The sequence below is a fragment of the Macaca fascicularis genome, chromosome 15, assembly GCF_037993035.2.
Source record: "Macaca fascicularis isolate 582-1 chromosome 15, T2T-MFA8v1.1".
Lineage (NCBI taxonomy): Eukaryota > Metazoa > Chordata > Mammalia > Primates > Cercopithecidae > Macaca > Macaca fascicularis.
Genome location: NC_088389.1, coordinates 104,975,890 through 105,047,978, shown reverse-complemented (window position 1 = coordinate 105,047,978; position 72,089 = coordinate 104,975,890). Strand labels below are relative to the sequence as shown.

The 72,089-nt window shown below is 36.5% G+C and overlaps 1 long non-coding RNA gene across 1 annotated transcript; it reads left to right on the top strand.

Annotated features, from left to right (window-relative positions):
• Window positions 1-19,599: 19,599 nt before the first annotated feature.
• Window positions 19,600-62,413, top strand: LOC123569111 (uncharacterized). Its single transcript, XR_010581613.1, has 5 exons — window positions 19,600-19,787; window positions 20,833-21,100; window positions 53,533-53,701; window positions 55,117-55,271; window positions 61,221-62,413. It is a non-coding gene; the product is annotated as an uncharacterized lncRNA (long non-coding RNA).
• Window positions 62,414-72,089: the final 9,676 nt, after the last annotated feature.

Genomic DNA, 72,089 nt, shown 5'->3' with positions numbered 1-72,089 from the left:
ACCTCAGGTAACCTGCTCACCTCGGCCTCCCTCCCGAAGTGCTGGGATTACAGGCATGAGCCACAACACTGGGTGCTCTATTTTTGAAAGATAAATGAGGAGACTGTAGATGTTTAACGAAGTTCAATTATGTTTCCTTTTAGTTCTTGCTATTGAGGTTGATTTATATGTAACCACAGTGAATTATTTATATCCACAATCAGAGTTTTCTTCTTGTAAGTGTGAGAGATCACAGTGGCATTTATACCTGCTAACCATAGGCTTTCATTAAGATGATTGATTGCTTACATTGATTTATTTGATATGTGGGCATTCCTGTGGTGTGAATTTTCACTTTAAAATGTACACAGTTCATCATTTGGACTCTTCTCTTGGATTGCCATTAATGCGACTTTAAACATGCATTCTTCCAAAATCCTTCCCTTGATTAGGTAAACATTTATTATCCTTGAAGGAATAAGATAGGAATCATTGAATGTTTTTCCGGATTTTGTGGGGGTACTTAATGAGCATTATTATTCTTAACATTTAGATGTTTCTTCTACTTGATATCAGTGATTGCCAGTTTCTTCAGACCCCTATAACGAGAGTTGGAAGCAGATTTATAATCAAAGGGATGTTCAACTTTAAACACTAAAAGGAGTAGAAACAACTCACACTAGTTGTTCCTAAGTGCTGGATTACATTTTAAAACTCCTTTTGAACTATGATTCTGTGGAGACACTGTACTGAGTGCATTGCTGCTTATTAGAAAATCTGACTCAGGAAACAAGTATGCATCCACACATATGAATATATACAGGTTATATACTATATATGTTTTATATTAAAATATAGTTTAAATATATATATTATATAAAATATATACATATATGTATATAATATAGTTTGTATATGTATATATTTTGTATATATGTATTTAATATATTTTGTGTATGTATATAAGTATATTTTGTATATAAATATGTATATATTATATATAAAATATATGTATATATTTATATATAAATTTATAAATTTGTATATATAATATATTACATATATAATGTGGGTGATTTGGTACAGAGAGGGAGAGAGGAATATAGTCAACCAGATACACTTACTGAAAGTTCTAGAGAAAAAGTTTTGGTAAATAATTTTCCCACTGCCTAGTACAAATTTCTAGAATCCGTAATTTGGAAACAAATGACACTTACACACTTACAGTAGCTTGTATTGTATCCCTCAAAAGATATGTCCATGTCTTATTTAAGTACCTTTGACTATGACTTTATTTGGGACATAGGGCTGTTGCAGATATAATTAAATTAAGGATCCAGAGTTGATTTCATTCTGGATTTAGGAATGGACCAGAATCCAGTGGTTGTTTTCCTTATAAGAGAGGAGACAGAGATTTGACACACACTGGGACAAAGGCAATGTGTCGATGGAGGCAGAGACTGAGTTACACTGCCACAGCCAGGAGGCTTGGAGTGAGGAGCCAAAATGCCCGCTACCAGAAGCTGGAAGAGGCAAGGAAGAATTTTTCCCTAGAGCCTTCCCAGGAAGCATTACTCTACTTATACCTTGATTTTGGACTTCTGACTTCCGTAACTGAGAGAGAATAAATTTCTGTGTGATAAGCCACCACAGTTTTGGTAATTTGTTGTAGCAGCCTTGGGAAATTAATACAATGTACATACTGTCGTCTACATGAAGTGCTCCCCCTGGATTTGTGCCACATGACGCCTGCATGATCAGATAGCCCAGATCTTCATGTTTAGAACACATCCAGTTGTCCTTTGCAAAATTTACTCCCCAGTGTTGATATTCATGAAATTTCTGTACTGTACTTTGAATTACTTGTTTTTTAATCTTAGTCAAGAAATTTTGTGTTCCTATTAAGCTTTCCTAGGCAAATTTCAATCAAGATACTCTTGTGGACTTGGACACTTTACGTAGATTACTTAATAAGCATGCTTTATATTCTCTATGGTTATCCCTCCGGCTTTTGTAAAATGCTTACAAATTTAGCACTTTATATGATCATATTTTTTTATTGTTCTGCACACAAAATATTTATGCAGTAATAAAATTGGAAAATAAACAGGTTAAGCCTCCTGCCATTAGACTAAAAATGACAGGGACTCGGAAAGGGAACTCTCCTTTCTCAGAACTATTATTGTATTTATTGTCAGTATACTCAGGTAAGCACTTGGCTATACAAAGATGGGCTTCATCTCAAATCATTTCTTAGGCATAAATCTTATCTCCTCAACTATTGGCACCAGCTTTCTGAAAGCAGCGATTGCCTTAAACCCTTCACATGACCATCGCGTCTCCAGGGATGTCTCTGATATAGTTGCTTGATAAATGCTAATCTGACTAAATTGATGTGTGGGCTTCCGAGTCACACTTCAGCATTTTAGATCATTTCCAGAAATTTCTACAGGATGTGAGAATGTATGATGATGAAAAAATCATCAAACCCCTCCCTCTGACATCTATTATTTAATTGGCTGTCAAGTTTAGAAGAAAATAACTTTAATATTATACAGAGAAAAGATTTTATAAACTGTAATCAATTGTTTAGGAGTCTACTAACCTCAAAAAGAAATACACATAACATATTCCTAGAGGAAGGTAACTTTGGAAGCTAAATTTGTGACAAAGTTTTTTTGGGGAAGATAGGAAAGAAATTAGATGTATGGTTACAAATAGTTCTGTAGATTGAAAATTAGGCAGCTCTTTCAATTGGCAGGAGTGAAGGGGATGGGTAACTTTAGTCCAGTGCGGAAGAAAAAAAAGCATGGACTGGTCACTCTGTATTGAACTTGAGTATTTCTTATTTTAATTGACAACATTCACGTCTCTGAGCTTCTCATTTAGACTTTGATAAAATCAACTTGCAGAGGCAGATGGCAGGCTGTTATTTTTAATTCACAAGCCATGTTAAATGTATGCCATATGTTATAGAACTTTTCAGGCTCAGCCTTTTGAGTGCTACCACAATAAACTCACCAACTTACAGAAAAGGAAATCTGACAGGAAGAATTATGCACTTGCGGGTTACATTTTTGAAACCGAAGTCAGTTACTTGTCTCTTTGCCTGATTTAAGGAGGGGGTGGGTGAGGAAGAAAAACCTCTCAGCAAAATGAGAAGCCACACATTGAAATGGTAATATCTGTGTAAAAGAGAAGTGGGATTAGAGTGTCTGATTGTTGCTTTGTACTGAGAAGTGATATGTCATATCAACAGTAAGACACCTCTGAAGAATATATAAGGCAGCCCATTATAATCCATAAAGAGACTAAACATGAGTTCTAATTTGTATACTGCCAATGACCTTCAGCAGAGGACTCATCTCTCTGGCCTTCAGCAGTACATATGTCAAATAAAAAAGAAGTTGAATTAGGTAATCCCTAAAACCTCTTCCCAAATTTACATAGAATTTACATTTGTACTTTACATACTACAAATCACAACCCATACTCCTGGCTGCTTATGGTTAATTACTGACATTTTTATAGGTGCCATATTATACATAATTGTTTCCTTTTTGAGCAATTCTTCACTTGACAAGACTCGTTCAGTTGCTATTAGTGAAGGTCGCCATGGTCAACAAATGTCTTGTTGGGTTACTTTTATGAAATCTGTTTGTTTATTCATCATATGCCTGTGATCTTTGTCTTCAAGAGGTTTGATATCTGAGACGTTACACTGGTAATAGACATACAAGCGAAACTTTTGAGCACCTGCCTCTGCTCCCCTGGAGACAAATCAGTTTGTGGAGACATGATTCTACAGATCAGGATTGCTAGTTTCTAGTGATAAGGATTTAAGAAACCTTTATCCACTGATGAGAACTTTTGCCAGTGTTTACTTACTGCACTATTTAATATTCATATTCATATTAAATTGTCTGTTAAAATGAGTTTTTATGAACATCTTACTTTCCTTTTGGATTCATTAAGTAGAATAGGAAACGCCTCCTGCTGCATGAGCAAGAAATGCAAGGGAATTGTCAGATGACGCCAGAAATATCTGAACTATCTGGCTGAGGTCTAGGGGTAAAGAAAGGGGGAAACTTTACAAGAAAAATGCAAAGGAAGGCTATGGCTCTCAGAGAATAATTTATGTGCTGCTCTTCTTTCCTTCTCATGGGATCCTCATCCTTTTAGTGCTCTGCTCTTATCTGGGAGTCCTGAGTGTGACACTCGTGTTCAGCCAGAAGCACGAGATGTAAGTCAGGGCTTACCTGGTGTGTCTTGAGTGGGGTGGAGGCAGGTAGTAGGGATCTGAAATTCTTTCATAAAGTATTCATATCTTTGAATTAAACTGTGTCTTTATTAAAGGTGAGGATTGCACAGGAAGTGTGCCCTTTTTCATAACTCAGAGTCACCTTTGTATAACCCTCAGGCTTTATTCTTATTGTAACTTCCTAGTTTCTATTTCAATATGGTAAGTGAACATAGCAACTCCCTGAGATGATTTTCCTGCTCCTACCTGGTTTTCCTTTTGCCACCACAAAAAACATGGCAAGAGAGCCTTCCCTTACTCCCATGCTCCTACTTGCACTTACACCCTCCGCCTCTCGCTCTCTCTTCTTTCACACTTCTATACACACGCACACACACAAACTTACACGTAAAGGTATGTTAGGCATCTGGTTTTGCTGTTACCATTGTTACCTGCCACTGTACAAAATGCTGTTCCCTAAGCACACTACTTTCAGAGTCATTTCTTTATGTGTTTGTCTTTCCTACTTCCTGAGCCTGTACTCCTTGAGGACAGGGGCTCTGTCCTATTTATATTTATATTCCTAAAATGTTGCTGGATCTCGTACATAGGAAGGACACAGTTAAGTGTTTATTGAGTCAAAACGATGAACTGAGTAAAAAAGTTCAGTAAAGTATGAATTAACAAACAGTCTATCTGGTTAGGTCAAGAACTTCCTTGATTTCTAGGTCATTTATTTATTCAGTCATTCATTAGGCAACTGTTTCATTAATGATTTCACAGAAGAGGTTGGTAACACCGGAAGTGATTGCTTGCCCTGTGGAGTTTGTCGTTTGTGTATGTATGCGTGCATGTAAATCTGCACATGTATATATAGAATGAGAACAGCTATTAAACGGAAAATTATTTGTTTTACAATGTTGGTTTAATCATTTCCACTAATCTTTTTGTTGCCTTCAAAGTTTTTGGAACATTTTTATATATAGATATCTGGTCAAAGTGTGCTGCACTGCCAACTGCAGTTGAGATTTGAGAGTCCAGAATAGACGGACCAGATGGGCAGCTTCCCTCACAGTAGAGTTTCCCAAAGTGCATTCAGCAGAATACTTGTTTCGAGGGGTGTTAAATGGGATGTTACTAGGTGTTATGAGAAAAGAAACAGAGATAGAGATAAAAGCAGAGCATGAGATTTACATACTCATATCATATACATATATGAGAAACATTTGAATTAAATGAAGGTAAACAGATTTATTCCTTCAAGATCATCCTTCAGAACCTTTAATTCACCAACATACTTTGAAAAGGAATAAGAAACAGAAATCAATTTGATCATTTCTCCAATTTATTTTCTAGAAAACTTCTAATTTGTAAAGCATCCCCACGGACTGTTGGTCTTATAAGACCATAGGAAATTGCTGGATTATTAAATGGTAATTGAATTGTGCAGTCCTGATTGGGCCACACTTTGTGAATTCATCGGTTTCTGTGGGTATGGTGTATATCTGAGATCTCTGCTTGTCCTGAGGTCTGATCTACATGTGTTTCTAATTTTTCTGGATGTTATTTGACATCTGGCTTCTGGCCACAGTAGTAATGTTTCCCACTCATCCTCTTGGTTTCCTTCCTTTTTTCAGGCAGTGTTCAATTAGGCAATCGGAAACATCTCAAGATATTTTAAGCAGAGATTTGATTCAGGGAATTGTGTAAAAGGCATTGGAAAGTCGGAAAGCAAATAGGAGAAGGTAGAGAGGGACTGGAACAAACCAAAGGACATTTTTGGTTTTGTTTTCTAAATTCATGTTCTTAAAGCTTCTAGGCTAGAGCCACCTTGCTCTTCATACTGAGTTGCTAGAGGTGCTGCTGCTGCCTCTGCTGTAATTGGAGCCACACTGATGCCACTGAGTTGGACTCATCCAGGAGGTTGGAGTCTCACTGATGCTGCTGAAATGACCACCCACACAGCTAGAGCTCAGTTACCCGTGGTTGCCTTTAGTTGCCTGTGGCTGGTACTGTCAATGAGTTGGCCAAAAGGAAAAATAAATGTCATCTCCCTTCTCCCTTATTTCAAACCTTCTGCTATTGTCTCCCATTGAAAGAACTCATTAGGAGGTCAATTGGCAAGGGGGTTTTACAAATGTGGCATGCAAGCCTCCAGCCCTGGTGTACACAGGAGATTATAGAAAGGCAAGTATAGAGATTAAAGCAGCAGACGCCCTTGAATGCAGTCCACTTTTTAAGGTACTCGGCATCCATAAACACCTTCGTATTCATACTTAAGCTTTGACGGAAGAATAAGAGGCATGGACCTCTCCTTAACAAGGTGTACTATCACTTTTTATAAATAGAGACAGGTGATAAAACCACCGGTAAAATTTATTGACTTTATAAAACTGTCCACTGTATGGATCCTCTGTGTAAAAGCCTCTGCTGACCTGCACTTCTTTACGTAGCTTATATCCTAAGGTTCGTAGTTAGAGTCATTTCCTTACAAATTTTCTCCACTTCCTAGTCTTTCTCTATTTTCCCTGACAAACCTCAGTCCCAGATTAACCTCAATCAGCTAATTTCTTCTGTATCTGGTCCCTTTGCAGGTAAGTGTTACCGGAGAAAACTACGTAAACCAGCAGACTTGTATCAGAGTAAGTTAAAATTATTAGCCTCAAGTGAGCATTCTGTATTACCCAGCCCTTCTCTACTAAGTTTGTACTCTACTCTGTGCAATGGTTATTTCAAAATCCCTGCTTGCTTCCTCACATTCATTCAATAGTACTGGGAAAAAAGAAACCAACAGCTCTGAGATCTACCATCTTCCCAAGAGAGAGTCTTATACGAATCCACATCTGCACCTGACCTCCCTTCCATCCTTGTGCCGCTGTTCTTCATTCTCTTAAAGGCTAATGCCTTCTGGTGTATTGCACTGGTTCCTTCATATAAAGTTTCTATTACTAGTAATACACTTACACTGGAGTGCAACATCTCTCACTTTCTCAAGATTTCTGCTTTTGTTTCAAGAAAAAATTCACACCATCACTGACAATCTCTGCCTCTGCACTACTCCTGTCACCAGATGAACATGATCACAAATTTTAAATAACAAAAAAAGCAAAACAACTCTCGATGTTTTGTCATTATCTTTTAGCCACTTTATTTCTCTGGTCCATTTCAGAGGTTGCCTCTGCTTCCTCATTTCCCACTTATTCTTTCCTGTGCCCCAGTTTGGCTTCTTCCACCAACTCTCCACTGAGACTGCTTATGTCAAGTAACCAATAAACTCCATTTAAGGAAATCAAATGGACAGACACTTCCCTGCTCATTTTCCTTGGCACAGCTGATACTTTCTTCTGAAAATTTACTCTTATTTTCTTGTTGTTTCTTAATATAGCTCCTTTTGGAAAAAGTACTTCTACTTGTTGACAATCTTCAGGCCCATATTTTAGGGGGATGTTCTCTTTCTCTATAGTCTTCCTAAAAGTTTTCATTAATTGCCAGAATTCTTGATGACTCTAAAATCCCCATCTCCAGCTAAGAGAATGCCTTTGAGCTTCAGTCTTGAATACATGACTAAATTCATCACAACATCACTTAAATATCTCTCAGGCACCTCAAACCCCAAACCTCTAAAATTTAGCCTGTGGTTTTCTTTTTCAAATCTATTTTTTATTGAGTGCATTCCTCATCTTAGAAAATGGTCCTATCCACTTAACAAAACCAGATTATTTGAGAATCATCCTCATTTATTCTTTCTTTTGTCCTCTATGCAATGAATCTTCCTCATTCATTTAAACAGTATGACCTGTGGATTTCATAGGAAATTATATCTCTTCATCTTCACTGCTGCCCAGCTTGTGCAAGGCTCCATCTTCTTCCGGTTACACTAAAAATCCATCCTCTGGCCAATGTTTTCTAATGCAGTGCATGACCCTGACCTTGGTCTACATCTTTAACTTCATCTCCAGTCTTATTCGTCTCCTCATTTACTCTTCAAGCACCCTTGGACTCCTTTTGGTTTTCCAAATACATCAACTTGTTCCTTGCTTTAGGATCTTTTCTCACCCTGTCTTCTCTTTTGGGAGCTCCCTCCCTCCAGGAAATTCTGTCATTTTCTCATCCTTCATAACTGATCAAAAAATGTTTACCTTTATTGTCTTACTTAGGTCCTCTCATTTTCTTCTTACAGCATTTATTTTACTTTCATCCTAGCACTGATTTCAATGTATGATTACCTGTATATGATTTTGGATTTATGGATTGATGGTTTGGATTCCTTTCTGAGTTATAAGCTCTATAAGACAGGAACTTTGTTGATTTCATTTAGTAATAGGTCCATTGCCTGATGCATAGTAGATATGCAATAGTATTTGCTGACGGAATGAAAGCATGAAGAATAATATCTAAATGGAATTGTAGGAAGAACTCCACAGAGAAGTGTGATTGTTTGAATCTCATCTATTGAGCTCTAACAAGAAGCCTAGATAGAGAATTGTTTGGTTTGAAGGATTAAATACAGGGAAGTAAGAATTTTCCACTTTAATTTGGACATTAAACATCTGTGACTAATATCGAGCCTGTCCTCATAGAAGAAGCTCTTTGTCAGCCAAATACTGAAGAGGCTCTGAAAATAACTGCAGATCAAAACTCCTGCGATGGTTTGAATGTGTCTCCCAAGAAAGCATGTGCTGGAAACCTAATCCCCAGTGCAACGGTATTGGAAGGTGAAACCTAATGGGAAGTGTTAGGTTACAAAGTCTCCACCCTCATGAATGGACTTCAATCTCCTGCTCTTTCATGTTCTATTGACCTCTTAATTTCTTCCATGAAATGACAGAGCAAAGACACCCTCACTAGATGAAGCCTCTTGATCTTGGACTTCCTAACTTCCAGACCTAACAGCCAAATAGATTTCTTTTCTTTGTAAATTATCTGATCTCGAGTATTCTTTTATTAGCAGCAAGAAGTGGATTAAGACAGCTCCCAAGAGAACACCATCATTAAGCTGTTGGCAGATGTCTACTAGGATTACTAGTTTCTTTTAAAATGCCTTGGTTTTGCCTGTGGTTTATTCAGTAACACAGGATTCTGGGCTTTGCATCACTTTATTGTGTAACAGCAGGCTAGAACTTTTGATATTGTTGAAAGCCTTGGGAAGAAACCAAGATAAATTCCATTTTGAATTGTCTTCTCTTTCTCGTGCAGTAGAAATTGAATAGAAGAAAGGATCCCTGAAAAGTGAAAAAGTATATTATTTTCTTTGGCCTGACAACTTTTACGGGTGGGAAGAAGTTGGGTACTGTTCTTCTGTTAACAGGAGGAGAGAAAGACTTTGTGAAAACCTCCTCTTGCCTTAGTTGATTAAAGCTCCTTATTTAATCTCATGGGAATAAGAGCAGTAAGGCCATTCACATACAACCATAGAGAGTCAACTCTCCCTGGCACACTTTTCCTATTTACAGTTAAGAGCTTGTAGGTAGAGTCAGCTACCAATTTAGGAAGATTTAACTTTTAGTATTTTGCCCAAGTTTTATTTTTTAATGGTGCAGTTTTCACAGTACTATTTAAAAAAGAAAGAAAATAAAAGATGAAAAACAAAACTTGTACAAGATCTCTCCATGATTATAATTTGTGTAACCTTATCTGGGTCTGTGTATCTACACTATATTGCTTAACCAAAAGGGCTTGCCTGCGTGCTTGCTTTTGGTGGCTGTGAGGAAAGGGTGAAATATTTGGAAGACTGATTCATACTTTGTAGTAAGTTTTAGGGTGGTGAAAACCGGTCTCCCAATCCAATGGCAGTTTGGATGATGAAAAAGGGTCAAATTTTGGAAAACTCAGTGGTGTTACAGGAAGAAAGAATGAGCAGAGAATGGATGGAGAAGTGACTCTGGAGGTATAGACACACTTTGGCCCATTGAGCTCTATTGTTTATTGAACCTTCTCTTTGGTTCATTAAACCAAACTGAAGCTATTCATCATCATAGCTTTTGTGTTTTCTCTTGAGAGCTTCTGCAAAATGAGAGCCTGAAGATTCTAAAAGGTACCAATTCATAGGAAATAGGAGATAATGGCAATAAGAAAACTGGACAATCGCTAGTCCTGTTTTTCAAATGATCAGAATACATTTTATCTAGTTCTCATTTTTTCATATATTTCTGTTGTCCTAATTAAGGTTTATTATGAACACCAGGAGTTGAGGATCATTGTATTTTTCTCTAGTTGGTGAGACTTTTATAATTACTAAATTATAACCAACTAGGAATGATTAGAGGACTATCTTGTTTTCAACAGCATTTTTCATTCCAGTTACTAATTTTGACTTTCCTTTTCTCCACAATACTGTGTGGAAGGCAAAGTTAGGGTCAATACTAAATGCAGACTATATGATCCTATACTCATGTAGCCAAAATTTAGTTCTAAGTTCTTCAGCATTCAGGGCAATGATGTTATTGGTATTAAAAGACGCCTAGTTCTAAATATTAAAGTGAGTTGCTTCAAGGAAGTATAACCGTCTTCGGGACCTGGAGTAGTGTCTGCTATGGGTTTTTACACAAAGAAGACATTCTATAACAGAGAGATATATACCTGCAATACCTTCTCTACAATACACCCAGCAGTGAATTTTGTATGCTAAATCTTATATAATCCTTCAATTAAAAAAGTTTGACTACCTCAAGCTAAAGTATGATTGAATATTGGTAAATACATGAAGGAACAAGGAAAGTGGAAAGAAAGAATACTTTACATTGATTGAACAACAAAAATGTAGAATACCTGGGGAAGTATGTCATATCTCAGAAATATTATGAACTAGTACTAGAAAGAAAAGGTAATTCTCTCCTATTTTACCAGGAGACTTTAAAAATTATTATTATTTTGTTTTATGGGGTGTTGCTCTGTTGCCAGGCTGGAATGCAGTGGCGCAATCTTGGCTCATCACAACCTCTGCCTCCGAGGTTCAAGTGATTCTGCTGCTTCAGTCCCCGAGTAGCTGGGACTACAGGTGCACGCCACTACACCTAGCTAATTTTTGTATTTTTAGTAGAGATGGAGTTTCACCATGTTGGCCAGAATGGTCTTAATCTCTTGACCTCGTGATCCGCCTGCCTCGACCTCACAAAGTGTTGGGATTACAAGCGTGAGCCATCACGCCTGGCCTAGAAGATGTTTAGATAGAAACTTGGACTACATTTTTAGACTTTTTTTGTTGGTGAAATTGGGCAATATTGACTCCTCCTTGTCTGAGAAACTAATTAAAATATAAGTGTTTTGTATTGTACAATTAGTTTATAATTGGCTTAATTAAGCAAACAAATAGAAACATCACTAGAAGGACTATTTTCTTATTTCAAAGGCAATGCATTCCAAAACACAACACACATGGCCACAAAGAATTACTAATTGATGGTGCCGAATATTTTATTTTTAGATTACAATCAAAAGAATTTGACTTACAACTTAAACAAGAGACAGTTCATAAAAGGAAAGAATTTTTCCCCTGAGTAGTTTTGGTAAAGGACAGAATTCTCATTAGGAATAAAACACAGCTGAAGATCCATCCGTTTTCTCTTTTATAATGGAAACATGGGATTTAGTCCCCATAAATCCTACATATCCCTTAAAAATCATGAAAACGAGATGGCCATATTAAGTTTATAGAAGTCAGTTAGGTAAAGGTCTTTGTGGAATCTCTGCCAGAAGGTACTAGACTGGAAGGAGGTATTTATACTCTATCTTAACTTGGATTGTGACACACCATTTAAGGTATTATTAAGTTTTTATTGGTGGAGTCAAAGTACATTGAACCAAAAATAAAATGTTCACATTTAGTTCATATTACACATTTTCTATATCCCTTAAACATCATAACATATCACTGATTTTCGATCTTGCCAATTTTGGCAAAACAAATATTAGTGGAGAAGCTTAGATTTTGGTTCTCTCAAAGTAATCACATAGGTAACCCAGATATATCTAAATTCTCTTCTGAACTTCAGCCTGTTTTCTGTGATGTTTCTAAGACAACTGTACATCTAAGGTATAATACGAATAGAAATCAAAGTATAATTCATTCAAAATTTTTCATCAAGTATCAACAAGCATGCCAGGCACTGTCCTAAGGTGCTAGGGATATTGCAGTGAACAAAAGAGACAGAAATGCTTTCTTGTCGAGCTTACATTCTAGTAAGCAAATAAATAAAATGTGGAACAGGTTAGATTCATTTAAAAAATAATCCAGAGTACTTCTTAATGTCTCAAAGCAGACATATGTGTCAGAGCTGGCCTAGAGCATCTGATGTAGGCTCAACTCACATGAAGAAGCTCTCCTTTTATCTTTTAATTTATTTACTTATGTATTTATTTCTAAGTTTTAGATTTGTAGGCACATGTGTTTGTTTACTACATGGGTATATCGCATACTGGTGGGGATCTGGCTCCTAGTATACTCATTACCCAAATAGTGAACATTGCACCCCACAGGCAATTTTGCAACCCTTGCTCCTCCTTTACCCTCCCTGCTTTTGAAACTCCTGGTGTCTATTGTTTCCATCTTTATGTCCATGTGTACCTATTGCTTTGTTCCCACTTACAAGTAAGAACATGTGGCATTTGATTTTCTGTTTCTGAGTCATTTCACTAGGATAATGATCTTAGCTCCACCCATGTTTCTGCAAAGGATATGATTTCGTTCTTTTGTACAGCTGCATAGTATTCTGTGGTAATTCTCTCCTATTTTACTAGAAGACTTTTTTTTGATGTATATAGTATATATAGTATTCCACTATAGTATATATAAAGTAAATATGTATAATACCATATAAAGTATTACTTTATAAAGTACTACAGAAAGTAATACTATATAAAATATATAGTATTCCACTGTATATTTTTTTCATCAGTTAACTGTTAATGTTATCCTTATCTTTACTGTACCCCAGTTGGCCACAGTGGTGCCAGTGGTGAGTGTGCCCTACCCACAACACAGGTGAGAGAAAAAGTAGAGAGAAGTCTTATGGCAGTGATTTTGCCCACTACTAAACATGATCATATAATGCCATAACTCAACATTTGTAACTTCTTCTTGAGATAGAGCCAGTGTGTTGGAGAGGTAGAGACACTCTCAGAGTTAGAAGTAATGTGGAAAAAGGAAACTTCCCCCTGTCCATCACCTGCTGCACAAGAAATCATGCGTTACCATTGCCAGGAAAATACTCACTACCCATGTAATACAAACAAATTCTTCCGATTTGGACTGCACTCCTCCATTGACACAGAACCCGTAAGCATACTCCGGTGGTGTTCATTGGCTTCATTTTCTGGAAATGTCACAAAACCTAAATATGGATGCCTGTAGCCCAGGATACATAGCTTGGCTATGATCTGCATCAAGAGAATCCCCTTTCAATGCACTCTCACAGCTGTGATGCTTCTTTTTAATTTTTATAGTTAATTTATTTTGCTTAAATATGGAGTAATGAGGATAACGTTTCCTTCCCCCCTGTAAGATTATAGTACTACAGTCGGGTAAAAATTTCTTGGTATACATGGTAATTATCTGAGGAGTATATAATTTCTTGTAAATTGGCTGCTGCTACTGCACTAATTCAGAAGGCACTAACTCATTCACAAACAGGATCATTAGAAGCCAAGCCAAATCTACCTGGAACAGTACACCAAAGCTGCTTCAGGACTTCTCTCTCTCTCTCTCTCTCTCTGTCTCATTAATTCCATTTTCAGGCGGCTGGAGCAGGTGGGGCATTTTATCTTCTCATCTCATTAATCACTTGTGGGTTGCTGAGGAGAGCTCTATTATTGCCTGGTCAAAAGACAGCATAATCCATAACATCTTCTAGCAGCAGCACAGCCAGCTGTGGGGCCAAGGTGTTACTATGTAATCAGGCTGAAGTAATTTATGCAAACTAACATGATACATCTGCAAAGGAAACCTGCTTGCTCAACCAGGAGCGAGATGATTGCTTTAACCCCCACCTGCAGGATTGGCCCCCTGCAGCATCGTCATGTGATCAAAACTGGCTTTTACTCTCCTGACATTTCTGCTCTGTATCTTCTCTCCTTCCTACCTCATTCCACACTCCAGTGTCCCAGGATCCTTCCAGAACTCTGCTCTACCTTGCCTCTATCTCACTAACTGCTCTCAGATTTCTGATCCAGACATTATTTTCTAAAAAAACGCATCGCCCCTTCCACATTTTTTTTTTTACTATGACTAAATTTTTAGTTAAAATGTAGCAATTTGAAGGTGAAATTCTGTTAGTGTTACTTGACACTCCTGGAATTCTATATAGGCTGCTGCTTTTCAACTATTTTATCACTCAAACTTTTCATGAACCTCACAAAAATCTGCATATGTTGACTGTTAACTAATATATTTTATCATTAAAAAATCACAGCCATAACATAACTGCTAAAGTGATTATTTGATGACGGAGTTGATGTAATTCTAGCCAAAAGCGAAGGACTCTGACACTTTACTAACTTTTCAGGGGGAAATAGAAGACACACACTAGCACTTTCTGAGATACTTAAAATAGTTTAGGGATCCCCATTACTTGGTTTTCAGAATAGATGGTAACTTGTAAGTAAGGTGGCCCAGGCTTCACGCTCGCTGAGGAACCCAAGATATAGCTCTAGCAACAAAGAGCATTATTTCGGAAAGTTGGACAGATGATGCTTTATGCTATTATTAAAGGAATGGTAACTGAGGTATTTAGTAAAGAGACTCAAAAGTATTAAGCCTTACTCTTCAGAAGAAGGTTTGCGAAGCCTGATATTTAAAGACTTTAGGGACATTTTTTGTTCAGTTTTGTTTTTGTTGAATTAGATTATAGCAGTCAAGTAGCTAGATGCCAGATGATAGAGCAGGTTCCAGGACTATATACTTTTAAGGTATTATTTAATTCTTTAATAACATTTAAATATGATTATCACTTGGTTAGAATGTCGGAAGAAATAACTCCGGTAAACATTGGCTGGAATTATTAGTAATTCTGTAGTTCCTCTTTTTAAAGCTGTGCTATAGTAAATTTGTTTTAAAACCTGCATCTAGCCTAAGGTCTGGGGCATGGTTTCCCACCGAAATTTACTGTATGTGCTGTGCTTAACCTTTGGTGTGTCATAGACTTGTGTGGCAGCTTGGTGAAGGGAAGGGATCCCCTAACACAACTGTGATTTATTGCTTGTCACAGGGATAATTGAAGAAAATGATACGTGTTAGAGGTTAGTAAAAATAAAAATGAAAATTTTTCCCCATCTAAGAATTTGGCCCCTCTGCATTCTCAGATTAAGAACCTCTGCAAGTGTTTTATTTTTGTGAGTTGTTGGAGTGCAGTCAAGATTTGGTATTGGTTAAGTTTCACGTAACAAGATAATGCAGAGGATTTTTTCAACTATTAAACCAACCCACAATTTTATAACCAGAAATGCATATTGAAGCAGAGCTCTGATGCTTTCTCTGCCTTTGAAGTCTTGATTCTCACTCTATGCTGACTTGTTCCGCATCCACCTGAAGTGCATTTCTTTACCCTTTCTACAGTGAATGTATGACTATTGTCCTACTCTGTAGTGTTCTCTTTGCTTAAAACAAACAAACAAATGAAAAGCACCAAACAAATGAAAGAATCTCCTCTTGATCTTCTGACTTCCCTGTATGTCGACATTCGATGGCCTCAGGACTTCTATCATGGCTCTATCTCCCATGAATGGCCCATCTCCAACCCCCATAAAGGAATCTGAACAAATGAGAAGAACCAGTTTCTCACATTAATTAGGCTAACTAGAAGTTTCATGAGAATTTAACATAGTACTTTGCCTTTTGCTCTGACTTCTGTTTGGCAGACAAATAGAGTTACAATACCATGTGTATGAGTCTGTTTTTATGCTGCTGATAAAGACATACCTGAGACTAGGTAATTTATAAAGAAAAAGAGGTTTAATGGACTCACAGTTCCATGTGGCTGGGGAACCTCACAATCATGGTGGAAGGTGAAAAGCATGTCTTACGTGGCAGCAGATGACCAAATGAGAGCCGAGCGAAAGGGGTTTCCCCTTATAAAACCATTAGAACCTGTGGGACTTATTTACTACCACGAGAACAGTATGGGGGAAAGCACCTCCATGATTCAATTATCTCCACCTGGTCCCTTCCAGGACACATGGGGATTATGGGAACTGCAAGAAGAGATTTGGGTAGGGACACAGCTAAACCATATCACCATGTTTTTGTATTTTGGGAATGCGATAGAAACCTGTTAATGCAGCGCAGGCCACCAGTCTCATTCACATTTCTGTGATGATTCCTTCTAACTAGGATACAGCAACAAACCAAAGTCTAGCACCCTGAAGTGATCTGGCTCCATGTCATATTTGGTTGCCAGATAATATACGAGTCAGTTTGTTAACTTGCAAGAGAGCAGACTTCTCACCTTCCTGGATGAATCAAAATTTGCTTCCTTAAACATATTCTGCAAGTTTCTCTAAGTCTTACAAAATCTTACTGAGCAGAATGCACAAGCCAGTTGATTACATTGAGTTTATGACTAACATGGCTTAGGTGATAGAACCTGTGATCAAGAACAGTTTGTCATACACTTTGCAATCGGGTGACTTCTTCTGTTACTTAGATGCAGTGAACAAATCCATAGTATAAATGTCATATTACACTCCAGCTTATCTGTCAATCTTTTCAAAAAAGTTTAATTTGAGATTTCTGTAGGTTCATAGTAGGTACATATATTTATGGGATACATGAGCTATTTTGATATAAGCATGCAAGGTGAAATAAGTACATCCTAGAGAATGGGGTACCTATCCTCTCAAGTGTTTATCCTTTGTATTACAAACAATCCAGTTACACATTTCAGTTATTTTAAAATGTACAATTAAGTTATTATTGACCATAGTCCCCTCTTGTGCTATCAAACAGTAGATCTTATTCATTCTTTCTATCTTTTTGTGTCCATTAACTATCCCCATCTCCTCCCTGCCAAGACCCCCACTGGTTATCAGATTCTGGGAAGGTAGTAGAAGGTAACCACCCTTCTACTCTTTATGTCCATGAGTTCAATTGTTTTGATTTTTAGATCCCACAAATAAGTGAGAACATGTAATGTTTGTCTTTCTGTGCCTGGATTATTTAGCTTAACATAATGACCTCCAGTTCCATCCATGTTACAAATAATACGATCTCATTCTTTTTTATGACTGAATAGTACTCCATTGTGTATATGTACCACATTTTCTTTATCCATTCATCTGATGATGGATACTGAGGTTGCTTCCAAATCTTAGCTATTGTGAGCAGTGCTGCAACAAACATGGGAATGTAGATATCTATTTGATATGTTGAATTTAGGTATATGCCCAGCAGTGGGATTGCTGGATCATATGGTAGCTCCATTTTTAGTTTTTTGAGGAAGCTGAAAACTGTTTTTCATAGCAGTTGTATTAAATTACATTCCCACCAACAGCGTACAAGTGTTTTCTCTTCTCCATATCCTCACCAACATTTGTAATTGCCTATCTTTTGGATATCTGTTGATACTGCATAAAAATGATAGATGAAAGCCTATGGAGGAAGGGGGTACAATGAACCTAGAAACTGTGCCATGGAAACTTTGGTTGAGGGAATTGGAGTATTTATCTTGGAAGAAAGAAGACCATGAAAGTAACATTTAAGAATCAGAATTAACAGTCTTAAATGAGTTGCAATGTATTTTCTATTGCTCTAGAGGGCAGAACCACTAAAAAAAAAAGAAAGGCATATTTTAGCTTAATCATTTCACAATGTAAACACATATAGAAACATCACATCATACCCCGTAAATAATACAAAGATTATTTATCAATTAATAATAAAATTTTTTGGTAGGCTGAGGCAGGAGAATGGCGTGAACCCGGGAGGCAAAGCTTGCAGTGAGCTGAGATCTTGCCACTGCACTCCAGTCTGGGTGACAGAGCAAGATTCCATCTCAAAAAAAAAAAAAAAAAAAAAAATTAAATTACAAAAAATTAAATGATGTAAATACACAAGTAAACAAATTATATTAAAAATGAAGGTAAAAATGTTAAAAAAGAAATATTTCTATTAATTATATTTTTAAGAAATAAGCACAAACAGAAGGCAATGACTTCTTGATTCTTTGAAGTCTTTGTGGGGGCAATGGGAGGGGTGGAAGAGATAGTGAAGGTGAGCTTCTGTCTGAATGATGGTGAAATGAGGGTGTGTGTGGGGGACAGTGGAGACTTTCCAAGGGCTCTTTCAACTCCGTGATTTAGGGTTCTGTGATTTAAGAGAGGATGCCAGAATGAAGCTCTCACTCTGCAGAAGGTAGTTTAATGATCTACATTAACATTTTAGTCCATTATTCGTATTTCTGGCATATGTTTATTTTCTTAAGTACACCTTTCTGGGGGCCACAGCTGTGGCTGCCATTAACATAGAATGGCATTTTATCTCTGCAAGTCTAGGAACAGAAGGACATATTAAATATTTTTACCATTTTTATCCAGGATAAAAGCATCTCCTCCAACTCCTAGCTCATGGGATCAAAGGTTCATATTTTTTTCTTTTTCTTTTTTTATGCCACAAGACAATCTAGATGTTTTCTAGAAACTGTGACTGTTAGTCCCATTAAAATATACACATTTACTAGCCCACAATTTTTGCATACAATTCTAGGGGCATGTGCAACCCCTGAAGCCCGTCAACATTAGAGCTCTTTGGACTGTTTTTATTTCAATGCAGAAAAATGAATCTTAGGAAGAAACCATAGTGATGCCCTGTTTCCTGGTTTCTCATTTGCTGCTTGTGGTTCTTTCCACTCTACAGTGTGGCAGGGATCTCAGACAACGATCTAGACCATTCCCGTGCTCCTTCTTTAGCATGACTTACCTGGACATCCCACATGACTCCCAGAATACTACATTGGCAAAACTGCCAAAGATGATTTTATAATTTATAGCATTTTATTAGCCTTAGAAAATTGTTTTGGTTTGTTTGCATGTTTTGCTTTGTATTTAGCTAAGCAATGTTTTAAGTTGTCTTGTAAAGCATAACTGTCTTCCTTCAAAAGCAAACCTCTAGATCAAGTGCAAGTAGCTTACCCAGAAAGTGTAAGAAACGCAGGTAGAGAAGAGGGAAGACATGAAGGAAAGAAAGTGAATAGAGTTTGTGGGATGTTTGAACACCAACCCACATCAGTCATTGTTTGAAGGCTGCTGGAGGTGGGTATCCTTCTTGCCTCCTGAGCATGTAGCAAAGAGGGCTTCAGCATCTGGAGAAAGCTCTTCTGGAAAAGAAATTCAGGAGGAATTCAGGAACTGGTATTGGGGAGTTGGAAGACTGGTATCCACTGAACTGGTGGGACTGTGTGGATATAGATGCATTACCTACAGAATCTGCTGCAAGAGTTTTCTTATGGTGTGCTTGAGGTTTCTTTCAATATATATTGCAGCAAACCTAATAATATGTAGAATGAGACAAGTTTGTTAACCTTATTTAAAAATGCCTTTTTTTTTTTTTTAGATTCCTACTTTCCTAAAAGTATCTACTATTGTGAGTAGAACTATGTTGTTGCATTTTCTTAGTGGAGGTAAATTGGTTTAAAGGTACCCACAATTCACTTTCGATCATAGGTTCAACTTACATCAAATGTTTTTCCATAGTTCCTGCATTTAGGAAACATAATGGCTATGAGCTTTATGTCCCTTTAGTCTTTTGATATAACCTGGTAAGAGATTGCTTGTGTTCCCAGGCAGAGCGTGCATTAGAATGAAGTTTTGAATTCATTAAGCAACTGCAATATTTTACAGATTTAAACGCTAGGAGCATCTCCCAGGTGTATGTAAGTGAACCTCTCAATTAATCCAAATGGATATATATTTTTTATTCCTCAGAGATGCCTTGTATTGCCTGTGAAAGTAATAAAATTACCTAAGTTAGTGCTACAGGACATCCCTGGATTTCATTGTCAAGTGGGATCTACACATTATTAGATCATCCTCCCTGTGTCCACAGTTAGTACAGACTCCCATATGCCCATAGTCTTCATTCTCCTAAAATATCCAATCTTATCACCTGCCCCTCTTTTTTAGCAGATGATGATTTTCTCTCCTATCAAGGAGAAGCCACAAGAAGTGAACTCTAGTTTCTTGCCACCATGCCCATAGTAATCTGTACACTCATGCTTCCTCATTTCCCCTTCTCTCTCCTCTGAAGATATTATTTCCACCTCCGTTCAGGATATCTTCTGCTCCTCCCTACCTCTTGTGACTCTTCCTTAGAAAACTCATTGTTTTTGATTATTTCTTTCTCTCCCATAAAATGCACCTAAGTCTCCCTTGTCTTTGAAAATAAATCACTCCATTGAGCCCATTGCTGTTTTATCTGCTACTTTATTTTCTTTCCTCCTCAGAAACAGTCTCCTTGAAAGACTTGTTTTACACTTGCTGACTATGGTAGGCAGGATAATTGTCCCCTAAAGATATCTGTGTCCTAATCCCTAAAATGGGTAATATGTTATTTTACATTAAGGTTGTAGATGAAATGAGATTGCAAATCAGCTGACTTTAAGATAAGGTGATTATCCTGTGTTATCCAGGTGGTCCATTGTAATCACCAGGGTTCCTTAAACTCAGAAGAGGAAGAAAAGTCAGAGTCAGAGTGAGGTGACGTGACCAAGACTCCACAACTACTGCTGGTTTTGATGACGGAAGAGCACTGTGAGCTAAGGAACGCAGGCAACTTCAAGAAGCTGGAGAAGGCAAGAAAATGATTCTCCCTTAGAGCATCCAGAAAGAAACACAGCTTTACGAACACCCTGACTTTAGCCCTGGTAGACTCCTCATCAACTTCTGACCTCCAGAACTGTAAGATGATAAATATGTGTTGTATTAAGTCACTGTTTGTGGCAATTTGTTAGAGCAGCAATATAAGCATTGAATTTACTGTTTTACTTCCTATTAATTCCACAATCTGTGAAATAAAACTTTTACTTTTAACAGTTTTATTAGTCAAGCTTCTCCAGAGAAACAGAACCAGTAGGATCGATCTATCTATCTATCTATCTATCTATCTATCTATCTATCTATCTATCTATCTATCTATCTATCAATCATCTATCTCTCTAATATATGTATCTACATATATAAAGAGATTTATTACAAGGAATTGGATCACATAATTGTGGAGGTTGATAAGTCCTAAGATCTGCAATCTGATAAGCCAGAAAATCCAATGGTGTAGTTCCAGTTCCAGTTCAAAAGTCTGAGAATCAGGAGAGCCAATGTTGTGGTTCCATTCCGAAAGCCAGGAGGCTCCAGACCCTGGAAGAGCCAACATCTCAGTTCACATCTGAAGGAAGGGGGAAAATGACCACTGACATCCCAGCTCAAGGCAGTCAGGAAAAATAAATTTTCTTTTATTCAGCCTTTTTGTTTTATTTAAGCTTCTAGCAGATTAGATGGGGCCCGTCCGCATTAGGAAAGTCAATCTGATTTAATCAGTCTACCAATTCAAATGTTAGTCTCATCAGAAACACCCTCACAGACACACCCATAAAGTCTGAACAAATATCTGGGCACCCTGTGGCCCAGCCAAGTTGACACATAAAATTAACCATCACAAAAATCAACTAGAATTTGTCTCATCAAGGCCACCCACCCACGTTTATTTTGTGGCCAAACCCTGTGGACACTTTTCAGTCCTTATCCTACCTGACTCGTCATTAGCATATAACATGCTTGCTCTTGATAAGCTTCTCTAATCTCATTGATAAGTATAATTCCCATCCTAAACACTATATCCCAGCATATAAACCTACTTTATGTCTTTGTTATATGTTTTCTTTCTCTTGTCCCAGAAACTTTGCATCTACTGCTTGCTGTGCTTGAAGCTTTCTCTGCAGCCCCAATCCCTGTTCAGTGATCCTTTTACCTGTATAAATCTCACCCATCCTTCATTTTGCTAAAATGAAATCTCCTTGAGGGGAATTATCTTGGGTCTTATAATTATATTCCCAACACCTAGCACAGTCACTGATGCAAAGTTGTTAAACAAATGGGAGAAAACCAGTAAACATATTTTACTCTGGGGAAAAGTAGAATAAAAATTAATGAGCTTAGTCTGGGCACGGTGGTTCACACCTGTAATCCCAGCACTTTGGGAGGCAGAGGCAGGTTGCTCACTTGAGGTCAAGCGTTCGAGACCAGCCTGGCCAACACGGTGAAACCCCGTCTATACTAAAATACAAAAATTAGCCAGGCGTGGTGGCACACACCTGTAATCTCAGCTACTTGGGAGGCTGAGTCAGGAGAATAGCTTTAACCCAGGAGGCAGATGTTACAATGAGCTGAGATGGTGCCACTGCACTCCAGCATGGGTGACAGAGTAAGAATCTGTCTCAAAGAAAAAAAAAGAAAAAGAAAGAAAAAATTATGAGCTTATAGCTAACCATTTCAGGTAAAGAACAGCATAAAAACATTATAAACAATTCTATGAATTTCTTTTGGTTTTAAGGATAAGCAGATTATTGAGCATATTCAGTAATGTCATTAGAAGAAAAACAGGAGACACCCTATTTTTAAAAATCCAAAACCGAAGACATTCAAGAAAAAAAGAGAAAACACTCCATTATCTTAACAACTTTATTGAGATATAGTTCATTTACTATTCTAGTGACTCATTTAAGGTGTTGCTTTTAGTATATTCACAGATATATTCACCAATCACCACAGCCAATTTTAGATTTTTTATCACTTTGAAAAGAAACCGTATCTATCACTCCTCATCTCCCATCCCTGCCAGCCTTAAGCAACCACTAATCTACTTTATGTATCTATAGATTTCCCTATTTGGACTTTCTAAGGACTTTCTAATCTACTTTCTGTATCTATAGATTTCCCTATTTTGGACTTTCATATGAATGAATCATATAATAAGTGGTCTTTTGTGACTATCTTCTTTCACTTATATATATATATATATATTTTTAAGGTTGATTAAAGTTCTAGCATGTAACAGTACTTCAGTCTTTATTATGGCCAATTAATATTCTATCGTATGAACATTTCATTTATCCTTTCATCAGATAATGGGTATTTGGATTGGTTTTGCCTGTTGGTGCGATATCTGAGAACTCTTTGCCAAATTCAAAGTCATGAAGATTTACTCTTGTATTTTCCTTTAAGAATTCTATAGCTTTAGCTCTTTTGGTTAGGTGTTTGATACATTTTGAGATAATTTTAGTAATGGTATGAGTTAAAAATCCAACTTCAGTCTTTTGCATGTGGTTATCTAATTATTTCAGAACCATTTGTTGAAATTAATAGATGGAAGGGTTTATTTCTGGACTCAACTCTATTCCATTGGTCTGTATGTCTATTCTTTTGCCAGTATCACACTATCTTGATTATCATTGCTTTATACTAAATTTTGAAACTGGAAAGTGTGAGTGTTCTTACTTTGTTCTCCTTTTCAAGATTGTTTTTGGATTTGGGGTCCCTCACAATTCCGTGTGAATTTTTGAATAAGTTTGCCAATTTCTGTGAGTCAACTGAAATTCAGATATGATTATATCTAATTTGTAGATCAATCTGGGGAGTATTGACATCCTAACACTGTCAGCTCTTCCCATGCATGACTATGGAATGATTTTCCATTTATTTATATCTTCTTTAATTTATTTTATTTTAACAATATTTTGTAGTTTTCAGAGTATAAGTTCTGTGTGTATTTTGTTAACTTTATTTTTAAGTATTTCATCCATTTTGATGCTATTGTCAGTGAAACTTTCTTTTCATGTTCAGAAATTTTTACTGTAAGTAAAAATTGCAATAGAAATATAATTGATTTTTGCATTTTCATCTTGTATCCTGCAAACACTCTAAATTCTTTTTTGGTTCTTCTTTCTTTTAGTGGATTCCTTAAGGTTTTTTTTATCTATAAGATTGTATCTTCTGAGAATAGAGAGAGTTTTACTTCTTCCTTTCCAATGTTTATGGAACATTGGATTCCATAATGACGAGTGAATGAACACTTCATTTTCATTTCATTTTCTTGCTTAATTACTTTGGCTAAAACCTCCAAAACAATATTGATAGAAGTGATGACAGTGAACATCTGTATTTTATTCTTGATCTTAGGGTAAACTGCCAATCTTTCACCATTAAATATGTTTTTCCTGTGAGACTTTTGGTAGATGCCCTTTATCATGCTGAGGAAGTTCTCTTCTATTCTTAGTCTGCTGAGTGTTTTTATCAAGAAAGGGTGCTGGAGTTTTTAATCAAGTGCTTTTTCTGCATCTATAAGGTAATCATTTTATTTTTCTTTTCTGTTCTACCTGGTATGCTATACATTGCATTAATTAATTTTTTGATATTAAATCAATCTTGCATTGAGGGAATAAATTCCACTTGGTCAGTTATAATTCTCTTTATGTGTTGCTGGATCTAGTTTGCTAGTATTTTATTAGGATTTTTGCATTCCTATTCTAAGAATTATTGATCTATAGTTTTCCTTTCTTGTAATATCTTTGTTTGGTTTTGGTTTCAGGGTTATACTGGGCTTATAGAATGAATTAAGGAGTGTTTCCCCCTCTTCTATTTTTTGGAAGAGTTGGTAAACAATTAGCATTACCTGTTTTTCAATAATTTTTTTCTTTTGGAATTTATCATTGAAGCCATCTGAGCCTGGGCTTTTCTTTGTGAGTCGTTTTTGATTACCAGTTTAGGCTCTTCACTTGTTATAGGTTGATTCTCATTGTCTAATTCTTCTTGAGTTCGTTTGAGTGATTTTCATCTTTTTAAGAATTTGTCCATTTCATGTAAGTTATCTAATTAGTTGACATGCAATTGTTCATATATTCCTTTATAGTCCTTTTTATTTCTATAAGGTCAGTAGTAATGTCTCCTTTTTGAGCCTGTTCTCTCTCTCTGTCTCTCTTTCTCTCTCTCTCTCTCTCTCTCTCTCTCTGTGTGTGTGTGTGTGTGTGTGTGTGTGTGTGTGTGTGTGTGTAAATCTAGCTAAGTCATTCAATTTTGCTGATCTTTTTGAAGAACCACACTTTGGTTTTATTGGCTTTCTCAATTTTTTTTGTTTCTTCTTTATTTCATTCTTCTATTTTCATCGTTATTATGCCCCTTTAAAATTTCTTGCTTTAGGTATAATTTACTCTTCTTTTTCTTGTCTTGGTGTAATTTTTTTTTGTTGGAGATCATTCTTCTTTCTTAAAATAGGCATTTCTAGCTGACGTTTTCCTTTAAACACTACTTTACCTGCATCACATAATTTTTGATATGCTGTGTTTTTATTTTCATTGATTCAAAATTTTTATTTTCCTCTTGATTTTTTTCTTGACCCTTTGGATATTTATGTGCATTGTTTAATTTCCACACATTTGTTAATTTTCCAATGTTTTTTCTGCTATTGGTTTCTAATTTCATTCCATTGTGGTCACAGTACATACTTTGTTTATATTATTCTTTTAAATTCGTTAAGGTTTGTTTTATAGCCTAGCATATGGTCTATCTTGGAGAATATGTGCTCTTGAGAATGATGTACACTCTGTTATTGCTGGGTGGAGTATGCTATTGCTTTCTATTAGCTTCAGTTGTCTATCTTCAAAATGGAATACTAATCTTTGAATTGCTTGTATTAAGTGGATAATGTTTGAATCACACTTGATAATACATATGAAACAATTTTGTGATTGGACTGCTATACTAGTGACTTTCAACTGGGGTTATTTTTGTTTCCAGCTATGGTTTGAATGTCTCTCCTACAGTATCTGTGTTGGAAGCTTAATCCCTAATACAACAGTGTGGAGAAGTGGGACTTTTAAGAGGTGAATATCTCATGAGAACTCTGCCACCATGAATGAATTAATGCTGTTATTGTGGGAGTGGGTTCAGTGTTGAGAAACTGGAGTTCTTCTAATGGATGAGCTTGGCTCCCTTTCTTCTCTCTCTTGACATGTGATGCCTTCCTCCATGTTATGATAGAGCAAGAAGACCCTCGTCATATTTGACTTTTTGATCTTGAACTCTTTAGCCTCAAGAATTATAGACAAACAATTTCTGTCCTTCATAAATTAACCAGCCTCAGGTATTCTGCTATAGCAGCGCAATATAGACTAAGTCACCCCCTAAGTGACATTTGGCAGTGTCTGAAGATGTTTTTGATCATCGCAACTGGGAAGGTGCTACTGGCATCTAGTGGGTAGAAGCCAGGACTGCTGCTAAACATTCCACAAGTCACAGGGCACCCCTCTAAAATATGTGGTCTAAAATATCAATAATGCCAATGTTAAAAAAAAAACTCCATAGTATTCATGGGTGGCCCAGCAGTTGCAGAATAAATGCTAACAGGAGATAGAGGTAATGTTTGTAAACTCATGGAGAACATACATAAGGGGAAGTTAGGTTTAGTCTCAATTCATTAATATCTTAAGAAAGGATGTATTCACTTGACTTTGAAAAAGTAAGTTGAAAAATGTATATACTGAGTAGGTCTTACACTATACGTGCAATCACATTTTTAAACATGTGTGCAAAATAAAAATTCTAGGCCGTCCATATTTTCCACAAAAATGGTACAATAATAGTAACAATAATTGGAAAAAAGAAAGCATATATTTGGATTCTCATAACAAAAATATGTATAAAGCTATAAGTAAAAATTTTTTAAACAACCAGTATATTAGAAAGAAATGTAAGACCTATTTGTGTAGAGAGAGGAATAATTTTCAGCTCAAATCAGGAAATTCAGTTTCAAAGAGGAAGATAGATGTTTTGACAACCTGAAGAGTAAAGCTTTTCTAATTTAAAAGACATAAACAGCCATCAAAAGGAAACAAAATGGGTAAGATCATGAGAAAGATAATTTCTACCATGTAATAATACACTTATTCACATTTTGCATTTTTCTAGAAAAGATGGATCTAGTTTTAAAAACTAGTAAATTATTTGAACCTAAAGATACCACAGCGTTGAGTTTCTGTGAGTTCAGGGCAAGACAGTTCTATCTCTGTTTATTAAGGGACACCAAAGATGTTATACAGGGCACCTTTGACTTTTTATAATGAGACACTGAAAACCACTTCTGATCTACCTCAATATTTTTATCGCTTACGTTTCCCAAAACACAACGTAATTCTAAATAAGTATGACATTTGGATCTTATTATTACTGTGATTGTTCTGATATTTCTGAGTTTGTAATATGTACCCTCAAATCTGATTCACTCCTACATGTATCTTGAGAGGACATAAACACAATCACAGGAAAATGACAATTTCCTTCACTAAGTCATATCTCTGGTACATTCATTTTAGTCAAACTTCTAACTTAGCTGTCTTTCAGGAGCTTTAATGTTTTCAAAAGCTCCTTAGAGAAACTTTCAAGCAAAGGAGACTTAGAGTCACACATTGTGAGGCTGAACAGTCAATGGGAATGCAGATAATAAGAACTGCGCAAACCATTAGCATGCAGCTGCTTCATTTATTAGAGGATAATTTTTTTTACAAGCGGACGTCATTCTTTCTGGGCTGCATTTACTGCAGACCACCTCAGGAAAAGACACCATTTGCAAGATTTTTAGTAGAATGGACCATCCCCAGAACTTTTCCAATAGCTCACCCTCTGTAGTGCATGTGATAAAGATCAATAAATTTCATGTGATTCTTTTTTTTTTTATGATAGGCTGCTAATCACCCTTGATGCTATGACAAATTTAAATACTAACTAATCCACTTTGAATAGGGATTAAGCTTCAATGTAGGAGGAAAGTATTCATTAGAATTCATTATATCAATTTGTAATTTGAATGATGCATCTTCTAAATAAGATACTGCAGTTTCTAGTCGTTGTTAACTGGGAGCTTAAACATCCTTATCATTAATTAATGGAAAGATAAATAAAATCTGTCACAATTGAGGGAATGCTTACCCCCACCTCCCTTAGCTTTTAAAGTATCTAGTTATTATTTTTAAGATGAACAATGCCAAAATAGAATAATCACCATAGTAGAAGGGAAAAATAACAAACTCAAGCTTCCTATGTCAAGGATAATTTGATGTGCATGAAAAATGGAATACATATTGCAGACTTCCTTATTGTGATGTATGCTTTATTCATGCTGAGCTCATTGTTGTCAAATTATCTTATAAATTCAACATGGAAATCAGATCAGACAATCATCTATTACTGTCTTACATTTTCCATATTCGGAATAAAAATATCTAATACCACTGAGCTAAAGTTGAGTGATAGCTCCCAAACCTAAGTAATATTTTATTCCAAGTAATTGCTACTATAGTACAATGATTTAAATTTTGATCTTAAGATATTTAACTCATGAAATCAGAATGAATTAGACAATCCTCTTTCTCTCCCTTTAAAAAAATAAAGACTTCCATAAGTAGTCATTTGTGAACTTAATGAAGAACATTAAATTTCTGGGGCCTCAGTACTTAAGAAAGTACTTCATTCAACTGAAAACACTAAATCATGACTTAAGCAGAGTGAATTGTTCTTACGTTTTAATGCTATATTTGTGTAGACTGTCATAAAGCTTGATATTCAGAATTTGTATTCTGCTGAATTTTGTGGCTTTTTAAAAGTAATTTTGTCAAGATTGATAGGAATATAATAGTGAATGCTTGCTTGGCACTTGATGTGTGCCAGGCACTGTGCTAGTGCTTCATGCAAAATAATTCTTTTAGTCCCCATAACAGCCTCATAATGCAGGTACTGTTAGAAATATCATTTTATAGGTGATGAACATAAGGCTAGAGATTAAACGTATCCAAGCTCACACAGAGGGTTCATAAGGGAGCTGGGATTTGAACCTGGGTAATGTGGCACCAGAGTCTGTGCTTCTATATATTCTGTTATATGTAGAGTTTGTTGGATGCTCTACGTCTCTGGCATGTTCATTTTAGTCAAACTTCAAACTTAGCTAAGTCTTTTATGTCCTCCCAGTGGTCCACTTCCTGTGTATTTGGGCATGTTTTCCGGCTTCCATAGCAGAATAATCTCCTAGTCCTCTTCTTCAGCTCATGATAGAATTTTTTCAAGCTTGTGTCTTGAAAGGAGCCCAACTCATTTTCATAACCCTAAAGCTGCTCTGGTGAAAAGTGCCATAAATGCAGGCAATTTCCAGAAAATTTATTTGATTCTTCTCTTTACCATCATATTCTTCACTTTCTTTTTTCTACCAGTTAGGTCCTGATCTCCTACCATGCTTACATCGTAGAACTGGTGGTAAATTTTGACTTCTTTGATTTTGACCCTAAGTCTTTCATAGACGACAACTTGTGTGTTATTCCCTTCATTTTCTGCTGCTGGTCTTATATATCATTTTATTCTCTGTATCTTCCTCGGTTTATATCGTTTACATGTTAATGAAAATTGAATTGTTTATGTAGTGGCAATGGATATACTCTGAAGTGTCAGTGCCTTAACGTAATAAAGCCTCCCACCTCCACCTCGGCTCTGCTGCCAGGAGCAGGTGGTATCCAAGGGAAAAAGAGTATGGTGGATATACGCTGATTCTCAACTGCCTTAACCCCAAAGTGACATATGTTCTGGTTGAAACTAGTTTATTGCTACAAGTTGACTGAGAGGGTGAAAGGGAAGCATAGGGGACCACATAGAATATCTGGTGGGCATTGCCGCTCTTTCCCACAGTATACTAGGACCTCAACAATTTTTTCTGTATAAATTATCAAACAGTCTTTTGTCCTATAAAATGAATTTATAACTTGCTTAAACTATTTTCTCTTGTACTATTGACATGTAGTAAAGATGGCTTTACATCATTGAAAGCCTAGAGCACAGGAATATTTTTTAATACTAAAAATATAATAATATTTTGCTATATTAGTAATAAGCATCAGCAGATTCAAAGTCAGGCAATAAAGGTGACATTTAGTTAGGTCCATGAGGACATAAGGAAAAAAATTTAAAAGAAAAAATACCTAATTTTACCAGTGTGTCGCATTTCCTCTCAATTTCTCTTGCCCTGTCTTCCATAAATTTTATAAAGTGGAGCATATATATCAAGGAAATTCCCATAAGAGTATATTACAGACCAAAACAACGAAACTATGTGATTGTTTCAGTGTTATGGGGAGTCTCCTGTATATAGAAATCTGAGGTAGGCAAGCTGTATCTGATTGTCCAGGCTTATATAACGGTTTTTCAAAGAACAGAAGCAGCGTTTCAGTTTGAAAGCCCTTTGTAAATAGGTAAAACTGTAAATACGCATATCTGTGTGTCTCTTTATAAGATAATGAGGGTACAAAAATGAGGTAATTTCTTGTGAAAGGGTAAATACACCTTCATGGAGATTGATATTAGAAAAGAGCAGAAGTGTTTTGTTTTAACCTAGTCAAAGACAGCTGTCTTATTAAATGATTGAGATCTCCAACTTGAAATCTCCTTTACGTGATTCAGTCTTCTCCAAATGTCTAAGATCCTTATATTGTGACATTTTTTCTGAGATCCTGAAATTTATACTGACCACCACATGAATGTTCTATATGGTTGGGCTTTCAGGTTAAATGATGCCACCAGCCAAAAGTATAATTTCTACTTCCATTGCCACATCAAGCAAATTTAGATCCAAGATATATATAAAATTAAGCACTAGATACTGGAGAGGAAGAAAAAATTATGTAATTATAGATTATTGGCACTTGCTATAAGGAGAAAATAACTTTTAAATTGATCAACCACTTGTCTATATTTCTTCAAATCATATAGACGGCTTGGAAGACAACTTTAATGAATGAATACCTGCAAAACTGTTAGTTCATAGTAAGAAAAAATAATAAAAATAATCTTTAATATTTTGACTTTCTTTCTCTTTTAATTTTACGTTTTAATTTCAAGATGAACTTTTGATCCAATTGGTCTTTATTTTTTGGTTTTAGCCATTGTTAATGGAATTTTTAACCTGTTTTTGGAGAGTGAGTTTTACATACAACCATTTCTTTGCTGTGATTACATATCTTGCTTTATTTTATTGCGAAATATAATTTTTTGTCACATGTTCGCCTAACATTTGTAGAGTAAGCCTAAGCTGTTAATGTTTTCTAAAAATTTACGTCAAAATATCCCTGTCAACATTGGAGAAAGTAGTAAAATTACATTTTTACCACTAATCATGCAAATGAGGCTCAGCAGGAAATGGTTTACCCAAAGTCAGGCATTCCATGGATTCATACCGAACTTTCTTCAAGGACTAGTTGGCTGAATACAAATACCTTCATTGTCCTGAAATTTGTCCCAGTCAAATCCTTTCTTTCAAACCCTGCACAATAGGCGGCTTGGGTCCTAACCAAGTCCTTGTTTACATGTTTAAGCAGATTTTTTTTCTTTTCCTTTTCTTTTGAAAAAATTGGCCCTGCCTATTGGCATGCATGCTACCCACCCCCATGTAGAGGTTGGTGATCTTCTGGGTTGGACGTTAGTGAGGATCATAATTTGTGTATATTTTAAAAAGTCAGACATGCCACTGAAGGATCAGGCATCAAATGGCTTGGCTCTTCTCTATTAAGTACAATACAGTGGTAACTCTCCTATTACCAGAATGGAAAATCTTATTGACTGTGATTCAGCCAGACTTTAGGAAACCCTACAAATGTCAAGAGCTGAGTTTGCTAAGTGATAGCCATAGGCCGTGTTTGGTAGAAGGCTGTGTTTTGGCCACACTCACATGCTTTGTTTTGCCTTACATATATTAGGGCCCACATTTAAAAAAAAGTCAGGATATTTTGCAGAAAAGTTCAGATTTAAGTGTCTCTTTAAAACTCAGAAGTTCCAGCACACTGAACCTACATGCCCTGCATTCAGCTAGTGGTGCCTAGTGCCTGCCCTCTTTAGGCGAGGCACATGGACTCCAGGTCACATTTGCTCTGCCGCCCACCCCAACTGTCAATTGTGCTGTGAGATCTGTTTCACTCATTGGCATGACCTGCCTCTCCCTTGCAGCACTTGAACTTCTGACCCTCTAAGTTGTTCTTGTTCTATGTGTGGCCTCAGTGCCACTTTCATCACAATCACCTGGAGTGTTCACTAAGTTTGTAGATTTGGGGGCCTCCCATTTCTGGGCCATTACAGAATCTGAATGTAAAGAAGCTCCAGAGGAATGAAATATACTAAATTTTGCAAACCACTAGTGTAGTTCACTGGATATTTACTGGACATGCATATGTAAATCATTTGGTGATTTTGTTTTTAAACTACAAACCTTTGATTCCTGATCCAACACCCTAACCCCTGCTACATTCTGCATTGTTTGACTTTTTAGTTATATGTAATATAATTATATTACATACAATATATTTATTTATGTGTAATATATATTATATACACTATATGTGATTGATTATTTATAATTATTAATTATATGCATTATATTAATTATATGTAATTTAAATGTATGTAATAGTATATAACATATTTATTTGCACTATAATTATATGTATATTTAATTACATGTAATATAGTTTATGCAATACGTAATACAATTCATGCAATATGTAATGTATGTAATTTAAGAGTAAATTACTAAATATTAAATACATTAAATATTAACTGTGGTAAATATTAAATTAAATTTAATATGTTTAATTATATATAATTTTTAATTATATAGAATATGTATGTATACATGTACATATATAAATATGTATATATACATTTAATTATATAGAATATGTATATGTGCATATTCCATACGACTCAGGAAAAAGTGTTGCTCCTATAAATATAAAATTTGAACCAAAAGAAATTTTTGAGATGACGTCTTGCTCTTGTCACCCAGGCTGGAGTGCAATGGCCCTATCTCGGCTGGTTGCAATGTCCCAGGTTCAAGTGATTCTCCTGCCTCAGCCTCCTGGGTAGCTGGGATTACAGGCGCCTACCACCACGCCTGGCTGATTTTTGTATTTTTAGTAGAGACGAGGTTTCACTATGTTGGCCAGGCTGGTCTCGAACTCCTGACCTCAGCTGATCCACCTGCCTCGGTCTTCCAAAGTGCTGGCATTACAGGGATGAGCCACCACGCTCAGCCTGAGTCAAAAAGTCACCTGACTGGCTGCATTCTTGGGCAAGCAGAGTCTGGAAGTGGTGGAGTTGCTGCACATTCGCAGTGCATTCCTGAAACTCGTTTCACCTCCCTTTTCTTTCTCCACTCAAGTTGTATTTGCTTTTTATCTTTTCCTATTGGGAAATTACTGTGTTCACCTGTCTCACAATTTGAGAGCAAGTCTACAAAAACTTAGCGGTAAGTTTCTTACAAGCCACAGGAGTCTTCATCTTTTTGTCTTTTTTCCTCTATTTTACAAGATTAAGTGCTAGAAAAAGCTCTTACCCCACTGTGAAACTAGGTATTTTAAAGCTAAATCTTGAAGGTTATATAATTTACTGTGCTTCTCTTTTTATTTGGGTGACCAAGAATTTCAAAACCAAATTTATATCTCAAATTTAATAATTGTTTATATCTCTATGACTGGAGTATCTGCATTTTAACTTCAACCCTTTTTGGAATCATTTGTTCTAATCCTTTTGAACCTGTTTCTGAGAATTATTTTTAATATGTTTATATAATATATATATATTTTTAAAGGTTAATTTAATATTTTTTTAATTTAAAACACTGAATGTAATTGGGTGTGCAAATGCAAAAAAGAAAAATAAGCTAAGAAGCCTAAATGATTTTCTTTTAGCCAATAAGTTTTAGACTAATATACGCTCTTGTAATTAGTTTTAACTCATATTTTTTTCTTGAATGCCAACTGATCACCATACAAGGCAAACAAATTTTTTAAACTGAAATCCAATTTACATATCATAAAATGTGTTGATCTTAAGTGTACCGTTTCATGAGTGTTGAAAAATGCACATATTCATTAACTTGTACTACTATCAAGAACTGAAATATTTCCATCAGTTCTCTCATAATCCTTCCCAGTTCATCTCCAGCCTCCAGAAACAATCAGTGGTCTAATTCTTATCATCATAGTGTAGTTTTGCCTTCTAGATCTTTCTGTAGCTAGAATCATAGTATTAACTATTTTATATGAGGATTTTATTCACTCAGCAAAATATTTGTGGAACTTATCCATGTAATTGCTCATATTTGTAATTTGTTCATTTTTATTGTTGAGTATTATTCCATTGTATGAATATGCCACAGAATTAATTGTCAGTTTTTCTATTTATGGAAACCAGGCTGTTTTCCGGTTTGGAGTTATTATAACAGAAAGAGAAGCTGCTAAAAACATTCCTATACAAAGCTTTTTGTGATCATATGTTTTCATTTGTCTAGATACATATCCAAGAGTAGAATTGTTGGTTCTAAGGGTAGATGTATGTTTAACATTTTAAGAAAGTACTAGATTTCCAGAGACATTTTACTATTTTACCTTCCCATTGGAAATAGGACTCTGATTGTTCCACATCTTCACCAACATTTAATGTTGTCTTTTCTGTTTAACTTCTAATAACACTATAAAGATATCTCATTAATTAGAATTTTAATGATGCAAATGATGTTGATTACTTTTTCATGCATATATGTGCAATTCACATATCTTATATTGTGAAATGTCTCTTCAAGTCATTTTTCCATTTCTTTGGTGGAGAAGTTGTTTTTCTTGTTATTAATGAGTTGTAGGAGATAGTTCTTTGTATATTCTAGAGACAAATTAGATATATAGGACACAAATATTTTGTCTCATATAGTATATATATTTTCTCAACGTTTTATTTCTTTCAATGAGCAGAAGTTTTAAATTTTGATGAATTCAAATTTATCATTTCTTTCTTTTATGATTAGTGTTTTCTGTTTCTTCTCTAAGAAATCTTTGCTTACTCCCAAATTATAAAAATATTCCCTATACTTTATTTTCTGAAAGCTGTATAGATTTAGTTTTACATTTAGATCCAAGATATATATAAAATTAATTTTTGTGGATGGTATGAGGTCAGTGTGAATATGTGGATATTTTTCAAAACCATTTGTTAAAAAAGCTTTCATTTCCCCGTTGAATTGTTTGGGGTCTGTTAGTGTATATCATTTTACCATATATGTATGGGTTTATTTCTGGAGTCTCTATTCTATTCTATTGATATACTTCTCTTATTTTGCCAATATTATACTCCCTTTATTTCTGTAATTTTAAAGTAAGTCTTGAAGGCAGGTATTCTTCCTATATCATCCTTCTTTTCTAAGATAAATTTGGTTATTTTAGGTTCTTTGCATTTCCAAATAAATTTAAAAATAGGATTGTTCACATCTACAGGAAGTTTTTTCCTGGAATTTTGCTTAGAAGTGCATTGAATCTATCGATGAATTTGGTGACAATTGACATTCTAGCATATTGAGTTTTCCAAATCCTTAAATATGGTGTATCTCTACATTTCTAAGCCCTTTAAAATTTCTCTAAGCAATATTTTATAGTTTTCATTCAGAGATACTACATGTCTTTTGTTAAACATATCCTGAGTATTCCATATTTTGGTGAGCAACTGTAAATATTATTATACATTAATTTTAATTTATGTATAATTACATTTCTAAGCCTTTTAAGATTTCTCTCAGCAATATTTCATAGTTTTCATTCACAGATACTACATATCTTTTGTTAAACTTATACTGAATATTTTATATTTTGGTGAGCAATTATAAACATTATTATACAGCAATTTAAATTTCCTTATCCAATTCTTTATTGTTAGTATAAAGAAATGCGACTGATTTTTTTCGTTAATTTTATATCTTGTGACTTTGTTAAATTTACTTAATAGCTGTGACAATTTTTTACAAATTCTTCATAGCATCCTACATAATCATGCTATCTTTAAATAAAGACAGTTTTCTTTCGTTCTTTCCAATTTTAAACCATGAATTTAATTTACTACCATATTGTACTCACTAGGGCTTCCAGTACAACATTGAATAAAAGTTGTGAGAGAAAGCATTCCTGTCTTATTCCAGATCGTAGAGAGAACGCTTTCAAAATTTACTCATTAAATATGACAGGGAATGTAGGTTCTATATAGATGACTTTTATCAGGCTGAAGAAGATTTTCTTCTATACCCAGTTCGTTGTGAAGTTTTTTTTTTTTAATTCTAAATGGAAATTGAATTATGTTAAATGCTTTTTCAGCATCTGTATTATATAATATTTTCCCCTTTTAATATGTGGATGTCATAAATTATAAATTATATTTGCTGATTTTCAAAAATTAAACCAACCTTGCATTTTTTAGGTTAAATGCTATTTTTCCATTATATATTATCTATTATATAATATATTACATATATTGTTCCATTATATATTATATTTTAGTATTTTAAAATATATTTCTGGATTTGATTTGCCAATATTTAATTAAGGAGTTTTGTGTCTATGATTGTAGGATATTGGTCTGTAGTTTTCTTTTCTGATGATGTTCTTGTCTGACTTTTGTATCAGAATTATTCTGACCTCATAAAACGGTTGGTAAATGTTCTCTCCTCTTCTACTTTCTGAACCAATCTGTATAGAATGGATGTGATTTCTTCTGTAAATGCACCAGTGATGACATCTGGGCTTGCTTCGACTTTTTATATAAACAAATCTAGTGTATTTAATCCACCTAGATATGTTATCGTAATCTAGTTTTTTTTGTGTCAGTTTTGGTAAATGGTATGTATCAAGGGATTTGTGCATCTCATCTATATTGCTGCATTTATCAGCATAAAGTACTCATGATAACCTTTTACAATCGCAAGGCCTGTAAAATCTATGGGTACAGCCCTTTATTCAATGTTGATATCGAAAGTTTGTGCTTTGCTCTTTTTTCTTGATGATTCTTGTGATAATTTTCATCAATTTTAGTAATCTTTTCAAAGAAACAAATGACTATTTTTTTTATAATGTGTGTTCATTATTTCACTAATTTCTGTATTTTTTGTTTCCTCCCATTTTATTCTGTTTACTTTGTATTTAATTTGCTTTTTTCCCCTTCACTTCTTAAGATATAAGTGTAGTTTATTAGCTTTATATCTTTCTTCTTTTCTCCTATAGGGAATAAGCTATTAATGTCCCTCTAAGAATGCTTCAGCTGCATCTGTTGTATTAATTCATAGCTTTTGTTCTTTTCATAGCTATATTGCTGGATTTCCAGAAAAAAATATTTCACTTTATGGCTTTAATTGTAGCGTTGATATTTAAAATACATAACATAGCAGTGCTTTCAGGGCATTGGTCAATAGCTCTTGTAAAAGAATTTGAATCACATAGCATATTTTTCTGGAAAAGAAGCTTTCAGTTTGAGAAAACTATCATACCTTTTAGACTAATTTAAAAAAAAAATCCTTATTTGAAAATAGCAAGCCACCAACTTGCATGTAAATTGTATGAATTATTATAATTTTTCTTGATGAGTTGGTAGCTCTCTGTTAACATCGGTTTCAACATTCAAAGAGGGAGAACAAAAACCTGAGTCAAAAATAATTTTAGAGGCTATCATCTTTTAATGTTAGTCAAATCTTTGACCAAACTCTCTTATGATCAATTTCTTCTTAAAAACATCAATGTATATTTATTTCAATTACTCCAAACTGAAATATAAGATAGTTTTTGTTTTCAAACTTTTTTTCCAATTATTTCACAGTTATCATTCAACATCCTGAAAATTACTGCTTACTTATTGAACAAACAGGAACATGTTTAATGTCACCAGAGTAATTTATTGAATTGCTATTTAAGGATTCCTCACATAATACATTATCTGTTTCTTTCCATGTCTCTGTACATTAACGTTTATATATTTGGTAGTTTAATGTTAGACTCTACAGAAATGGGTCCTTCGTAGCAATAGCATTTAAGCCAGTTGTAAAGGAAAAGAGTGGAGTTTCCTGGAGAAAGTATACATGTGAAAACAATCACACATTGGTTCTCATTTTTGTATTATATAAGTGAGTTTGGGCATTGAATAGAATGTGTTGCTGACATCAATAGTGGCACTTTAGCTAACAGAAAGTGCTCATATCTTGCCATGAGGGTCAGGAAAAATGGATAATATGTGGAAGTAATATAGTTACCACTGGGAAACACCAGAGATTAAATGTGCATATAGGAGAATAAAGAATGGGCTACTGTTCAAACTGAAGTAGAGGCCGGGCGCAGTGGCTTATGCCTGTAATCTTAGCACTTTGGGAGGCCGAGGCGGGCAGATCACCTGAGGTTGGGAGTTCGATACCAGCCTAGTCAACAGGTGAAACTCTGTCTCTACTAAAAATACAAAAATTAGCTGGGTGTGGCTAATAATCCGAGCTACTCTGGAGGCTGAGGCAGGAGAATCATTTGAACCCGGGAAGGGGAGGTTGTAGTGAGCCAAGATCGCACCACTGCACTCAAGCCTGGGTGAAAGAGTGAGACCTTGTCTCAAAAAAAAAATAAATAAATAAAAAATAAAAAATAAAAAATTGAAGTGGAGAAAAACTTAGAAGTCAAAGTCATTGGAGGTATGTGTAAAAGAAATGACAGGTAATTTAAGAAAAAAATGGGTAAAATATTTGAGGAAGGGATTTACAGAGGAAGAAATAGCTAATAAAGAAGAAAAGATGTTTTCCTACATTGGACATTAGGTCAATGCATATTTAAATGGTGTGCCACTTCACATCCATCAGATTAGCCAAAAGTGAAATGCATGAAAGTAATGCATTAATGAGAATGTGGAACTCCCATATACAACTGGTGGAAGGGTAAAATGATACAATCATGTTGCAAAGCAATTTTGCCACAACTTTATGCTGGATACTTTCTATTTACTCCTCCACATCCACTTCCCATCTTTCTTTGCATAGCTTTTTGCTCTAGGGGGTTGACCTTACTTCAAGAAAGCTCCCTGGTTCTCTGGCTTACAGCTGGGTTCAGTTGTAGACTGGAGGATGTAAGGGAAGTAAGGTCATGGTAATTATCTTCTTGCCACTCTCACATGTGTTTGCTTGTCCTATCCCTTAAACCACAGATCCCGTCAGACAGTTCTCTCCATAAAGTTATGTGCTCCAGATCCTTCTGTTTTCTCTTCTTGCTACATGAGGCTTTAAAATGGTGATGACTCTCTGTTCTTGCTAATGCCAGAGTACTGCACTATTTTTTAGGTCTCTAAACATTGACAATACCTACTGAGTAGTCTTTATTAAATTCTCCTTAAATTTTCCAGTTTGAATGTGCCATCTGATTCTTGCTAGGATGGAAAAGGATATCCCTGATAAAGTTAAATGAGTGCGTGGCTATGACCCAGCAATAGCAATTATTAGGCATATTTCCTTAAGATAGATTTGTTCAATCAGTTATACATAAATATTTATGGCAACATTATTTGTAATTGCAAAAGTTTAAAACAATCTAAGCATCCAAAAACATATGATAGATTAATACATTGAAGTATGCAACATTATTCAGCAGTGAACATGAAAAAAGTAGAGCCAATGTACCACCATGGATAAAACTCAAAAGTATAATTTCTAGTGGAAAAAAGTAAGTTACAGAAGGATATGGACAGCAGGAAGCCATGGATATACAAATTAATACGCATATATGACCTTTATTGTGTGTGTGTGTATAAATATATATATAAAGAATAAAATCACATTTGAGAAGGATAATTCAAAATTCAGGAAAGTGGTTATCTCTAGGGACGAAGAAGAATGAGGTTGTATAGGAATCCACACAGGAGTTGAAAGTCTAATGTTTTATTTTTTTAGATGGTAGAGGATGCAAGAGTGTTCACTGTATTATTACTTAAAATATTTTACTTGCCTGAAGTAGTTGATAATTTAAAAACATTTTTAAAGGGCAGAAGTATTGACCAACCTACAAGAAAAACAACAACAACAACAACAACAAGAAAAGGAGCATGGCCTCTGTCCAGAGTTTCAAATTGGCCTTGAGTTGCTTTGTCCGTATTTGTCCCCATAGAAATTGTTATTCCAACCTTCTAAAATACTTCTTAATTACCAAAGGATTATGCCATCTGGTGTTATCTAACATATCCTTTTGTAACATTTGTGCAGTTTTGGTTAGAGTGGAAATCCTTCATCTTTTAGCTATTTGTTGTGGACACTGGCAAGGACAAGTATGGATTTAAGTGACGGCCCTCCTGTCAATTTCTTACTTAGATCCAGCTGGGAACGTTTTCAGTGCGCATAAGACAAGAAGTCAGAAGACCCTGATGAGGCCACTCCTCGAGAGCTCAAGGACGAACATCTCCAATTGGGCAGCAAATGCTGCACATTCACTCCTCTCTTCTTTCAGAATAATGCCTTTCCATTTGGTATAAGATGTATATTGTTACAATGATAGCAGGGGAATTTGAAAATGTTTGCAATGTGGAGAAAAGAGTATAACATCTGACTAAACTTTGTCAAAATTTATTCTTTAAACTATCTGTTATATATCCCAAGACACAAATGGGCTAAATGAGAGCCTTAGGTTTTTCTTTAAAAAGCAGGTAAATTATTATTATTATTATTATTATTATTATTATTATTATTATTTTGCCATGTTAACCCAGAGATGCTGGAAAATACATAGTGCACTTATGGTGGTCACAACTGATACATGATATCACAAAGTAAAATATTTATTCTTATTGGTAGCATTGGAATAGTTACATACTATAGATCTTTAGCAAATTACTGAACCCTGTGCTTCAATTCCATCATTTTAAAAAGGGAATGATAATAGCATTAACATCACAGAGTTGCTGTGAGGATTATGTAAGCACTGGAAAGAGAGCCTGGACAGGCAACTACTGTGTGATCTGGCAATTGCAATCCTACACATTTACCCCGGAGAAATGAAAAGCTGTGTTCACATGAAAATCTGTACACAAATATTCATAGCACCTTTATCCATAATGGCCACAAATTTAAATAGTGTTGTTTCAAAGCATAGATTTTATTATTGTTTAAGTGTGATGAGACCAACAGATCAGGAGGTGACTGCCATTGAAATGGTGGTTTGTTACAGTTTGTAAAAGGAAGGGCATGCCACGCCATGCAGGGCCACATGAGGAAGCATCAGGGTTAATCAGCAAGCAGAGAGAGGGGAGAAAAATAAGAACATGAACCCTTATTGTAGTTTCCACAAGAGGGAATATGTGAAGCAGAGCCAGCAGGCTTAGGATTGGCTAGTTTTAATAATTTTAGCAGGTTGTGGGGTGTAAGTACTGTCTGGTACCTGACCCTGGGTGATTAGGGTAGGGGAATATTGGCTTGGAATATAAGAGCTTTGATGTTATGATTACATATGCATATTTGTTTTTATCCATGGTTCCTGGCTCATAACTCCCAGAGCCCTTATTGTAGTCTTTTGTTATAATGTTGGGGGTACTTTAGGCCTCAGGAAACAGAATCTCTTTCTCTGATTTTCTCCTGTCCTCCTTTTATCTGCACAAGGCAGGGCTCTCATCTGATTGTAGGTCAAAGGACCCTCATTCCAGAGAGATTCCTGCCCCATATTCTGCAGGAAGGAATGCTGCCCAGAGAAGCCGAGAAGAATTTAAACACACAGGTCTTGCCAGGGTTCCCCACTCAGTCCATTAGCATGAGATCATACCTTTTGTCCAATTACATTGCCACACAGTTGCCACTCATCACTGTGTAATGAATCCTCCATTAAAACCCCAAAGGACAGGGTTCAGAGAGCTTCCACATGGCTAAGCATGTGGAGGTTGCTGGAGGGTGGTGTGCTCAAGGAGAGCGTGGAATCTCTGAGCTCTTTCTCCCAGGCCTCTCCTATGCATCTCTTTATCTATATCTTTTGTAATATACTTTATAACAAACTGGCAAAATATGTGTTTCCCTGAGTTCTGTGAGGCACTTCAAATTCATCAAACCCAAAGAGGGAGTAGTGGGAACCCCAAGTGGAAACCCCAAAGGCCTGGACTTGCAACTGCTGTCTGAAGGCAGGGGCAGTCTTGGGGACTGAGCCCTCAACTGTGTATGTATGGGGGGAACCCCCAAACATTTTGTCACAGGAGTCTTCTGTGTTGATTGTTGTGGCGTGAGAGCAGAGGAAAAATACTGCTGTAGATTGATATTTTGCATATGAAAAGAGCACCTGCAGGTGAGTAATTTACTTTCTCTAGAAACTGGCTATCCTTGGAGGACAGGGGTCATTTTCTCCAGGATGAGTAAAGCCTCAGATGTCAAAACATCATGATAAAAAGACATGCTCAATACAAACTTGGTTAAACAGTGATACATCTATACCATGGAATACTATTCACTAATAAAAAAAGAATGAACTATTGATACATGCAACAATTTGAATGAATCTTAGCACATGGGATGGGGGATGGTGGTAGTGGTTGAGATGGAGTGTGTGGCTGTAAAAGGGCAATGGAGGAACCCCCTTGCCTGTGTCAATGTCAATATCCTCGTTGTAACATTGTACTAAAGTTTTACAAGATGTTACCCCCTGGGAAAATGGGTAATGGCTATACGAGGTCTCTCTGAATTAATTCCTATAACTGCATATAGATTTACAATGATCTCAAAATAAGAAATATAATTACAAAAAAAGAAACCTGGCACATAGTTGGAGCTTATCATTTTTTTTTTTTGAGATGGAGTTTCACACTTGTTGCCCAGGCTGGAGTACAATCGTGCGATCTTGGCTCACCGCAACCTCCACCTCCCGAGTTCAAGTGATTTTCCAGCCTCTGCCTCCTGAGTAGCTGGGATGACAGGTGTGTGCCACCACACCTGGCTAATTTTTGTATTTTTAGTAGAGACAGGGTTTCACCATGTTTTCCAGGCTGGTCTCGAACTCCTGACCTCAGGTTATCCACCGGCCTCAACCTTCCAAAGTGCTGGGATTACAGGCATGAGCCACCGCACCCGGCCAAATATTAGTTATTTTTAATGTTATTTGCTCTATAGTACTAATACATTATAATTTAATGCATTAGTATAGTTTGATTCATTAATTCCAGCACTAATTTAGTAAATATTTAAGAATGCTTATAAGGTACAAAGCCTCATAGGTTACGGTTATAAAGACATGACCCCTACTCCCTTGCTGTCATGTAACTCCACTACAAAAACGGAAAGAAGAAAATGCTCCAAGTGTTGTAATAGGAGACGTAATGGAGTAGTTACAAGCAAGGTTTGGAGCTAGGAAGACTCATGCTGAATCTCTTTGATTCCTGTATTTTCCTCAAAACTGTATTTTTCTGAAGAAATTATTTACCCTTACCCTCTTGATTTCTATTGTTTCATCTATAAAATGATGAAAATGATTTATTGGTGTGGCTTTGAAGTTTAAATGAGATAATATAATACTTTAATCTTCTAATAAAAATAAGTTGAACACCTGCTACTTGGCTCTAGAAGATACTGGGGATCCAACAGCGCTTATGCAAATTATGTCAGCCTTCATGAAGTGTAGTCTTGTGGGTTTTTGAACACTCAGAGAGATTTGCTATGAAATTGAATGCTTTCATTGCAAAGTTATGAACTTTTCCCTTGGACAGTTAAAAAACAGTAATATATCTCTACTTCAAGGTAAATGAAAGCACCTATTGTTAGTTGTGTAATGTTTTCTCTGTGTGTTTCTAAAAATGTGTATGCAAACTGAAATATATTTTCAGTATAATTTCATTCATGCTTTATCTTCATGTAGGCTTGATTTTTGATGAGTAGCAGGTACTTGCTTAGCAAGTGATCAATAAGTAATAGCATGAAAAACAAAGATACATATATATATATATCTGATATAGAATGGGGATAAGATGATTTCTATCAGGAAAGGCTTTTTGGAGGAACTGGCATTTGAGCTGGACCTCGAAAGAGTAAATAATAATATTTAAAATAATACTTAAAATAATTTTTTAAGCATCGCTCAGATTATACCCAATTGAAAAAATTTAGCACCTATCATGTCCTCAAAATAAAGGGCTTCATGTAGTAAAAACAAAAAAATCAAGTGGCATTCTTCATACTTTCACTTGTTTTACCTGTAAACGGCACCCTGAAAATCTGCCACGCTGGCTTCTGAGGCTATGAGATAACAACACATTCAGCCAGGTTGAGTTCTCTGTCTTTGATCTGACGATCCTGAAGGAAAACAACAATTTTCTCTAAACCCATTGTACGAAGTATCTTACTTCTCAGAGATGGTGCAATGGGCTTTAAGGTCCAGCCTGTAGTTACTCATGCCAGCCAGTTTTTTATGCAGTGTTTCCCAGAAAACAGCAGTTCAAACCATGAGAATTTAGCTTTCCCCTTTAGAAGATTTGAGGCTGATTGTACCTTTTCTCTGAAGAAATTCTTATAACTTTTAACTTTATAAAAGAAAGATTCAAAATTTGTGTAAAGAATTATGCAAAATAATTGAAAAGAATTCTAATTGTTAGAACTGGAAGGTAGCTATAAATTTGATTGATAGGATTAATGTTCTTCTCGTTAGCTTTGTGTGTGTGTGTGTGTGTGTGTGTGTGTGTGTGTGTGTGTGTGGTCTGAGACAAAAATCTTGACAAAATCTTGCTCTGCTGCCCAGGCTGGAGTGCAGTGGCATGATCTCACTGCAACCTCTGCCCCTGGGGTTCAAGTGATTCTCCTGTCTCAGCATCTCGAGTAGCTGGGATTATAGGCACATGCCACCACACTCAGCTAAGTTTTGTATTTTTAGTAGAGATGGGGTTTCACCATGCTGACCGGGCTGGTCTCAAACTCCTGACCTCGTAATCCGCCTGCCTCGGCCTTTCAAAGTGCTGGGATTACAGGCATGAGCCATCATGCCCGGCCTTTCTCATTAGCTTTCTAGTTAACTTTACTTGGTGTTTGAATTCTTCCTCATGCAAAATGCAAGAAGGCTTTGATAGTATGTCTACAAGTTTACTTCCCTAAACTCCTTAGTTTCTTTTTATATATCATTTATATTTATGGAATATTTATAGAATGTCCTCTTGTGTCGATCCAAGGGTATAATGCAGTTTTTAGCTAGTTGAAAACCAGAGCTACTCTTAAGATTCTCAACACACGAGATACAAAAAAGGAACATGTCAGAGGAAATTTAGGAACCTAGAGTGGAGGGAAGGATTGGAGGATCTGACAACAGATGAATTCACCTGAAGGGATGACCACTTCCCAATTTAACAGCTTAATTACCAGGTCTGCATGTGGCTGAGACTTCTGGGGTTTCTGATAACGATGACGAGAAATGATTATCTTCAGCTTAGCAGTAGTACAAAAAGTCTATTAGATATCAGATGCAAAACACAAAAGCCCTTTGAATCTACCATTTTTTTTTCTTCCGTGGCATATGATTTGCTTGAGTTTTTTTTTTTTCTTTTTTTTTTTTTTTAATTAAACTTCTACTCCAAGAAAAGTTGGAGCACATTTCTGGTAACAGTTTTTGTCTCTTGGGGGAGAGGTAATGTGATAAGTTTTTTTTTATTCAATCAGTCATCTAAAAATAGCAGGTAAACGCCTTTTTTAAAAAAAACAGAAATCTATTTAAAGCAACTTAGAAAATGTATCTATCAGGATTGTGTGTACAATTATGGTATTGTATATGCTTACTATGTAGTGTTACAATGACTTTTATTGTTTTAAAGAAAATTTCATTGATATATATTTCGAGGTAGTTTAGAAACAGACATTTAGAAAATGTTCCATTTCAATTTTAAAAAACATTTTATTTATAATACACAAAATAAATCAGGTTTCTTGAAATATGGTGAAATACTTCTGGGGGTTGTTTTATTAAAACCTTTATTTATGTAAATGTCGTTAGTCCAAAGAAAGAACTAGAAAACAAATCCCTCTGAGATGAAATCGAACATTTGAGACTTGTGGAATGCTGAGGACAGAAGTAAGGTCATGAAAATGAAATATGTATGCCTATCACTCATTTTTGTTGCTATTGTATTATTAAAAATATTTCTGTAACAGCTGGATTCTTCTTACCTGACATACTGAAATATGACAACATTCTGTCTTAGCTTTAAATTATATGTTTTTAAAACATAATAGTAATAACTTCCCACCTTTCATGTCCTGGTGCTTTAAATATATCATTTTAAATTATTTTAAAAACCCTAAATTATTCAATCTAGAGTAGGCATTTTATACCTATTTTTAACAACATGGAAACTGAGGCTAAGAGAGTTTAAATAACTTGCACAAAATCACAACATGCTAAGTAGTAAAGATTTAAACCCAAAGCACATGCCCTGAACACCAGTGCTATTGCCCTTCCTGTTGGAAACTTTGCAAATTGTGAAACCCTTTTCATTTTCTCAAAGCAGAATATAGATAGATGTACGGCGTTGTCATACTGCTGATGAAGTGGCTGTCACTCAGGAAGGACAGCAGAGCGGCTACACAGTGAGATGGGGTCTGGTTGCCACCTGTGTAGGTTTCAAGCGATGCATAGAAAGGTTGGAATGGTTGGACTCATGGAAACCTGACCTCCCTACTTATCTGCAGTCTCCTTATTTCAGGTTATTTACATTCACAGAGCACTTCAGGACTCATTGCCAAGGCTCTTGTGTAAGCATCTCTTTGGTATGCAGGCACAGACGAAGCTCTTGAAGATGGTTGGTGCCCCAGGTAGGAAGTTGACCCAAGTGAGTTCCTTGACTCTTGAGAAATGAGCTCAGTTATAAGAGAGTGCTCTGAGACTTGAAACAGAGGAAGGAGAAAGTGAGTAAAATTGGATTTAAATGGAAATCTGATGTTCATTTGAATTTGTTCCAGTTATGCTTGGAATGCCTGATGCATTTGAATTTCAAGTTTAGAACAGTATTATGTGAAAATGCCTCGATAATTCCAGAAAAGAATACGTCTAAGGGGAATGAAGAAGTAAAGGTGTCTTTTATTACTTTCAGCTTTTCCTTAAATCCATTTAATTATGACACCAGCTTACACATCTGTAATAGCTTTTCAGGGCACTTTGTGATATATAACTTTATTTTATTTTTAATAGATCTTTGTTGTAGGCAGCACGATTTGTATTTTCTTCATTTTGTTGATAAAATAACCGAGGGGCAGAAAGATTACATAAATCTGTTATTACTCTTAAAATTTGTGGTAAGTTAAACAACAAAATAGATTAAACAAAAAATGTGTTTGTGTGTGTACATATACGTGTGTGTGTGCCTCAACGTTTTGTTTTAACTTTAAACATATAAGTATACATTGTGACATGGGCTAAAGCTTTTTGTTTGCATGTATTTTTGATGATTGAAGTTCCCTATAATATTTTTTATTTAAATCATACCCATATTGAATCATCTATAATATTTAGGGTTTTATTTGGCAGGGAGAGAGTAAGTACTTAAATTTTTAAAGCAATGGGTATGTCCATTTTCTATATTTTTATTATTTTTCAAATATTTTATATTCATACTTGACATTTGTTAGTCACTTGCCTTTACTGAGTCTTACTAAAACATTCAATGGCATTTTCATAGTACTATAATTCTATTTGCAGATTCATAGTCTATTGGTTTACTAATGTTTAATCAAATTGTACAATTACAACATAACAAGTGCAACTGACAGGGACAGTTTTGGGAACAAACACAACTGATTCTATTAAACATACAACACAGCGAGTGGGAGCAGACGTGTGGATGTGCTTGTGAGTAGTCTGCTAACTGTGAGCATACAATGTGCCAAAGCATACGGAGGTTTTAGAGATAGAAGGACAAGCTTGGATTTATCAGTTACGGGGACTTCTATTTTGACTGTAAATAGTTGAGACAAGAGCACTTTTTTTCTCAGTATCTTGAATAGAAGCACAGATGTAGCTAAAGTCAATTAATCATAACATCTACTTATTCAACCAATATTTATTAGGTACCTGCTATGTGTCAGATACATAGTTCTAGCAGCTGGGGATACAATATGAATAGAGCAAATATAAATCTCTAATCTTACAAAATGTAGAGTCTATAAAGTAGAAGTACATGAAACAAATTAAATATGAAATATGGTGAAAAGTCTATGGCAAAGGTGAAGTGGTGTTTGAGATACGGTCTATGATTTGAAGGCCTTACTGAGTTGACATTTCTGTAAGGATGCAAAGGAGAGGAGAGTGTGAACATACTTGAATGGCTTTAATACGAACAAAATGCAATGGGGTTCAAAGCAGACAGTTTAGATTTAGCTAGGTGTGGAGATTGGTTTACCACCTAAAGGAGCAGCGAGTGCAAAGGCCCTGAGGCAGAATAGTCAGTATCTTTGAGGGAGAGCAAAGAGACCAATGTGGCTGGAGTAGGGTGGGAGAGGGGAAAACAATAAATTTGACCAGAAAAATAATGAGGGGGAGGATGGGAGTAGAGTTTCAAATACAGTCTTCTAGTCTCTGTTAATTGGACTTTGGCTTTTACTCTGCAAAAAACAGAAAGACATTGGAATATTCTGAGTAAATAGGAGGCATGATCTGACAGATGATATAATCACTCTGTGTGCTTGGTTGAGAATGTCTTAGAGAAGGCTGAGAGTGAAAACAAGCAGAACAGTTAGCAGGCTGATGCAATGTTTCAGGTGAGAGACAATGGTAAAATACGCATTTTTTTTAGCATGCAACTAGCAGTAGAGGTAGAGAATTATTTATATTACTAAAACAATTAGAACACAGTAGGAGAGACAAAGCCAGAAAAATGAGAAGCAAAATATGTAGCAGAAGATTATCTAAAAGTATATTGTGACCACGTAATGAATTACTATCTAAAACGTATGTAGAAAAATATTATAATGACACACATTCAATCATGATATACGGTAATACTAAGTCAATGTGGTATATTCCGAAATAGACTAACGATATTTTTGCAAATACAAATTGTGCACATATTTTATTTGCACTTACACGGTGTACAAAAGACATATGCATGGATTATGAATGCTTTAAAAGATTCTTATTTTTTGCTCCTCTGCTCTTCAAAAAGTTTTCTATACAATCAGCATGCATGCTAAATACATTAGCTCATTTATTTCTTTGTTCCATCAATGCATTTTTTTTTTTTTTTGAGCATGGATTATCTTTAAAATTTTGCTCTTGGCTTTAACAAATATTAAAAATGAATGAGACGTAATTCTTTTCATCAGTCTCTATAATTTTGTAGATGTAGAGTAATATAATGGTGTATATACTATTAAAAAGTTAGAGAAGCACAAATAAAATATTATAAGGGGTTAAGAGGAGAAAAATATTTTAGCTCAATGGCATTTGAATTGGGCTGAGAAATATCAGGGAAGTGTTTTGACAGTTTGTGGAATAGAATTCTCAGTGGAGGAAACAGAATTAGCAGAATTATAGAGTCAGGGATGCATAAGCCATGTTGGAGAACATGTTATCTAGTACAGCTAAAGTGTAGAGGAAATACATATAAGTATAGTACAAGGAAGTATAATCATGTGTGTTTGTGTGTATATATATGTATAGAATAGATTCAAGAAGTATGTAAGTATATTACAAGAGAATCAAACAAGAAAAATGGAAGACAATGTAAGAATATTCTTGGTCATTAAAGAGCAGTATATTTGTGCTATGTTTGTATATGAGACACATTTGCATAAAATATATTTAACCTCTGTAGACTTATATTCACAGATTAGCTAAAATCTCTCTTCAGTTACTTAAATTTTTAATTGTAGACTTGTGTCACAAAATTAATATTTATTGAAAAGAAAAATGTAATCTTATGACTCTCTCCTTTCTGGAAATATTTTCTAATTTATTTTGCATTTCACCAATACAAATATACTGGAGATATCTATTTATGGATAAAAAATTTTACTCTAGCTCCTCATATATTGAATTTTTCCTAGGAGGCAGCTGGAAGAATCTAGTTCATTATATGTGAAGTTTATTTGGAAAAATGAAAAGAATTGTTGCCCTACAGAAGAACTTGGTAGTGACGTCTGCAGAGAGGTGCTGGGCATCTTGTTTAAATTCCTTGTGACTTAGGGCTATGGAACTGAGCCAAAACCAGCATCACGGCTGCCCCTAGTCACATTGCTGCAGTTTGTAAGTTTGCATTAGTCAACAGCACTTGGAGGGTCTGATTACTTACTTGTGAACATTTGCTCTTGGCTGTAAACTGGTAAATAAACAAAGGCTCTGCATGAGAGAGCAATGACATTTTGGTAATTCTAGGGGAAAATAAGTCAATTTGAGCACTTGATTATAAAGAGAGGAAACCAAGATGTTACATTTTGCAGTCGTTTGTCCCCCCCACCCCATTTGTAACTGACAGATTGGATTTAACACATGGAAACTGGAAGACTACTTGCCTTTAAAAACGGTCTAATTACATTTGGAACTTAAGGGAAATAGAAGATTCCAGGATATTTTTGTTTTGAATTTGAAATTGGGGACAGCGCATGCACAGTTGTTTGTTTTCACACTTTATGGGAATGAATCACACCATGTCGACCGTGAGATTTAATTATGTATTTAGCAGAGAAGCTGGAGATGTGCCAATGCAATAGCTAAGCTGCTGGAATAGCCTGGGCACAGCCCCTTCCAGCTTCCAGACACTGCAAACCTTTCGTAATAGCACGTTTAGCATAGGAGATGGAATAGTGTTGATGAGATGCATAAAATCTCAGTGGAATGCTTCTGCTAGGAAACAAAATGCTGATGTCAAAAGAAGGACGTTTTTTATAACGGGGAGCAAAGCCACTGAACCTCTGGGCATAGGGTCTAACTTTAATTGAAGCAATTCGAGCAAAACATGTCATCTCTGCTTGTTCCCATTGTTCATTTCATCTACAGTCTGGTGCGTGAACTCTCCATCCTAAACCTTTGCACATGGACAGAGCTTGTTGCAATATTTAGAACCTGGAGACCAAGGAGTATGATGAAACTTGAGGGTTTTTTTATTTAAAAATTTACCATTATTTTAATGAGTTTTCTTTAATACTCAATTCAGAATTGAATTGGCTGAGAAATTTTTGGATTAATGTATGTTCAAAGATTTTTTTCTAATAACAGCTAAATAGGTTAATTTATTTGTGAAGGATTTGTGAGGGCTACTGAAATAAACTAAAAGGGAATAGGCAAGTCTGACATGATTTTGCCATAAAATATATTTCCTTCTTAGATGTGTCTGATCCAGTGATTTTCATTCTAAGTCTCTTGAAAGTAGCTAGGATAAACCTAGAGTTGCTCTTTTTTTTCCTTCCCTTAAGATGTCAAAAGCCTAACAGAAGTCATACATTTACTAGCATGAGAGAGCTGTGATGCTAATTAAATAGTATTTGTTCTTGTTTGCTATAATTGTATCACCCTGGCTTATTGACCATGGCTGTAAATAATAATAATGTAATTGTAATAATTCAGGGTTTCATTGTCCATAGAGGGAAGTAACGAAAAACAAAACTTTGATAATAAAATACCTGGGCTCCAAAGATACAACTTCTGATAATCATATTCATTTTTGTCTACATGTTTTCATGTCCCTAAATAGGGACACAAAAGAAACATAATGACATGGGACTTAGAATAGGAAGTAGGGAATGCTCATTTCTTCTAATATATAATACATTCCACTTGAGATAATATTTGATCTCTTGATCCTTGGTCTCTCTGTCTATAGATATTTAATTTATTCTCCCAGAGTCTAGGTTAGCGTTTGTGAGGGTTGTTTGAATTTGCTTTCAGTGAATCTTCTGACATACAATATACAGATATGTTTTTAATAATACCGCCATTAAAATGTATGTATCAGATAACTTCCAGTGAATGGAGTGGAACTGCTTGTGATCAGGAATGATGCTTTCTCTGTATTGATAACGTCACGTAGGCACCTTCAAAGCCTGCAATTGGCCAGTTTGCTGAAGCAGCATTGCTGATTAGTTGATTAACTTAATAAAGTGGGGCTTTTGCTACCACTGCACTATCAAAGAATCACTCAATGATAAGTCCTTGAAAATATGTAAAATAAGTTAAAAGAGAGAAGAAACCGAGAAAGCCATTCATGACCACCGACAGAATTATGTCTCTGTGGTGGGCTGGCAGGGCAGAGCAGTAGCCCTCTGCTGTGATCCCCTTCAAAGAACCCCCTGAGCCACCCAAAGAAAGTTGATATGCCCACGGCTCTGTTCCTTTCAGGGGTAGATGGGGGTGGGAGCAGGAAGTGGGAACTTATAAAAGCCTTGCATCACACCCTGACTTGGGTCAGCTTCAACATTAATTTCTTTTTTAGTTTTTATCTTCATAGATTTAGGAGGATGAGTACAGTTGTGTTCCATGGATATAGTGTGCAGTGGTGAAGTCTGGACTTTTAGTGTAATCATCACCTGAGCAGTGGACATTGTACCCAATCAATAGCATTTCACCCCTCACCCCTCTCTTACCCTCCTGCCCACTGTAGCCTCCAGTATCTATTATTCTATTCTGTATGTCTGTGTGTACCCATTGCTTTGCTACCACTTATAAGCGAGAACATGTGGCATTTGACTTTGTGTTTCTGGGTTATCAAAATTAATTTCACCTTCAGAACTTCATTTGAATTTGGCTGAGGCTCTCATTGAGATCACATCACAGCTCAGCTTCTTCCTCTGCTTGTATCTTTCCTTCTGCCACCATAGGTGTTGATTCCCCAAGAGCCTCCTGCACACTAATTTCAACCTACAACTTCCTCCGTGTGTACTAATGAAAGGGCTGATCTGGGCAGCTTTTATGTCCCAGGCTATCCCAGGTCTGGTAACCAGCCGAGAGAAAGGACACCTAGTTCCTTAAGGCTGAATTGTCCCTCTGACTCTATCTAGTCATATATCCTAAATCAACCTCTGCATTCGTAAGACACCCTGACATTCATGTATTCCTTTCTTAACTACCTTGAAGAACAATCTCTCCCCAACAAAATTAGTTGCCTATTCAGATCCAGAGCATGTGAGATGATTTCAACTGAACTGAAGCCAAGATCCACGCCTAGCAACATTATCACGGTTTTTTGGGCAAAATGCCATGCTTTACGTGTCTGAATTCACAATTCAATAATGTTATATGCCTTATTCTATTTTCCAGAATGTTACTTCGAATCCCAGATATTGAGACTATCATTTTGTAAGGAACTAGGAAGTGTTTAGTCATTTCTGTTACGTGTAAAGGACAAAATTTAAAATATTTCCCTAAATTTGTTATTTTTTCTGTCTTGCTTTGAAATTTCTATCACTTGTAAGCTAACATTGTTCTCTGTGTGTGTTTTGGTGTCCCTGATTAAGCCTGCTATTGTGGTTCTGTTTTGACACTCTTGATGTCAATTTTCAGGAAACACCTGTCTAAAGAACAACGTAGAGCTCATCATACAGAAGTGAGCCAGCTATCTCTGCCAGACAGAATAGAGTTCTAGCATCTGTGTCTTCAGGCCAAATGATGTATGATCCAGTTTGATTTAATTTACTTATCATTCACATTGGAGGGAATTCAGAATACGAAGGTATGTTCACAAAGAGACCATTTCTGCCAAATTCAAAATAATTTCTAAGTGTTCCTGGAATGTGTGACTGTTGATTATTAAGTCAGAACTTACTTTCAGTTAAGGGATTCTCCCATTATATCTTTAGCCCAGTAGTGCCGAACTTGGTTGACCATGACTCTAGCTAATAGGTGATGTATGTATACTGTGAGAAAACCAATCTACCTCTTCAAATATCTTTCCTAGTTAGCCAAGATTTGCAAGTACTGGAGAAAATGAGCTTTTATCTCTAAAAATGGTCAATCTTCTTAAGTGCTCTTTCTGTATTTTCTTGGCAGTTACATACACATGCTCACTTTCAAATTCAGAAATCATAATGATTGGCAGCAGGGGTGCCTCAATCTACGCACTCAAGTGTCCACACGATGTTGCACCTCTTTATTGACTAGGGAATGAAATAAAAGCCAACTTCTGAGGGCTCTTTCTGCTGGGATGATAGAAGATTGACTCCTTTCTCCCTTTCTTGGGGTTTCCCTCTCTCCACTGGGGTGGGAGCCATGAATCTGGGGCCTTTTGCAGAGATAACACATTAGAAGTGAGAGCCCCTTGTAGTCATTACAGCCATCTCTCTGCTTTGACAACTTCTGAGATGTTCCTTGCTCCTTCCCACATGGCTTCTTCAGTCCTGGCCTCTTCTGTTCTTTCTGTGTCATGCTTGTGACCTGGAGCTTCCTGAAAGGCTGTCTGTGGCCATACTAAGTTTGAAGCACTTCTCTCAAATCTTGTCACCTCCTTCAGAGCAGCACACAAATTCTCTTTCTCATGTAACCCAGTGCCTATTCTGCATTTCCTGAACTCCTTACCTCTATTCAGTGTACTTCTACTTTTTTTTTTTTTTTTTTGAGATAGAGTCTTGCTCTGTTGCCCAGGCTGGAGTGCAGTGGCATAATCTCAGCTCACTGCAACCTTGCATCCGGATTCAAGTGATTCTCCTGCCTCAGCCTCCTGAGTACCTGGGATTACAGGTGCCCGCCACCACGCCCGGCTAATTTTTGTATTTTTAGTAGAGACGGGGTTTCACCATGTTGGTCAGGCTGGTCTCAAACTCCTGACCTTGTGATCCGCCCACCTCAGCCTCCCAAAGTGCTGGGATTACAGGTGTGAGCCACCGCGTCTGGCCTACATTTCTTAATGGTGTAGCCATTTGAGGGGGAAAATACAGACAGACTTGAGATTTCTATAATCACCATTCCTCAAGATACAGAAATCTTATAATCTCCTCAAGAGCAGATTACTTGCTTTAATGTGTAATAATAATAAAAATACATTGTGTGTGTGGGGGGGAAAGGACCACACAGATTGAGATTTTAATATCTGAACCTACTATTCAACCACAAATCTTATTAGCCATTTATTGAAAAGCTTTCTTGTTTTAGACAGATAGAACAGGCCCTGAGTAAAGAAAGGAAGATGCAGAGTGCCCTGCGAAGAACTTGTCACCAGACAGCAAAGGTTGTGTCTCAAGCTTCAGTGCAAGTGTGGCCAGTATGGGTCCCAAAAAGTCAAGATGGCTCCTGACAGCAGTAATCAGGTACAGGGATGCCCAGTGATGGGGAATCAAAGGCATCTAGCCTAGTGCCGAAGTTTACATTCTTACCGGCTATGAGATCTGATGTGCCACTTAATCTCTCTGTCCTTTAGTTTCCTAATCTTTAAAATGGACAGACAATTTAAAAAATAATTTAAACAGTTCCTGAAGTATTACAAAAGTGATTATTGATGACAATGATTATTTATGAGAGCACCAGGACATGGGAAATGTAGATTATATATTCTACAGGATATATAATCCTATATATCCTGCCAGGACAGAAAGAATAATGTGGAGGAGAAATATTGAATTGACAGCATATTTACCTAGATGGAATGGAATTAAAACTAGAAGAAACTGAATGTACTTTGGATTGGTAAGATTAAGTTTCCGGACAGCAGACGAAATGGATGTCTATAAATCCATTTTTCACAAGTGGGTCAAAGTGTCTATAAATTCATATCTTGCTGGATAATTAGATAATTCCCTTTTAAAAATAACATGTGGTTATAGTGAACCAGACACAAATACAGGATTTATTGGCAAGAACTAATTGATTCTAATTAGTTTGATACCTAATTTGGTTTTATGTTTCTCTCTTTGCGTTTTACCTCCAAATTGAAGACTCTTTACCTTAACAGCTTATACAGCATAATCTGTTAAACATTTCTGGAAAAAGAAATGTATCATTCCCTTTGAAAGTTATTCATTCCAATCATAAAATGCCACAGGCTTTCTCCTCCCCCACCTCACCCTGCCCCATTCAGAATTCTCTAGGGAAAGAAATGGTAGGGAGATGAAAGTCCTTTAAGACTTCTCCTTTTAAGAAATGAGACTCTCTTTTCCCTAATTTAATTAAAATAAACATGACTTGAGAAAGAACATGAAATACCTGCAGGTTTAATTCTAGTTTCTCTCCATCTGTCAGACCCATATTTTCTGAAATGACCTAGCAGCTGTGCTGCAAAGACGCTCTACATTAATGTTCTCCTTTATCCATGTATAAGACTCAAGCTTTAGTAAATATTTTAATATTTTGTTTATATTAGGTATAGCCACCTTTTAAAAATGCCATTGAAAGCTTAATGTTTTCCTTTGATGGGTAAAATATTGGCAATTGAAATGGGACATCTAGCTCTATAATTGTTGACCTATGAGAACATTTGGAAGAGTCTTCTTGTTTATAACTAAATTTCAAATCGTACCATGAGAGTCACTTTTCAGTGATTCAGAATGGACCATGGTCTGCTTCTATGAGTAGAGGCGAACATATATATATATATATATATATATATATTTTTTTTTTTTGACACGGAGTCTCGCTTTGTCGCCCAGGCTGGAGTGCAGTAGCCCGATCTCTGCTCACTGCAAGCTCTGCCTACCGGGGGTCACACCATTCTCCTGCCTCAGCCTCCCGAGTAGCTGGGACTGCAGGCACCTGCCACCATGCCCGGCTATTTTTTTTTGTATTTTTAGTAGAGATGGGATTTCACCATCTTAGCCAGGATGGTCTCGATCTCCTGACCTCGTGATCTGCCCGCCCTGGCCTCCCAAAGTGCTGGGATTACAGGTGTGAGCCACCGCGCCCAGCCGAGGTGAACATACATTTTATATGGTCTCAAAACAATCATAGGTTTGTAAAACAAAGAAATAGTAATTTGGTGATAATACCTGGACACAAAGGGATGCTTTACTCCATCATTCTGTCATTCAACTACTTATTTATTGAGCACCTATTCTACTAGGCATGATTGGAGGAGCAGGGAAAGGGACTTTATTTAGATACAGATCTTGCTTTCAAGCATGTTAATGCTTAAGATTCCTTTAACAGGATGAAATAATATGTGTCCCCCAAGAGGAAGAAATCAAGGATTATTTCTTAGGAAGGGTGAGAGGGGAGTATACGTGATTAACAGAACCCTGATAGAAAAGCCTTAAATCTGAGCCAGCTTTGAAAGATAGATGGGATTTCAGAATGTGTCTTCAGGGGGACAGGTCTTTTTTGGGAAGCAACAGCAGAGGCACATTCGGAGGAGGCAGGAAGGGACAGAGTGTACGCCGGGAGGGTGAGAGCTGCACAAGAAATGAAAGGCAGTTAAACAATAATATTCACCATAGTTGATATGAGCTGAGCAAGGAACTTTCACACAATAGTGCTTCTTAAAACCCCCTCTGGTGTGTACTAATAGTCAACAGGAACTTGGTAGTGTAACCAGAGAACTGCTGTGAGGTTTACATTTCTTTAAATCTGGACCTTTAAAACATTTTTACAAAGTGTGCATTTTATTCCATAATACAAGTACATTTGTTTTCAGATAAAGAGTCTTAAATTATTTTCAGGAAAATGCCACAGTTTTGTATCATGGGAGTGGCCCCCATCCCTGGATGTACGTGACCTGAGTTTGAGAAGCATGGACATACATTTGCTCACATACTAATAGCAGAAAATAAGTACAGAAAGGAAGATTAATGTCAGATTGTGGTTGGCCTTGAGTGAGTAGTTCTTCTTCTTCTCATTTTTTAATTTTTTTTGTTTGATACAGAGTTTCGCTTTATCACCCAGGCTGGAGTGCAGTGGTGCGATCTTGGTCTCTAACCTCCACTGCCCAGGTTCCATTGATTCTCCCCACTCAGTTTCCCGAGTCGCTGGGACTACAGGCATCTGCCACCATGTCCAGCTGGTCTCGAGCTCCTGACTTCAGGTGATCCACCCGCCTCGGCCTCCCAAAGTGTTGGGATTACAGGCATGAGCCACCACGCCCAGCCTTGAGTGAGTAGTTCTAAGCTAATGCACTCGGCAGGAATTTTTAAGGAAATGAGGGATGATAGAAGGTTTTAAAGCAGGATAGGCACAAAACCCAAACTTGCTTGAGCCAGCAGGACTGACTTGGTAGCAATATTTCACATGGATTAGCTGGGGAAGAAGAAAGGAAAGCAGAAGCCCAATTAATAGCTACCAATGCAATCCAGCGTAGTGGTAGATATAAGGTAACAGAAGAGAAAAAAATACAGCATAGACTCGGAAAGGATGGAACTTGAAAGCTGATTGGAAGTAGGTGGATAATGATGAGAGAGGAACACACACTCTGGGTAACTCTAAGGCAGGTAACTGAAAGGTCCACTAAAGGAAATAGAAAATGTAAGGACCAGAGGAGCAAATTTGAAAGTAAAAGCCCATATGTTCCACTTTAAACCATTAAATTTCAGATAGCCAAGTTCCATTCTAGCAACCTGATGTCAAGAAGCATGAACTTTTTTTCAAAATTTCCATTTATTGCATTAAGGATGCATGGACTTCCAGTAAAATCTTAGATGTACTTAGTAATGATGTATCAATATTTTAAATCTATTTATATATTTATGTAGTTTTAATCACTTGTTACTACTAAAATATAACTTAATTCAGATTTTTTTGTTAAATATTAGAGATTTGGGGATTAAAATAAACAAGTTTCAATTAATAAACACAATACTTTTTTAGCATAGAGAAACATGATAAGAGATTAACAAAAGACTTTGAAGAATTAAATATATTTTATTACAATTAAATTGTATAAGGGAAGTAAAATACAAATTCAAGGAGAAAAGGAAAAGGTAAACTGGGAAAGAGTAGCTTCTTAATGTCTTTTTAAAATAGATGATGGGATGTATCACATTGTATGTATGTAGTTTCCATTGGATACATTTAAAATTGATGCGATTTCTATTTTGAAATATCAGTATTTACAATGTAGGAGAAATTGCATGCTTTTCAGCTATTTAAACTTACAATGAAAAAATTGTAGATATCAATTTAGGAAATGTCAAAGGGGATATATTGTTATTCAAATTATTTTAGGAGATACTTGAGCAAAATAAATTTGAAGAGCACTGCTCCAACATATGTAATTTGGAAATTGGCAGGTTCATCTTGCAACTAGACTGGAATCACCTCTTTGGATGCTGCTTTTCTGAATTTGTGTTTCTTCTTGTTCCTCTTCACTTTGCTTGGACAACTCAGTGTGGCTGCAGCATGGAGTTTGTAGCTGGTGGTTTCCCTTGATGCAGTATTGCTAACCCCCAAAAGGTCCCTAGATGGGGGTGGTGGTTTGGGTGAAATACTGAACACCTGCCAGGCCTCATGCTGGGTGGAAATCCTGGCTTTGTTTCATCCTTGGTGTGTGACCTTGGGCAAGTCACCCAACTTCTTTGAGTCCTATCTGTAAACAACTGATGTGGTTATATAAGCGTTAAGTAAAATCATGTCTACACATTACTTTGCACCATTTAGCATAACATAACAACTCAGTATAGTTCTTTTTTTTTTAAATTATACTTTATGTTCTAGGGTACATGGGCACAATGTGCAGGTTTGTTACATATGTATACATGTGCCATGTTGGTGTGCTGCACCCATTAACTCTTCATTTACATTAGGTATATCTCCTAATGCTATCCCTCCCCCCTCCCTCCGCCCCGCAATAGGCCCCGGTGTGTGATGTTCCCCTTCCTGTGTCCAAGTGATCTCATTGTTCAATCCCCACCTATGAGTGAGAACATGCAGTGTTTGGTTTTCTGTTCTTGAAATAGTTTGCTGAGAATGATGGTTTCTAGCTGCATCCATGTCCTTACAAAGGACACAAACTCATCCTTTTTTATGGCTGCATAGTACTCCGTGGTGTATATGTGCCACATTTTCTTAATCCAGTCCATCATTGATGGACATAGTTCTTTTTAACTATTAAGAGTTGTGTATAGTCTTTATATACAGTATAGAACAAACAGTAGTTGTTCTCAGGGCAACTGGCACCTTCCCAAGTAGGTGAATTTAAAGACCTTTATCAGTTTTCTGCTTACCTTTTCTCTTTTAAGCAAAACAAGTGTTTCATTAAGTAAATGACTAACACAGGTAAATGACAGTAAAATGTTGAAATTGTTTTTGTTATGCACTCTGCTTTCCAGCAGCCTTTAAACACCTTTTCTATCACTGGAGTATTGCTTTATTTGTGTGCCCTAAGGTAGTGTGTACAGGTAGGATGCACTATGGCTCTATAAATCAGATGCATTTACCCAAGCCTCGGGTTGGGAGGTGAGGAATGTGAATCTACTCTCCAGGTGAGGGTTCAGTAGAGCCATGAAATGTTCTTGGACACTTTCAAGTCTCTGGCACAGAAGTGGTCCTAGTGCTGGTGACCATAGTGATGGGAGGAGAGTCATGTCCCTGGTGGCTGTGCCAACTTTAGCACCTAGTTCGTGGTGGCAGAAGTAGGAGATAACCCATACAACTACTTTTGGACAATTTATGTATCTTTGCAGAATGCATGGCACCTATTTTGGAATCTCAGCCTTCTCAGATCTTCTGTAATTCTCTAATATCCTTTCAACAAACTTCTTTATCGGCTTCACCAGTCTACTACTTCCCAGAATGAAACAAATATACAATAGGTGATTTTAACAGGGCAAGTTTTGAAAGAAACAGGTATCTATGGTCTCATATTAGTCACAGCCTAATCTGATCTGGATCTTCCTCAGACTATTTTAGACTCTCCTTTTATGATACCACACCTTACACACATAGTGCTATCTCATTGGTGCCTGCAAATCTCCAGGCTTTGTGTAAGGAAGCTATATTCTTCTGGTCTTTTAATTTGGAAGTTCTCAAACTTTTATCTGTTGTCAACATAGTGGATGAATATGAAATCATACCTGTTGTAGCAGTGGGGTGCTATGGGAGTAGAGGTGAACTGGAGACACTGCAAACTGGAGAAGCTGGAAAAAATAAGAACATTTACTGGATGAATGTAATTTGAAAAACTGCAGAGCAAAAGCTGATTTACCAATGTTTACCCCTCACACTGTCTACCACACCCCGACAGTATTAATCTAGACTTGATATTTGTTTTATAAAGTCAGATCATAATGACAGACCTTAGATAGTAGTAAATAATATTTGTATTCTCCTTTTTATAGGTTTATGTGGAAAAGGAAGGACAACATCCCAGGAATGTGACCTTCTGAGAGGGACTTTGTCCTATAATTCATCCGTCTGGGGAACATGCATGAAATAAGACTTGGAGACAAAGAAAGGCTGAATGCAATAGTAAGCCGGTATAAAAATTATGTTCTGGGAAGCAAGGCTACGAGTTACAGAGGACCACTTTATTTATTTCTGTGTATTTATTTTCAATTGGTGTGATATTTAGAGTAGTCAATCCTTTTGACCCCTCTTAACTGCTTATTGATCAGAATACTGCTAATTCCGCATGAGGCACATAATTTTTAAAAAAGACTTCTTCAATTAAAGTGATGAATGTAATTCATTTATTCTTCAAATTTGCTCTGATATTAATTAATGAAAAAATGCATTACAGCCTTTTTGTAAAAGATGAGGGAAAGGTAAGTAAGGCATCCTCTCTCTGAGGGTCTTCAGATTTTATCTCTAATACTCAAGATGATAAAGTTGATATTACATTAGCCTTAGATATGTTAGTAATCAAGTGTGGCCAGATAGCTGCCTCCTGATTACATATCTGAGAAGATAAATATGGTATTTATGTCAATCAAAGTCAACTTCAATTCACTTTTTGACTAGTTCCAAGTTTAATAGAGTGTTCTGCAAACAGAAGAAGCTTAAGAGATCAGCCGAAAATGAAAAAATTATTTACCCTTCAGCCATCTTCAGGCTAAAGATACATAGTTCCTCAATATATTCATTAAATGTGAGAAAGGCTGCAAAACTTCGCAGGTTTACTGATATGGCATAACTTTGGTTCATGAAAAAAGGTGTTTTTTTTTTTAATTATGAAAACAATGTCACAACATTACAAAAAGTTTGGCAAATACTAGGAAAAATATCAATCATAATTTAAACACTCAAACATTAAACCAAATGCAGTATTTTTGATATTCGTGGATTCTCTTCCTTTTGTTTTTCATTCAAACCATCTTCCATTATTGCAATCATAATGTACTTATAAAAACTTTGTTCCTTCTTATTAAAGTTAGCTGAAGAAGGATTTTTATGTATTGCCATATGGACTTATAATTATCAATTTTAAAATTGCATAGTTTTCAATCAGGTAGATGCACTATAATTTAACATTCTCTTGACTGTGGACATCTCGTTTACTTTTAACTTTTTGCATAAAAGAGTTTCCAATGAATGTCTCGTGTTCATTGTGTTTTCCATTTTGGGGAGAATTTCTTTAAGATAATTCCTGGACTACATAATGACATTGTCTAAAAATTGGTGACTTTGGTAAGACCAATTACAGGAGGGTGTTAGAGACTAAAAGCCAGTTTTCAATGGGTTGAAGGGTGAGTGGGGGTGACATCCTAGAACATTTTTCTGCTGACTGTAGAAAATATTTTCGAGAAAAAGATTGAAGCTATAGGAACAGGAAAGAATGACTAAATGAAGGAGGTCCTGAAAAGGCAGGAGGGGTCCAGAATTGCTGAATGCCCATAGAAAGTTAATAGTAGGAAAAGGAACATCTGCCCCTCAAAGTGAGGGAAATCACAATTGTAGATATGGATGCAAGTTAGCCTGTTGGTTTAGTGGCAAGAAGCTGAGGGAGTTCCAGGGTTCATTTGCCTGGAGGAGAACAGAGAATATCTACAACAGTCATTATTAAGAGTGAAAGAAAATAGACTAATAATCATAATAGCTTGAATTTTCTCTTGTGCACTCACCATGTGATTGCAAGTGTGCTGAGTGCTTTTTATGAATAGTCCCATAATAGTTGTGTCATTTTCCACCAATTCTCAATGGCACTAGTATAGGCAGGGTGAAGAATTTACTCAAGTATGAGTTTTTGCAAGGTTAGTACCATGGAAGAGCAATGCTAAGAGGCAATTAAGAACCTCGGCATGAGAGATTTGAAGGGTGGGATCATCCTTCTCATATAGGTGGTAGAGGGTATAGAACAACATGCACTGTTGAGTATTTTATGCAGAAATAAGGACAAATGTGTGCCACAGCATTGGCAGAATAAACCATAAATAAAAGGACAATTCGTGGGGCCAAATCTTTCGTATTACTGGAAGAAATCTGACTCTGATATTACTGGTTTATTTCCCCACTAGCTGGGCATGTCCTCTATTTCTGCACGGAGCTCCAATGATATACAGGTAGAAAGCACAGTGGAAATGTAGAGTTTAAACATCTTGAGTGGTCCTAATAATAAGAGGAGTCATATATTTTCATTAACATCATCCTAGAGAGGCATACAGCACAGGCTTCAGGGCCAGCCTGCTTGAATTAGATCTAGGCTCTGCTACTTACCAGCTGTTAACTTTCAGTCAGTGTTTCTATGCCTCAGTTCTCTCACCTGTAAAAAGGCAATGGTAATGGTATACGCCTCATAAGATTATTTTGAAGATTATAAAATCAAAACCTACGAAGCACTTAGAGAAGCTAAGTTTAGAGTAGCTGCCATCAGGTTTATTATTAAAATAACAACTACCACTTGTTGAGGCTGTAAGTACTAATGATATGCTAAAGACTTTATTACTTTAGTTCATCTGATTCTCACAAAAACTTCCTGAGATAAGCTTATTTTCTCCATTTTACAGATGAAGGAACTGAAGTTTAAAGAATTTCATTCACTCACTTTATGCCATTCCAACTTAGAAATGACAGAGCTTGGATTCAAATCCAAGACTGTTTGAACCAAAGTATTATGCAACTTTCTTAAGCCGGTGAAATTTCTGTGTGTGTGTGTGTGTGTGTGTGTGTGTGTGTGTGTGTGTGTGTGTGTGTCGTGTGTTCTTCTGTTTCTCTCTCTTGCTAAAACTCTTAAAGTTTGTTCTGGAGCTATCGCAGATGTGGCTTATCCACATGCCATCACGTTTCTTTACCATTTCCTTCCTGTCCATCAGACCCTGCCATGTTTTCCCTCACTGGAGCCAACACAGCATCCTGCTTTGGCAGAGGGCTGAGCTTAGGCTACCAAAGCCACTAGTACATCGATAGGCTTATGTAAACCCTAAAATGAACAGAATTGCCAGGAGGGCTTATTAAAAACAGGTTACTGGCCTCATGTTGAAGTCTATGATTGTAAGGTTTGGAGTAGGGTCTTAGAAATTCCATTTTTCACAAGTTCCCAGATCGGAGAATCACACTTTGTCATATCTTTGTGTCAGTATCCTAGAGTCCTCGTTTTAATCAATTATATTTATAACAAAATACGACAAAAACAAACATTGTTGTATTATACAAAAGAATGAGAAACTCATTTAAAAATCCTAAACGGATTACTTCCTTTTGGCTTACATTTGTCTACTATCTCTTTGCTCATTGCCTTTTTTCATGTTGTTTTAAGTGTTTCTTGTAAGTGGTGTGCAGCTGGTTCGTGCCTTTTATCCTGTCTGTATTTCAGCTAAAAATGCATGCACGGATCTGGTTTCTTAGTGTTTTTGTTTCATCTTTTCCTACATCTTTTGATGTTTTAGATTGCTCATTTCCTCTTCCTTTTTCTCAATTATTGGCCTCCTTAAGATTCTGTTTGTCCAAATTTTTCTTTTATAATTTGAAGGGCCTCTTGTCTGCATATTTTTATTCCAATAAAGATGACCACCCCTCTCCTTGTTCTCTTAATGGGATATGGAAGATTCTACTATCAGTTCTGCACAGCGTGCCCGTTATTCCCTAGGTCACACTCTGTTTCTCTAGCACCCTGCTCTAATACCTTGCTCCTCCAGCCTCTTCCTCCTGTAGAGTCAGCCCTATGAAAAGCCTTTATCTCTCTCCTCTCCCCTCTTCCCTCAGCCCTGTGTTGTCTTTGGAATGTTTTACCTTTACTCTCTTCCCATCCATCTTCAAGTCCTAGGGTTCGCTAAGACTACTTACTGCTTATTCGAAGTTTAGAAATGAGTCTGTGTACTTCCACCTGAGAGGGGCAATGAAAGCAGTGGGTCCCTTGGCTTTATTAAATTACACCATTGAGACTTTTTCTCTTCTTTCTCTTCCTCCTCCTTTAATTAAGGCTTTATTCTGTGCAGGTGGCTACCTTGCACTTCATTGTCTCAAAGGAGCTTGGCCTGGGCTGTAGAATGTTCTGTGCGTGCTTGCCTGTGTGTGCACTTGTGTGCATGCACATAGTTCCAGCAGCAGGGATAGTAGTTTCCCAAATACAGAAACATCCAGGGAGCTAGCTGTTGTTCCACCCATTTCTGTGCCTATTTAGAAAGCAAACTGAATGAACAAGAGTGAGATAACTTTTTGTAGGGATAACCTTGAATGCATATAATTTATTGTAAGCAGGTAAATGATTTTTGTCTAGTTATCAATGACTTGTGGCATAGCTCACAGTAGTCCTTAACACAGTCTGTTGTGCCCTAACCCACGATGAACCACCTCTGCTTCTCGGCATTCCTGAAACTTGTCCTCAATCCTCCAGCTTTCCCGAGATTTCAGCATCCTTAACAAAGCACAGGTACCTGTCTGGCTGCACATCAAGGAGCATGTAGTTACCCTGCTGTTCTCTGCACAGATGGAGCACGTTGTCCCCTTATAAAAGGTAAAGGAACCTTTCAAGAAGAGTCTAGGCTCACCTTTTAACAATTTGTTTTTGGGTCCTGAGGTCAGTTTACATCATTGTCTTTACCAAGGTGAGGTGTGGTGTGCTCTCTACTCTCGGAGAAGATATCCCAATATTTGCTTGTGCCTTTTGAAGGACTAATTTGCCTTCCTAAATAATTTCAAGATGTGTCTTTATTTTATGTTAAAATTTCCATTTGAAGGCTTGGCGAATCTGTCATTTCCTTTTTTTTTTAACTAGTCACCCTTGGGACGTGTCCCTGACACTGTGAAATAGGCTCTGTTGGGTGTAAGGTTTATGAATATGAAATGAAGGAAATTTGCATGATTGTAAAGCAGTTTTCATTGAAACTCTCTTTTGTTTGAGCACAAAATCTGTAACAGTGTATGAAACACTTAATTAATGAACCTAATCCTCGAAAAAAATGTGAAATAAGAAGACCAAAGTGGGATTGTAACTTTTCTAAATGTTTTACCATTTAGCAACCAGTTTATGCCTAAAATAGAGTCTTAACATCAACATCATTTAAAAATTACTGATTGTCACCTCTTTTGGAGTTTTGGAGGTTTACTTCTTTAAGTATTTCTTTAATGAAAACATAAACTTTTAATTACAGGTTTTCTATGTTTATTTTTTTTAAATAGAAAAGTCTCCAAAGACATAGGACTTCAGTCTGGGTCTCACTCTGATGAGATGAGGTAAGGTATAGACATTCCAAACAAAACAAATGGTAACACTCACCACTTTAAAGTGAACACAGATCATTGTCTTCCTGAATATTAATATGCACATGCAGAAATTCAGTTAAATGTTACTGTTTTTCTTTGAAAAATTAACAGCAAAAGGGAGATAAGAGATTAAATTACAGAGAGATAAAGAGAGAGACAGAAGGGCTCTTGCCCACTTGGCCCCCTTACCTGGGAGTTGGGCAATTCAACTTAGAAAACACATGGTGTCATTTTTCTAGCTCTGTATGTTTAATCTGTGCACTTTTCCAAAATGTGTGTGTTAAAACATCAACCTCCCAGAATTATGTAAAATAGAAAGTGCATTGAACCTGAGGTTGAAAGACCTTTAAACTAAAGAGTAGCCTGAAGGTCTAGTCTCTGACTTGAAAACTTCTTAGTTATGACCTTGGAAAAAAGCTGATGAATCATTCTCAACCCCACTTTCCTCTTTTACAAAAGAATGTTGTGAAGATCAAAGACGATGGACATGCAACTCCTATTTTTTTGTTTATATTTTAACTCTTTCCAAAACTATAAAGTACCCTTTACATCTAAGGCATTCTTCCATTTCTCCAAATATTTGTGCATGGTCAGGGAGCTTTCTGTTTCAAATGATGGATGTGCTCACATGGGAACGCATTCAGAATGAATTTACAATTAATTGCTGTTTGACTACAGAGATAATTGAAAACAGCCAAATTTGAATCTTTCAGAGAAACAAAAAAAAGCATAGTTCCTCATCTTATATTTTTATAGAGCTGAACCCGTGAAACCTTGACGAAGTGGAATTGTGGATGCCCTGTAGGGTTTCCACACATGCTCTTGACTACCTGCCATATGCATAGGTACCCCTGTAGTTTTCCCCAAATAGTACCTCACATTCCAAGTGACATCCTCTGCTTGAACTCCATCTACAGCCTACATGTATTCTAGCTTTAGAAACATTGGCCACCTGTTCCATTTTCCCCTACATCTGAAAATCTATTTCTTTATTACACACTGTTAGGGTAGAGAGATGAAAGGAAGGGAGAGACAAGGAGGGGGCTCAACAGTTGAGACAGGTTTATTGAGAGTAAACCTGAGAAGAGCTTCTGGCCATCAGAGTCAGGAGCAAACTTCTCTTACAGCCTAAGGCTTTTTAAAAAGGCCCAGTGGGGGAAGTGTGTTCTAAGAGGGGTTCCTATTGGGGAGGGGTTAGGAAAGTGCTGGCTAGGCTTGGATAAGCTATGTTGAGATTAGAGTCATTATTTTCTGTTGAAGATATGGGTGGGGCTGACATCTGAGGTTTGGTCAGGTAGCAATGGACAGTTCTGAGAAATAAAAGCTTGATACTTTAAGATGGTGGAATCTCCTTAAGATGGCTGTACTCTTGAACTTTCACATACTTCAACGAAGCAAGAAAATTTAGCCAACTCTAAATTTGCGATGAGACTCAAAAAAGACAGTATAGCAAAGTCAGGCCCCAGAATTTGGATTTTTACCTTTATTTATTCATACAGTGTTCATGAGGGATAGAACAAGTGGTTGTTCTCAATCATTTACTGTATGATTGTTCTTAGTCATCTCTCTGTGGATAAGGATTATCAAATTGAGAAGGAGTAGGGAATCTCTGGCATTTTTATTGAAGTAGTGGGTAGACAATGTTGAGGATATTTTAATCTTGTTCTATCTTTGAGGCTCCATGACCTTTGAGAAGAAACATCTGATTCAGACCACAGCAAAATGAAAACACATACACACACACACTGTCACACACACACACACACACCTCTTAAGGAGGTAGACACTGCAGTTAGCGTAAAGCATTTTGTTTTTTCTTAATAGTAGATTCTAGTTCTCAAATGAGTTTTCTCTGAAACACACACACACACACACACACACACAAACAAAAGCAAAAAGAAAAAACACTGAAACCTCTCTAACTTTGACTTGTTAAATCAACTTTGGAAAGTTTCTGAATATTATGCTTTCCTGTGATTACATGTGGAGAGCAGAAGACAGGAAACCTACTGTGACACATTACTTTAATAAAGTGATTATCTTTATTGTGCTCATGATTTCTCACCAGAATTTCATTTCTTGTTAGATTAACTCTCAAGCATTATAATTTGGACGGTTATCGGGTTGCTGTCAAAACTTGAAATACTTCTACTAAATTCATTTTTTAAAAAATTTATCTCATTGGAGGGATACAAGAAGTTGTATAATATGGATATACTATACAATTCTTCAAAATTTAAGCAATATCACATTTGTACTTTGGCATCTGTCCCCAAAATATTCTAAAATAATACATTTAAATCTATTCTGTCTGTGTCACTTCACCACTATAAAATTTGCACATTCTTTTCTATTTTTTAAAAATATTTTTTCTGACACTATCCACCTGGAGACATTCTTTTCATTTATATGCTATAAGTTGATTATATGCAAATCTCACTTAAGAGGTGGCTTAAGGCACATTGGGGCTCAGATAGAAATGTCCCTATCATAGAGATCCAAGGTTTTATTCTCATTGTCACCCTAGAACAATCTCACCCTCACCCTAGACAGCTAAATGGACTTGTCAGAGAAAATTAGAAATTGCAAATGTTTAAACGAGCATTAGATAGGGGCAGACAATGTTGGTTTCCTAACCAATAGCTATGCCCCTCTTCTTGTTTAACAGAATGCCAATTATGTCAAGGGATCTTGGAATTAGAAATTTGTTCCCAGACATGGACACAAGGAGGAGAACAACACACACTGGGGCCAGTCTTGGGGTGAGGGGCAAGGCAAAGGTGAGCATTAGGACAAGTAGCTAATGCATGCAGGGCTTAAAACCTAGATGATGGGTTGATAGGTGCAGCAAACCACCATGGCACATGTACACCTATGTAACAAACCTATACGTTCTTCACTTGTATCCCAGAACTTAAAGTTAAAAAAAAAAAGAGAGAGAGAGAGAAATGTATTCCAAGACAGTATACCTCTCCAGCCCTGGAGAATAACCATAACTGATCTGGGTCAAGCAAATTAATCTTAGTCCCTTTTGCCAGGGACTTGTACAGAGATGGATGTATGAGGAGTTCTGTAGAGCCATCTGAGATACTTACTGGGTAGTTTGAGAGGTTTCTGGGAAACATAGTTCTCTCTAATGAAAAGGGAGAGACATGTGAGAAGAATTGATCCCTCCCCTACTTTTTCATTTTTTTGATATTGTGAAGTGAGGATGTGTTGCTTGGAATGGCAGTAGTTGTTTGATGACCATGAGAGGAAAACATGGAGGGTAAAATCCACTTGCTGAGGATGGCAGCATAGACAATGAAAACCACTAGATTCCTAGTGGTGCCATGCTGCTGAGCTAATCTGCACTAACCTACCTTATACTTTGTTATATAAAATAATCATTGCACCCATTATTCAAGCTACTAGTCATTGTTTTGTTTTGTTTTCTATTCTGTCACTTCCAGCCAAAACTATGCTTATTGACTTACAAGCTTTCTTTGGTTCACCAGTTGGCCTGTCCGAAATGGTGGAACAGAAGACTGTGTGGCATATGGGGACTTACATATCCATTAGTTGACTTCTTTGAAGACTTAGCAGGCCTTTTCACCGTAATAATGACAACTATATCTTGTGACATACATTGAAAAAACACATTCTTCACTATACGTATTACTTGCCCAAGCTATTTCACAGAGAAAAATACTTTGAGAAGCAAGATTCCGGGTTTGTTTCTTATTATCCATGCCTTGGTCTTAACACTTAATTTGTCACCATGCTGTCCTTGTGCCACACGGTCATCAGTTACAGACAATATCTCTTACTGAATTCATTGACTTACTCCTTGCCATGCTGGATTTACTTTTCTGATGGTTTCCATGTTTTTCTCATCTACGCAGTCCCCAGTTCACCTTTGTGAAGTACTACCTGCCAACCAGAGAAATGAACATCCATCCTTCCCACCTCCACTCTATCTTTCATGAGCTCTGTTCCAGGTTTATTTCTAAACATAGCTCAGCTTGGATTCAAGACCTTAGGTGGGATTCTTCCTTTTCCCCCTCACTGGGGTATTTTAAAGCAAACCCAAGAATCATAGAATTTTGTTTGTAAATATTTCAAAACATATTTTGAATTTTCTAAGACCTCTCTTTAAAAACGACATTCCACCACAATACCATTCTCATACTTAAAATGAACAATTCCTTAATCAGTCTGTTAAAATTCCTTGATTGTTTCATCAATGTAATTTTATATTTGATTTGTTTGAATCAGGATGTAAAGTTCACACATGAAGCCTGCATATTCTTAATGATTACATTGGACATTACTGATACTTGTTCTTGGTGTTTTTCAAAACACCTTGGTTTTTTTTATTTTTTTTGAGATAGAGTTTTGCTCTTGTTGCCCAGGCTGGAGTGAAATGGCATGATCTCGGCTCATCGCAACCTCCACCTCCCAGGTTCTCCTGCCTCAGCCTCCCAAGTAGCTGGGATTACAGGCATGCACCACCAAGCCTGGCTAATTTTGTGTTTTTAGTAGAGATGGGATTTCTCCCTGTTGTCAGGCTGGTCTCGAACTCTCAACCTCAGGTGATCAGCCCACCTTGACCTCCCAAAGTGTGTCTTGTTATTTTTTATGACATATCTTTTTACTTGCCTTAAATTTCTATTTCTTCCTTCAGCTCTCTAAATTTTAAAATACTTTTTATAAAATATCCTTCAGTTTGTTCTGTTATCCAAGTTCTTGAAATATCCATTCTTCATTTGTTAGGCTGGCTGACTGGTTTCTTATTGTGATTTGTTATTTTTGTCTCTGAATCCAACTTGGAGGAGGAGGATGTTTGCAATGGATATCCTTTGTGTCCTACGGCAGGGGTTCCCCACCCCTGGGCTGTATCTGTGGCCTGTTAGGAACTGGGCCGCATAGCAGGAGGTGAGCGCAGGTGAGTCAGCATTACTGCCTGAACTCCACATCCTGCCAGATCAGCAGCGGCATTAGATTCTTGTAGGAACCTCCGAACCTTGTGAACTATGCACGTGAGGGATCTAGGTTGTGCACTCCTTAGGAGAATCTAATGCCTGTTGATCTGAGGTGGAACAGTTTCATCCTGAAGCCATCCCCCTCCTCTGGTCCCTGGAAAAATTGTCTTCCATGAAGCCATTCCCTGGTGTCAAAGAGGTTGAAAACCGCTCCCCTATGGGATGGTTTGACATTGGCTTCTGAAGGTGTCACCAGTTGCAGGTTAGCTTTGATCATAGTTCCTTGGCTTGGAGGCCCCATTTCCTAAGAGTAGTGTTCACTCAGACCCACACTTGCTACTTCAAGTGAGGGAACCCTGAGGAAATTCAGAGTCTTGAGCTAGACTGAATCAAGGCCTTAGTTCTAGGGAGATCCCCAGGTCGTCTGAGGCCAGTTTGTGAAGCTCTGCAGTAGAGGGATCTTCTTGGGTTTCTAATTTCTAACAGATAAATCTGCTTTTATTCACGTCCCTGAGGAGAAAGAAGCATTCAGCTCCCTTCTTCAAGCAGGTAGGTAGAGTTTTCAATTGCCTGTTTCAGAGGCAGGGCTAGCTCTATGATTGCAGC